Here is a 65,000-nt window from a genome sequence, read left to right as displayed (position 1 = left end):
CGCAGCTTTCAAGTCAATGCAACTGACGATGTAACGCAGCATTGTCGTCTGCTTCTGTGTCTCTGCTGTGTTTCAGGGAGGCTTCTTGATGCCACCAAGAATTACATGTTTGTCTTCCTGCTGGCAGGAAGTGAGGTGTTTCTCTCAGCTGTGGTTCTGGCAACGTCTAACTTCCTGTTTAACAGAAGCAAGTCCTCGTCGTCAGCTGACGAGCTGGAGAACGCTGTGACGGAGACCAGCCGGACGGAAGTGTCCAGTGCAGCTGCAGAGGTGAATGACAGAGAGGAAAAAGGAGCTAGAGAGGAGCAAGAGAAGGAGACGGTGAAGGAGGAAAAGGAGGAAGACAACGCACAGAGAGTGGAGGAGGCGCGGCCAGAGAGTACCACGGTCGACTCACAGGACGTGGAGAGATTTCTGAAACAGCAAAATGGAGATGTGGCTGCAAATCCTGAAACCAACCTGTGAGCAGCAGCCTGGAGAACTGTGGTACCAGCAGGCTCGACTCAGTTCTCCTATAAATGACTCATCAGCAGAACCTGTAGGGTTCTAAGGAGCACCCTCTTGGATAGCGTTCACCCTTGTATTTAATTTGGGCTCTTGGTTTGTTGGGGTCTGATCTGTGTCACTGCCATATGAATCAGTATAAGATGTGTATATCAGCAATATTAACACTAGATGTTTAAGTGTGGTGCTTTGGTGGACAGTAGATTCGCTCATTACAGCACTGCCTCGTGGTTGTAGTTCAGAGTTCAGGTTTTATTTGGATGTCGCCACCAGCCGATAGTAGTACTTTCCCTAGTACCAGCAACTCCTGCATCCTCCTAATCTGTGGAAAAGTACCTGGAGTATTGATGGTAAAGTCAAAACCGAGCAAGTTATCCGCTGACACATTGGCCAGCAGGTAATTGGTGCACTATCAGCCCTCAGTCACATGACTGCCTGTTGGTCAAAGGGTCAAAGAGGACTATCGCCTGTTATTCCCAAGTGAAATGGCGCCGTTGTTGTCACCAGCTCCTCCACCCCGACCACACGGTGTTCATATGACTCCGGCTCATTGAAGCATTTTTCCACATCGGTGCCTGTCGACCTCCAGGCTCACTGCAGACACACCACAGCTACGCCGTCTTAGTCTGCTTTCATCTGGACCACAGTTTGCCTCGGGGGGCTCTATAACCTTCAAGATACACCCCCTCCATCCGTAGACCCTCGATCTGAGTGAGACCAAACTATCCGGGGCCACAGAGGAGAGATTCCCCTCACAGGATGGAGGGAAAGTCACAATATCTGAAGCACTTGTGGACAAAGACTTCAGATTGAGCACCTTCATGTGTCCCCAAGTGGATCCCAGACTCCCCCAAGTGGTTCCCAGACTCCCCCAAGTGGTTCCCAGACTCCCCCAAGTGGATCCCAGACTCCCCCAAGTGGTTCCCAGACTCCCCCCCCCCAACACAGTTGGAAGGTCCAAGGAAAGGAAACACAACCGAGGGATAAAAGATGTCCTGAGTGCTGAATAGAACAGCAGACAGATGTGAAAGATAAATGAGGGTTTATTGATCCACTTGGTCTTTTAGTCCCTATAGGTGTCATCAGAGCCACAAGACCTGGTCTCAGTCATGGAGATCTGGGGGGGGGGGGGGGGGGGGGGCAGACACAATACTGGAGGTTAGAGAAATGAAGTTGATCTTGTCAAGTTTGCAGAATTGCTCTTGTTGAGAGGACAAATATAGACTGTAACCTTGTGGGATGAAGAGACGTATGAAGGCAGAGACACCGAATGAATCATGGACTCAAAGGTGAAGGAGGAGACACAATTACTTGTCCCCAAAGAGAAAAAAAACCTATATTGTATTGAAGATCACCTTTTATAGTGATATTTATTTAGGTAAGATAAGATAAACCTTTATTTGTCCCTCAGTGGGGACACTGGCACTGTTACAGCAGCAGAGAAGTACAAGAGCAATAAACAGCAGAAACTATAATAAACTACAATACTCGATAATAAACTGCACTCAGCTGCAAATACACTACAATAAACTACAGTTCACTACAAACGGTACTTGTAGGAGCAAAATGGAACACATCACGTGGAGTGAAGGCTTGGAGCAACACTTCCTCACTGACACAATTTCCTATGTGAGTGATTTAAATGAAGTTTCTGTTTATTTCATGAAACAGTGGCCGATGAGATGATGATGAGAGTCTGGCAGTGCCGGCTTCCAAGTGTTCTCACTCTCTGTCCTCAGACAACAGCCAACAAATGATCAGGATGAGATATTCCACTGATAATCATTCAGAGGAAAAGAGGCCAAACTTCCTTTTATCGATCAGACTTGGAGGGAGCGGCTGGTCTTTTCTCCTCTGTTGTCCTGCACTCGTTTGTCACTAAACGCCGCCGTCATCAGGTGTTAATGAGCCAGCGAAGCAGCACGTTGTGTTTGTGTGCTTTCATGAAGGTTTGGCTGGAATTCATTGGTTTAAACTGTTGTTGTAGTTCATCTGTTCTATTCTACCACTGTCGTATTGCGATTGATTCAATGTCCGTCACAGGTGAATCGTGTTCTTGTTTCGTTATCCAGGTCAGAAAGCAGTATTTCTCACATCCCCAAATGTGAAGTTACTGTATGAATGCAACAGTTGAGCTCTGGTTGTGCTGTGGCGGCCCTACAAGGGAGGACAAGCCTCATGTTGGCCTGCCAGCTGATGGAATGTGAGAGTAGCACGACAAAGTATCTATCAAGAGGTGGCCGTAGCTTCTGATGGGCGGACTGCTAACTGGGTCCAAGTGGAAGTGAAGTGACTCATTTGTTGACACGCTTTGTAACGCCTGCTGCTTGTGTGCTTACATGGAACAGAAAATTAAAGAAAATGTGTTTTTCACTACTTTTACCTTCATTTGTGTGTCATCGTCTGAGCTCAAGAGTAGCTGAAAGATTTCAGAGGGTAAGTTCACAAAACTAAAGTCGTGAAATACCTGACGTCGATGATCCTGTTGGTCTGTGGATGAGCGAATCACCAAGTGTTGATAGAAAGTAGACGAGGCCAATCACCTGCTTCTCTTCTATCTGCGAAAAAGATTTCACTGGGAATGTTTAAATATTACTGATACGGACATCTCGTGGTTCTGGGTCAACCAATCACAAAACATCCCTGGCAAAGTTCTGATGACATCACTGTCCTAGCGTGTAGCCTATGCTAGCATGTAGCCCATGCTAGCACGTCACGTACATTAGCCAGTGGGAGCGGAGCACTTGATTCCCCAGCCTGACACCGAGGAACTTGTCCAGTGACGTCCTTTACAATGACATTTGCAGCAACATGATGTCTTAGCTGTTTAGTTGAAATTATCTCTCACTCTGTTTACTAAGTCGGAGGGACCAGGGTCCAACCACCACCCAGCAAATCCCAGACATGTTTGAGCCCAAATCCTGGTGTAAGAAGTATCTACTCAGATCAGCTGCTGGTTGTGTTGTGTGTTAGAACTGCGCTCCCTCGCTGATACACTCCGGTGAGGGAGCAGACACACACTCCTTCTCTCCCCGCTGCACTCAAACTCCTCTGCCTGCAGGACACATCACACCTCCACCCTGGAGGGACCCAGTCGCTCAGTTTCTGCTTCATGCGTGGATCGGATGTGACTTTTAACACACTGTTAGTTGCATGTATGAGTTTAACACTGCATAGTTTACATTTTCATATTTTCTTGGGTTGAAATACATATTTCATTTGATTAATTTATGACAAAAATGAGAGTAGCAATCAAAAAACTTCTACTTTGAGAAGATTTGGAGGGAAACACACGCCACTGAAGGGAATGTGAGGATATGACATCATCTGGAGGACTTTTGAACAATGTAGTGCTGAGATACATTTGCAACCTACAGTGAAAAAAAATAGTTGTAGTTGTACTGTCTCAATTCTACTTTAAAAAGTACTGCTACTTTTTCTATCAGGTATTTCACAGTGGCGTGGCATTATGTGCTTTCAGTTAATTTCACCTCAGATGAAATATTAATTAACTCCAGATGAAAGTTTGTGTTTAATTATATTAAATGTTCACTCCAGCAGGGGTTAAAGGTCATGGCAACGGATGGTGGCGACAGAGGAGACAGCAGGTTGGACATCACGTTGAGTGTCCTGAGGCTGTTTCCTTTCTGTTCTGTTTCTTTTGTCGATTTGGGCTGAGACTCACTTGTTGCCGCATCTACTGCATCTAAATGTTTCTGTGTGTTCGCTGCGCTGGAGCTGCAGTCTCGTCTGCCTGGCGCTCAGTTGACGTTACCCTCTAAAATAGGAGGAATGTCCCATTTAGTGTTGTTTATGAGCCTGCTGGGTTTTGGACAAGCGTGCAAAATCCATCCATCCACTGTCTTCCGCTTATTCCTTACCAGTAAGGGTCGCGGGGGTGGAGCCTATCCCAGCATCAACGGGCAAGAGGCGGGGTTCACCCTGACAGGTCACCAGTCCATCGCAGGGCCAACACATAGAGACAGACAACCATTCACACTCACAGTCACACCTACGGTCAATTTAGAGTCTGGATTAACCTGGTCCCCTCTTGATGTCTTTGGACTGTGGGAGGAAGCTGGAGTACCAGAGAGAACCCAGCAGGAACAGGGAGAACATGGAGACTCACCCAGAAAGATCCCGCGCCCGAGCCGGGACTCGAACCCGGAACCTTCTTGCTGCGAGGCCACAGTGAGGACCACTGCACCACCGGGCAGCTTAGCGTGCAAAATATTCTATGATATTGTTCTACAAACCAGCTCTGACACTGTGGTGTTGCTGAGTATTACCTCTCAGACAAGATCAAAATACTGCCTGTACTTTTACGACGGCTGTTAAATATTTTGTTTGCATTTCACGGGCGTTTTCAGCTCATTTGACTGGAGGATGTTGATCCTTCCTCTCAGAAAGCTGTTGAGACATTTTATAGGATCTACTCAGTTATCAGGGCAACAAACCAGACAAACCAGGTCAATGCCTCGTGGGTCCCAGCTCCCGTGGAAGGAGTGAGGGGCGTGAGAGGGGATGCGCTGGCAAAAGAGGCGAGTGTTGTGTCCTTGGCCTGGGGGCGTGTCCTTGCTGTCTGCCTCTGAGAAAGGTCACGGGCTCAATGTCAATCAAGGTTTCAGCACTTTATTATCTTCAGAGATGTGCAGCACCCAGAACAATCATGAAAAATGTGCTTTTCTGCCCTCAAACCTTCAAAGTATAATAAAACACCTGACTGTTTGACTGACTGTCTGACAGACAGCTGCTTCCTGAGGCGTCACCCATAGTGGCACCCATACGTCTTTGCTCTCGCTCACATAATCCTGAGGTTATTTTTATATTAATATTGTAATTTATGAAATCAAGATAATGTTAATACTTGTAAATAATATTCTGGTTGCCAGTGGTGTGTTTGTCGTCTTTCAGGCTCCAGCACCTGTGGTAAACTGGTGTATTTATTCGCTCATTAGCCTTGAAGAAATATTCTTATAACCCAACGTTCATGCACAAATTAACCTCAGAAAATATGAAGTTTTGTTCCTCCAGCTGCATTTAGAACACCTCTGGCTGAACCAGAGGCTGATATTATTGAACCACTGCAGACGACACGTGAAAGGAGAACATCCAGAAAAAAATGGACACAACTGCAGAGTATCTGTTCAGCTCTTTGTCCACGTTTGAGGCTCCGTCACCGGCGTCCAGCTTGTCTTGCTCTCCACTTTCCTCAACATTTCCGCTCAGGTTGTCCATGTACACGGTGAGCAGAGGGTGGCAGCGATGCGCCAATAAACCGGATGCCAACCGCCCTAAAAGAAGAAGAAGAAGAAGTAGAGCGGAAGGCGATGTTTCCCACCGGTGCCTTTATACTGTTACACACGGTTGAAAGTGCTACGCCAGGAATGATCATTAAATATCCTCAAAACGCCGACAAAACATCAGTTCTCTGCATATTGAAAAGTGGAGTAAGTACATGTTCACGCTTGTGTGTGTGTGTGTGTGGAGGGCAGGGACACACTACTGTGTGACGTCTCCGCGTTAATTGTGTTTACTCGTGTAGTTCCGCGGTGAATCATGTGCTCGATGTCAACACGGCGCTTTGCTAGCTAGCATGAACTTAGAGCGCGGCACCTGGACACGTACATGCTAACGTATCGTATTATTGTACAGTAGAATGCCAAACACGGAAATTCATAAATGAGAGGCTGGTTCCGTTTACGACAGGAGCCGAGCGAACATTGTCGAGCGTGTAGCAGCTACGCGTCAAGATGTCTGAAACGAACTCTGCTGATGTAACAGAAAATGTGTTTGGTGAAGAACTGGTAGCCTCCTGTCAGCAGTGGCGGGATAAAGTTAACACGCAAGGTCAGGGATCACCAGGGGTACCTGAGGAAGTACGCACTCCTGCCTTCATAACTCGGGAGAAAGAAGTTTTATTGCAGATGAATGTGAATAAACTCTGAGAGCAGCACGAGACTACAAAACTGCCGAACCACGTATAAATGAGCACTATCTGATTCTGGTCCAGACGACGTCATTGAAATGATGAAACTCATCTGTGCGTTCGAGTGCCGTTTTTAGACGGATCATTTCAACCAAAGCAGTTCATGATATCAGGATATCGGATATTGGCAACGCAATCCAGGCTCGTGCATCTCTGCCGGCCAGCTGAGGGGATATTTTAGGATTCGGAGGTGGACTGAGTTCCATCTGTTTCTTCTTGTGTGGTTCCTTGGGTTTCTGTCTCTTCATCTGTTCGTCTCGTCAATGCTCAGATGATGAGTGATTGTTTGTTTGTGGAGGCAAAGTCGCAACATGATAGTTGAGGGGGTCTTTATACCTCTGAAACACAGCAAGTTTTTGGGAGTTTTTTCAGCTTTTTTCTGGCACAAGTTCTGCTTGTTTATGTGTGATTGATAAGATATAGATATTACATAACCGTATTGTTCCGTTGTTCCGTATCGGCCAAATCAGTTGTAAAATATCAGTGAAAGACTTCACATCTTGCGTTGCTACGTTTCCATGGTAGCACTCAGTTACAGTGCCCTGAAAAGGAGACGTTTCTTTCGTGACAGTGAGTACATGCAGCTTACAAGCATCCTCGGGTGTTTCCAGAATTATAAAATCTCCAACTGACGCAAGTTTCATCTTCAGGTTTTCAACCTCCTGCATCCTGGAGTGTTTGTCCCGTCTGTCCCAGCTGAGTTTGTAGATTAACGGACGGAAACGTGTCAAACAAAGGAGTCTTTGTGGCTCAGCAACGGTCACTAATAATTTAGTAAGAAGGAGACGTCAGCAGAATTCACTCAAACAGAATGAAGCCTCGCGTTTCTCAGAATTCCACGTGTTCATCGCCACCGGGCGGAGACACTCAGGCACACCTGATATCAACGTGTGCCTGTTACTGGCTCACAGATCCTCACCCATTAATCAGCCAACTCTCTGGAATATAAATTGTAAAAGTTTTGGACCCCATCAAATCTTTTAATTATTATTCCACCACTGTGTTTCTATTTCAGGTCAGTTTAGACTTTAATTCTGCACCTCTCTGAAAGGTCTGGAGGGATTTTTTTTAATAATTATTTGTCTGCTTCAAGTTGCTGTCTTTTTCACAACTGGAAATGTTAGATTTATTTACTTCAAGCTGATGAATTGTAGTCGTTGAGCGTCAGATCTGACATATTTACCTCCCGGCCCCGGCGTTGGTGGAGCTCGAGTGTCGGCAGCTGGTTGTTCGGAGGAGGGTGACTTTCTGTTCTTGCTGCTGAAGTCTAGATGGCCAAGCTCCAGGGCTTCACGTTCTGGAAAGAGACCCTGAAAGAAGCGCGCTTTGTGGTGGCACCCATGGTGGACCAGAGTGAGCTGGCGTGGCGCCTGCTGAGCCGCCGCCACGGCGCCCACCTCTGCTACACACCCATGCTGCACGCTCAGGTGTTTGTCCGTGACGCCAACTACAGGCGGGAAAATCTCTACAACGAGGTTTGTGAGGAGGACAGACCTCTCATCACTCAGGTCAGGATCCCTCACACTCAAGCACCACAGCAACCTTCCTCACAAGTTCACGATCAAAGACGCCGTCCGTGCACACCGTGTTTATCTCTCAAGAATGACGTCATCAATGATGTTGATGAGCATTTCACATGCGCCAAGAAAATGTTGAGTACCGTCCTGCCTCCAACAAGTCACAATGAAATACAAAACTGTTGAGAAAGAAAACTTTGGTGTGTTAAAGGTCTTAAATCTCTGACTTGAGTTTGTGAAAAATAGGAGCTAAAACAAAAGTGGGAGTATTTCAGCCAGTAATTAATCACAGTTGCTTTTCCTGCGTGTCAGTTTTGTGCCAACAATCCGGAGGTGTTTGTCCAGGCGGGTCTACTGGCCCAGAACCACTGTGACGCCATCGACCTCAACCTGGGTTGTCCACAGATGATTGCAAAAAGAGGTGCAGTAACGCTGAGAGGAAATGCTCTGAAGCAAAGTGAAAGGAGGACTAACGTGTCCCACTTTGTGTCTCTAAGGGCGCTACGGAGTTTTCCTCCAGGACGAGTGGGATCTCCTCGAGAAAATGAGTACGTCTGTGCTTCACGTTCGTGGTTTCTGCTTTAGTATCACACACCATTTGTTTTTTTAACGTTTCCGTTTGAGGGAGTACTTGAATGCCCCACGGATGAGCCCGAACTTAAGAAACACCATGAATTGCAACCTGGGACCTTGATGGAAAATTGCAGCATGCCATCCACATAACTGATGATAAACGGACCCTACATGCTGAACATACTGATAGGAGTTGTCATCAGATTCCAGTCACTAATGAGTTTTAAACTAAAACACCTGAAAGTCTCTCTGTATGTTCCAGTCAGGTTAGCCAATGAAAAGCTCTCTGTGCCCATCACATGTAAGATCCGTGTGTTCAGAGACATCGAGAAGACGGTCCGCTACGCTCAGATGCTGGAGAGAGCAGGATGCCAGGTAGGAGCACGGAGCAGGTCTCTGGTAAACGATGACAAATAAGTGTTGTGGTTTGGGTTAGATTCAGGATATCAGGATTTCTGTGACACGGTAGCCTCAGGTGGCGTTTCATCTGTGAAGGAGGTGTGATGTATGCGCGTCTCTTTCCCAGCTGCTGACAGTTCACGGCCGAACCAAAGACCAGAAAGGAGCGATGACCGGCATTGCCAGCTGGGAACACATCAGGGAAGTCCGGTGAGCCACCACCTCTTTGTTTTAACGCTCCGTGTTTTCCATATTTGCTCTTCCAACACAAAAAGAACAACTTCATGACGAGTCTTTGAGAAGTGCTCGGTCTTGAGACGATATGTGTTCATGTGGAGGGCAGAGTTTGAGGAACTGTCCTGTTTCTACCGCAGGAAGGCGGTAAATATTCCTGTGTTTGCTAATGGCAACATTCAGCACCTGAGTGATGTGGAACGCTGCATCCAGGAGACGGGAGTCCAGGGAGTGATGAGTGCAGGTTAGCAACATCCTTCTCTCATCAACCAGGAGTTACTCAGGTTATTTGGTGTTCAAGAGGCCGTGTGAGATGGATTTGCTGGTTCATTCTTTAATTTTAGGTGTCACTAGAATAGGTTGATGTGAGACTTCACCCAAAAACATTCATTTTGCCTTTCAGGGACTCAAAAATGCAGAATCAGAGTGCAGAAAGAGCCTGCCACGAATGAGCTTGAAGCTAACGGTGCTCTTTGGTTAAAACTGCCAAAAAAAAGGTCCATTTACAAACTCTCAAGGTCATCATGCGATGTAATGCGGGTCTTCTTTATCAACCATGTGCTCAGTAATGCTCACACACATAAAAACAACCATCAACCCTTTGGTTCGGCCTTCAATCATGGAACTGCTGGGTTGAACCGACTCGCTCGTGCTCGTCTGCTCGCTTAAAAAAAAAAAAAAAAGTTTCCAGTCCTTGCAGGGATGTTTACGACACATCTCCTCCCAGAACACTGGGAATCCTGGGCCTTGATGTCCTCGGACAGTGGGATCGGGACGAGACATCTCAGAACATTGACAGTGAGCCAGCTGAAGGCTCTGCCGTGTTAAATAGCAACATCAGTTAGTCCCCCGATGTCTAATCATTCTTTGTAGGAGAAAATAATTCCTCTTGGCTTGAACTTTTCTGACATTTTCACGTACAAAAATCTCTGTGTGGCCTCGCGTAGAAAAGAGGTGTTGGGGCTCAAATGTAAAATGCGTCTTCTGTGGATTTTTGTGTTGCTTCCAGAGGGGAACCTCCACAACCCAGCGCTGTTTGAGGGACGCAGCCCTCCGGTGTGGGAGATGGCTGAGGAGTACCTGGAGGTGGTAAAGCAGTACCCTCCCTGCAGCCTGTCCTATGTACGAGCCCACCTGTTCAAGCTCTGGCACCGCACGTACGTCCGTCTACCACCTCCCCTTTACCCTCCACTTGTTTTCCTGACCTGCCATTTGCCAGAGTTCAAGATAGTCGCCATCCTTTACCGGTTGATGCAGGCCATATTGCAGCTTCTGTTCAGTGTTAAGTTTGTGTGACTTGGTCCATCTCAATAAAGTCAAAGTTTGAAACAGATTCCTACAAAATCACACCAGCATCACTTGTTGACCTGTCATCGTTCAGCACTGACAGCAAACAGGACAGTTTGGTAAAAATGCATTAGCAGACGGACAAATCCATGGAGGTGCAGTGAAGTGCCGCGGTCTTTGGGCAGAGCAGCTTCTCAGCGGTGAAAACTCACCTTCAGGCTGTCTGTTGGATGAGAGATCTCAGTATTAAACGAAGGTGGCAGAACTGAGCCTCCTCCTGCAGAGGACAGCAGCCCATGAGTGATGTGTGTGTGTGTGTGTGTGTGTGTGTGTTTCAGGCTGCAGCTCCACCATGACCTGAGGGAGGAGTTGGCCAAGGTGAAAACCCTCAATGGTCTGGCTGATATCAGCAAACAGCTGCGGCTGCGCTGCCAGGTAACAGCAAACAAACCTCCTCATCGTCCTCACGTTTCTGAGCGTCTTCAGTTTGACGGCGCGCAGGAACAGGTTTCTATGTCAGATCCTCCGACTGTCCCTGCTGCTGGGCCCGTATTCACAGACGGGGGATCAGGGGCCGCGCTGAGACTTGCAGAGCGAAAGTTATGAGGAAGAAAAATATCATGAGGCTTTCAGAATAAAGTAGTAATTTCTGAGAGAAACTTACAATCTTAAAATGGTTATGGTACCCACACCTGAAGTAAACAAACCAGGCAGGAGTCCAGGCAGCCTCCTCGTCTCCGTGTCTCTAGTGCCGTGCCACAGTCGTGCTCTTTTTGAAGTCCTGATACTGATGATGATGTGCGAAAGATGAAGAACTGTGGTGGAATGTCACAAAGCTAGCCTGGCGAGTCAGACCTACATCAAGACGATGGGCTGGAAACACGCCATTGGCGGGGCTCAGTCAGAGGGGCTGGACAAACGGTGATCTTTCAAACTCCCTCTGCTCGCAAGAGGAGGCTGCAACCAATCAGAGCGATGAAGACGTCAAGGCCGGGGGGTCAGACCAGCTCCTGACCTGACAGACGGATTATGAGGCCGAGGCCTGAGAAAGTTGAAACAGACGACGTTCCGTAGCATCCAGAAGGAACCTGCACACTTGGTTTTAGAAATCTGAAGATCTCTGTGGAAACACGGCCCCTGATCTCAGTTCACCAGCAGCAACACGTCAGTGGCTTTCCAGTTCTCGAAGAACGTCTCTGCCAGCTCCAGCAGATTAAAGTGATGTCGGTTCTTGCAGCAGCAGAGAAATCACTGTCCATCGTTCACTGGTGAAACCGCTGTGGACGCGTCTCTGGCACATAGCGACGCAAGTGATTGAGGCACTTCAGGAACCCAGAGAATAGCGCACGTTAGCGTGGACTTCAGTCTCGAGAACGTGACGCTTGATGCTGATTGACAAGTTCTAAAAAACGACCCACGGCACGGTTTCATGACTGTCCCCACGTGTGTCCTTACAGGAGGAGATAGCCAAAGGAAAGGATGTGGACGAGAAGGGGAGTGGTCTACCCCTCCCACACTGGATCTGCCAGCCGTACGTCAGACCACCGTGAGTCACCTCACCTTCTCCTCTCCTCGCCTTCATCTGTTTATGTATTTCAAGGTTTAACCGGTCGAGTAGCCATCGGCTCCACAGCGAGGTAATCGGGTGTCGTCCCCTTACAGGCCAAAGGAGCCGGTTGCCAATGGTAACAGCCAGGGGCCAGAGGTGGAGAAGCCAGTGTGTCAGAAGAGGGCGCTGGAGGACTCTGATGGGTCAGCTGACACACTCTCCAAAAACAAACAGAAGAAGAGATCCAGGAACCCCAACAAGAACTTCTGCCCTGAGCTCAAACGTGAGTTTCACTGGGCTGCACCTTAATAATGTCTCCAGAGAAACCAGCACAGAGGACAGGCAGGAGACGCTGTCCTCCTCCTCTCTGCTGCCACCTGATGTCCTGAGTGATGAAGTGCAGCTCAGCCTGATGGCCTGCATTTCCTCGTGTGGCTGTAAAAGCCCTATTGTTACAAGTATTTAATGACACTACAGTTTTAAAACATGTTTTTTAGATTTTCATCCGATCTCCCTCATCATCTGAATATAACAAAATGAAAGACTAATTTGTTGTTTTTTTTAACCTCTACCCTATTTCTCCTCACCAGATTTAAATGTTTAAACATGCCCCGGTAATTAGCTTGATTAATTAGCTCGGTTTAGTTAAACGGAGATTAAATCCAGTCTGAAATGTCTTGTTGCTCGTGTCGGGTCGGGGTCAGGGGTCAGATCTACCGCTGTCATTCAGCCCTTTTCTTGTGGCCACTGCTGAGTGCACCTTCATAGCTCTCATATCGCTGAAGATTCTTTTTTCTCTCTTCCCTCAGCCAAGTACATCAAATGTGAGCAGTGTGGAAACCCAAAGGTGAGAAGTCACTTTGTTTTCTTTGAGTCCAGAAAGCCTCGCTTGTCTCAGAGTTGAAGTTACATTGAGCATCTTTGTAGATTCAAATACCCTGAAGGAAGGAAGTCCTCGGCTCTGTGCTCACCTGAGTGCTCCCATCACAGGAGGTCGGCTTTAACCCGACGTGCTCACACGCGCCAGAGCCGACCTCTTTTGATGGGATCGTAATGGCAAGTGTGTACGTGGCCAGCGTCATCAAGTCATGTGTTCCTGCTGTTTGGTTTTTCTCCCAAAAGAATCACTCCATGTCCAAGCCAAGTGTCTGATATATGAACATGTTTTCCTGCCCAGGGGAATAAGTGTGTCTTCAGCCTGTGTCGTGGCTGCTGCAAGAAGAAGGCCTACAAGGAGGTGGCCGACTGTCCCAGTCAGTATTCACACACACACACCTCAGTCTCAGTCTTAAAGTTGTTCTCAAGAGACGTCCTAACTTGTCCCCTGAATCGACTACAACCCTAATATTCTGTGGATAAACCCTACAGTCATTCTGTTGTCGGCTCTCGCTTCTCATGTTAGGGTCCATTTGAGCTGACCAGTTCTGATCGTTTCAGACATTTTGGGGTTTGTGTTCCACCCTACGTTCTCCTACTCAAGCACGTAGTGTTCGGTTGTTATTCTGCCTCAAAGTATTCGATGAAGGAAACTTGCCTGTGGCCCATTGTTACCTCTCAGGTTTTCATCAGTAACATCTGGAATTGGATGACTGAGTGTTAAATTACATTCTGTGAATCTTTTCTGTAAGGAAACTTCAGAGCTCTCATGATTGACATTTGTTTAGCTTGTTCCATGGCAGTGTCCCTGACATGCCGGAATTAGTCTACGGGACCCTTAAGCTCCGCCCACATTTGTTCTTATTTGATTAATGAACATGTCCCATGCATAAAATTCAACATGGCACTTCCTGGAGTCTCTGGCGATGGACACGCCCACTTTGAGATTGGTTGGGTTTGCAGTTATTGAGACAAGTGATGAACATTCAGACATGCAAACAGCAGAGCCGCACAATTAAAGTGTGTGTGTGTGTGTGTGTGTGTGTGTGTGTGTGTAGAAAGTTGAAAAACTGCAAATCATGTCATCACATAACCTAATAGCAATCAGAAGGGTTGTTTTGTTTGCAGCTGCACGCACACACAGAGGTTCCCTGCTTTACCTGAGAGACCCTTGGAAAGTTGTCTGTATTTTCTGTGCCAAACATGGACGTAAAGTCTAACTTGACTGGTTGACAGAAGCAAACGACAAAACTTGAAGGGCTGTTTTCCTGCCCGAGTGCGTGAGGAGGAGGGAGTCGTAGGACAGATGAGTTAAACGTTGCTGCAAGTCTCTTTCAGTCGTGCTTGATGTCACTGATGTAGACATTTATGGTCACACAAAGAAAAAGATGTGGCACATAGAGTCTGATGAATACATCGACACACAGTCGGGTCATATGGTAATCGTTCAGCAGGAAAACGCCTAGATAGAGGCAAAGGCCTCCTGAGGGGGGTGCTGGAGAGGTGAGGCAGAGGACCCTGTGATTCCAAGTCCTCCTCCTCAGACAGAACTCACAACATCATTAATGCGTTCATAGAAAAAAACTGCTGATGACGTTTGCTCTGCGATGGTTGGCAGGTCACGGGCTGAGGTTCAAGACCAAGGCTGAGAAACGTCAAGCTGAGGAGGGCGACAGGAAGGAGGACATGGACATGGACAGAAGCTGCTGCTCTCTACAGCCTCCCCTCCAGAACCAGGCGTCACTATGAGCAGCACCGCCTTCATCCCTGCATGCACAAATCCCTTCCTCTGGCTCTGAGCTGCCACACGTTCAAGTCCCAGCTGACCCGATCGCTCTTTCCTGTTGTGAGCGCCATAATAAGACCACACTTCTCCCACGATGGCAAAGAGCTGATCTGATGTCAGTCAGTAGATTCACACAACAGTCTTGTGTCACCAACAGTTCAGCCCTGTTGCTCTTCATCAGGTTGTTGTTGTTAGAATAATTTAATCCGGATTAGGATTGGGCCACGTCTCCCAAACCGCTGTATGATGATAGTGAAACAGACCTTGGAACAGAAGCTGACCTGCTCACCACTGTAGCAGCAACCTCCAGCCAAGGAGCTCACATCCCTGCCAGGTCCACGTCCAGCAAACGTTAGCCGACTAGCTATGCCCCAGAAACTAACTTAAAAACAACAGCCGCTGGATTAAAACCCGCACACGACAGCAACCTGCTGAAAAGAAACACAGCTGCTGAGGTAGCGAGCGTCTCGGGGTTAACGAGGGAACGATAAACAGGCTGTGGAGACGTGAACGCAGCAGCCAGCAGCTGCAGCTTCCTCTCACAAGTCAGAACCAAACAAAACTCTTAGGCCTTTAAGCAAACCAGCATGGACCCTGGTCCAAGGGGTCAGAGTCCAGAGACGTGTTCAAGGTTGTTGTGTGGAACTGCCTGGGTGGTGAGGGAGGCGACGGGAGCGAGCTGTCATTTTTACGTAGTCAGCAATTGGCGGTTTTAAGCGGGTGAATGTGTGATGAGTGAGGAGCTCTAGGACAACACAACTGCTAACCTCAGCTACAGGTGTTCTCCAAGAGGAGAACACCTGTACAGGTATGAAATATGCGTGCGTGTGTGTGTGCGTGTGCTTGTGCGTGTGTTCAGGTCATATTTGGGCCAAAGTTGTTACTGAGCCAGTTCGATGTACAGCCCCTATCGCAGCGAGTGACAGAACACATCGTCTTCATGGAATCATTTATAGCTTCAACTATTCAACTACTTATTTGGGGAGAAAGTTTGTCTGTCATGGTTTTGTACGTGCCTTTGATGAGAAGCACCACTGCCTCCACGCGTCAGCTGGAACTCCCTCACAGGGAGTGTAGAGGAAGACCATCTGCTGCGCTGATACATGCTCAGTGAGTCACAGGCCAACAGGAACATCAAGGTGCTACCCGCAGAATAATTGTAACATACAGTGTAAAGCATAATGCTGTGATTTTTAGAAGATGTGGGTTTTTACCATCTTACAGTCTTGATGTGTTGAGACCAACTTCTAAGAGAATTCGTGCCTCTTTGTGCCACCTGCAGGATCAGGAGAATGCAAATAAACTCAAGAAATTGAGCTGCTAATGTTTCCATCTCTGACAGCTGAGGAGAGCTGACAGATCTGTGATTGACTGGCCTCGTGTCTGGGAGCAGGACGTCGACCCGATGACTGCCTGCTGCTCCCAGCTTTGATTTTGAATTAAACGGTTTAGAATGAGGCTTAAATAATTACCTGGTGATGCTAATATGTTTTTATCAGCTACAAGAGGTTTGTTCTCCTCTCCTGGTGTGTGTGTGTGTGTGTGAACTCCTTCACACACACACACACAGACTATCTTTTTAAGTCACATCATCAAATGCTTTGTCGTGCAAAATCTCAGTTTTAACTTGACTTGGTATGCAGTCACCTGACGCAAACATTCGCTCTGCGTTCGCTCTGAACACAACATGAGAAGCTGAAGCTCAGGCGTTTGCTGCTCAGCACAAGAATGTCACGCCATCAAAAATACGAGGAAAAACCCTAAAATATGACTCTCTGCTGTTCTGATACATTTAGATGGAACAAATTTGACTTGTTGACATTAGAATGATGCAGCTTACCAACAACATCCTGTCTCATGTCTCCACTGAATACACGGAGAAGTTACGATTGTCTCTCACATCAGAGCTGTCGTAAAGCCCTGAATACTTCAAATCCTGAGTATTTTTGTATGACATTAAATATTCATGACAAAATAAGCCTTGTTTGTGTTTGATTGTGTCCTTGCAAGATCCCCCCCCCCCCCCCCAGTTTTAGAACCAGTCTTCAGTGAGGGGAATCAGAGCAGTGCTGTGAGCTGCCCAGTAAAACCAGTTTGATCGGCTGGTCTCAGAGCAGCTCTACCCCACATTTATCCTGCTGGCTCACCTGAACCCAGGTGCCAAATCCTGATTGGTCCTACATGACATCATCATTCCTTCATGTCAGCTACTTCACCCTGACGACATGGATGTCTGACAGTTAGTGATTTATTCCTGCTCTGCTCTTCAGCGCGTTGACACCATTGTCCATTTCCTTCTGGGTCCCCACACAGATTCACTCTCATGGTTCACGAATGAGATCCTGAACTGAAACCTAAGACAGATGCTAGCGGTGGATATTCAGTGTGAGTCCAGTTAGAACAGATCAAAACAGCATCCATTCATTTCATTGGTTTACCTGGAGATGATGAAACGCTCCTGGCTGTGCTAAGAACCACCCACTTCACGAGTTCATCACTCACATGGATCACGCTACGGCGGGTGGGCAACCATGTGGCATGGAGGGCCGTGTGTATGCAGGTTTTCCTTCCAACCCAACACTTAAACAGGTGATTCCACTGATTAACACTCCTCTGTGGCTGAAGGTGTGTTAATCAGTGGAATCACCTGTTTAAGTGTTGGGTTGGAAGGAAAACCTGCATACACACGGCCCTCCATGGCACATGGCTGCCTACCCTTGCTACGCTGTGAGATGGCGAGGGCAGAGAGCCGCCAACATGTGATGTGGTAGGTCAGAAGAATTCATCTTGGTGCGAATGCTTGGGACAGTTCCAGATGTGGTACATGAAAGGTCAGGTACACCCGTGCTCTGTTGATGGAAGGATCTTAGAGAGAACTCAGACTGAGGTATGCCACAGGGGTACGCCCTTGTACCCCTGCTGTATACTTCGGACATCACATTTGCATTCCAAATGAAAGCTTCAGTGTCCTGGTTCCACCATCTATACCCCAGATGTATCAAAGCTCAGGTCTATGAACTAAAGGGGAACATATTTAGTCTTCTTTTGTGCAATAAATGACCTTGTTTGAACTCACCTCAGACTTCCTGCTGTTGTCTGCACCAAGAATCAAGGCTGACAGGGCCGTGCACAGAGCCTTCGCTCTCCAGTGACTGGCCGACACAGTCGTTGGACTTCCTGAGTTGTTATGAGAGCTAATTGACACAGTTTGAGGAGCCTGCGTTAATAAAACTGCGGCCTGCTGTGCTGGAAGTGGTTCAATGCACAGCTGATCGAGGTGATGATGGGTAATAGAGCACGATCAGCTGTGCATTTGGACACAGATCTGGTGTCAGCATCACTGACATTAAGTGTGAGTGTATCTTTTATAACAATGCAATTAAGTGTAGAATATGTGGTAAAACTATAGCTAATTTAAAGCCTGCAGTATCACAACTCTAGGACACAATAATAACACTATTTTACACAAAAATGTAAACTGAATCGTTTCCGTCCAGGCGTCAAGTGGAAGCACTGATGATGTCAGAATCGTGAGAACTGTGGAAGTGGGTTTGAAGAGTCGTGACCTCAGAAGCGGTTGCTGAAGGAGGCCCTGCTGCTTGGACGTCACACACAGACGCTGAACCTGATGCTTCACAGTTTTAATGCAAAGAATTGAGCGTACCAGAGAGAGGTCACGAGACCGAAGAGCTACAGAGGAAGAGAAGCTAGCAGGTGGTCAGGTGACTCGTCCCGGCCAGATCTTCATCTCCTGACGGCGTTTACACCTCCACTGAAGCGTCCTCAAGGTTGTGGACGTAGCGGTGGATGAAGCCCAGGTATTTGGACACTCGGGTGTAGACGCCAGGGTAACCTGGCATAGCACAGCCGGCACTACTCCCATAACTCATGATGCCCACCTGGACAAAGCCAGGGCCTGAACGACACACCAGCGGACCTCCATACTCCATAATCCCCCTGCAGAACACACACACACACACACATACGCACACATACGCACACACACACACACACACACACACACACACACACACACACCATCATCCTTCTTGTTTACACCTTCCTGGATTAAAACATATCAATTGAAATGTTTAACAATTGTCTTTAATTTAATTTAATTTAATTAATCTTTCATCTTTTAATATCATCTTAAACTCCGCTCATCAGAGTCTGTGACAGTCGTGATGGGGGGATAACTAGAACTAGAACTAGAACTAGAACTAGAACTAGAACTAGCTGCTGCAAGGCCTTGCTCCATTGCTCTCAGGGTTAGTTACAATGTTTTGGTCTGTCTGACCTTCTTCAGGTATATAAATTATGTGTGTGTATATATATATATATATATATATATATATACATGTATGTTCTAAAAATTGGAAGTGACTGTCTACCTTGTAGACTCGTGTGCATGTTGCTACCCAACTGTCACAAACAGGCTCCATGAAGGCGGCGTCAGGCCCGATGTCCACAGGTGAGGCCTGAGCTCATGGCGGGGCACCGAGGAGAACTGTCAGATTCTGCCCTGACATCCTGTTCTCTCCACAGATGAGAGCAGGTTCACGCCGAGCACACGTGACAGACGTGAGACTCTGAGATGCTGCGTGTTCTGCTGCCTCCACATCCCCCAGCATGACCAGTTTGGTGGTGGGTCAGCGACGGTTGGGGGGAGGCACATCCCCAGACCTCCACGTGCCAGCCAGCCAGACCCTGGCTGCTGTTAGGTACCAGGATGAGATCCTCAGACCCAGTCAGACCACATGCTTGTCTGGGCCCTGAGTTCCTTCTGGTGCAGGACAATGCCTGGCCTCATGTGTCTGGATGATGAGGCCACCGATGGTACGGGGCGGCCTGCCCGTTCCCCAGACCTGAATCCGATTGAACACCTCATACAATTTCACACTTCTTGTCCTCAGACTCAAGTCCATCAGAGGACAAACGAAACAACACAACACAACGTAGTTTATTTGTCCTATGAGGAGGATTTACTTCACGCTTCTGTACCTCTCGAGTGCCAAACTCAACATAAATACACAAACCCCACAGGTACAACACACCTTTACCACACAGAAGCATTCTCAACACCTAACGTACTATGACACAGACACACTTTCACCTCACTGCTGTTTGGACAAAGTTGTTGTTAAATTTGATATTTCTTTCTAGGGGAGTGACCTGTCCCACTGTCCCACTGTCCAGAGGGAACGTGGGTCGAGGGGGGCTGACAGCATGTAGAAGATGCAGGGTGACGCTCTGGTAGAGCAGCAGCAGGAGGTGGGGCTGCTCAGGGTGATCTGTCTGGCAGGGTTCATGGGTGGTGGTGGTGGTGGTGTGTTGTTCACAGCTCAGTTTGACGCTCAGATATTTGTGACTCCACCATCTCACCGCCTCACAGACCAGTGTCCCCAGACCGGCGGCTGGACTCTCCCAGCACTTCGCCTCAGGCGCTCTCAGACTGATCCAGGAACACACACATCTGTGCATCAGAGTTCTCGGCACCTCCGACGTGACCTCAGCGGTGTCTGCTTGTTTCTACATCTCATCTTTGGGCTGTCACGCTTTTTCGGTTTGTTTGTTTGTTTGTTTGTGCAATCCTCCTTTGCACGCACGCGCTGAAAGCGGGCGCGCACACCTGGAGTCTGATGACGCAACGACTCGCGTCTGACTCGTAAGCCATCGTCCTTGTCCGTGACGTCTCGCGCCCCTTCAGCTCGCCAAGCTGCTCGCGTCACGCGGCCGCGGAGGACCGAACAGGCGATGGCGGCGAACAAACCGAGTGTGTCACCGTCCGTTTGGTGAATATTTGTTAATAATTACAATAAACGATCCGTCAGAACGATGGAAGGGCATGTTTTCCCCGACCAGGAGCAGCTCCTGGTGTTTCTGAGAAGACTCAAGGAGGTTTTCGACGTCTGCGACGAGGATGCTGACGGCTTCATCCGGGTGGAGCATTTGGTGGACCTCGGTGTGCAGTTCGGTCAAGGAGACGAGGTGAGAAACGACGTCCATCGAACCAAAGCTGCTGGAAACCAGGGTCCGGACCCTCCCGTCATGTATGTGTATATATATATATATATATATATATATATATATATATATATATATAATGGGGTAGCTGGTCTCCATCGGTACATCTTATTTTTCAGGGCTGGACCACCGCCACCTCTGATATGTGCCGGTGTCTCCCAGCGTGTGAAAACATGGCTATAATGTATTGATTATTTATTCAGAATTATATCCAGAAAGCCCACAATTGAACAATTTTTTTTTTTTCTAAACGAAGTGGGACTCAGCCACTTCCAGGTTTAGTCCCCCCCCCCCCCCGTGAATACCTGATGTGTCATGACCAGTATGACAGGTGTGTCTTCTGTTCTCGTGCTCCTGTATCAGGGGTGGATTAGTCAGGTCTGCACCTCATGCGTGCTTCAGTTGCTGCTCTGGGTTTTTTGGTGACAGGTTTTTCATGCAGATCATCATGCAGGGGGGTTAACCTGTGACACCCCTCTCACCCTGATGGGTGGTGGCGGGGGGATCCGACCAGCCTTGTGATGACAACAGAGGCCTTGGTGGGGATTTTTATAGTTGCGCTGATTACCTACAGAAGGTGTCTGTTCACCGGGGGAGGCCAACCTTGAAGGGTTCTTCATGATCCTTCAGTCCTCTCCAACGAGGACCTGATGAGAAAAACCACTTAGCACACCCATTAGCCATCCATTCATTCATGCCCAGAAAGCAACCGTTGGCTTTAGCAAGCATGATGTTTTACAAGAAGATGTTATTCAAATTCCAAATCAAAGTGCACTTGCTTGCACTGGATTGTGTCCAAGTTATGATTTAAGTGTCATTTGTCAGAACTGTGCCAAAGTTACCTGGTTGATTCTCCTCAAACTTGGTGGAGGACGGCAGCACGAGCCAATTCAAAACCCTACGAATTCCAGACAGAATCCGAATTTTCATATTAACGTTTCGAAAAAAGGTCTTTTAATTATGACTTCAAAAATAAAGAGAGAGACAATCTCAAATTTTTTCAAAGAATGGGGGGGGGGGGGGGGGGGGGGTTGGTGGTTGGTGGCGGGTTTCCGTGGCCCCAAGGAGGAGGGTGTCTGCTGTTGGACTGTGACCTCGCTGGCAGGAATTTTTTACTCATACTTCTTTATTCTGCATGTGTTTTGATGAGTGTCTCCTCCCACAGGTTTGTGTGCACAGTACATGGATCTCTCCCTCTCTGTCTCTCTCTACATATATAGAGATATATATGTGTGTCTGTCAGTCAGATTGTGCGTCTCTGAGTGTGCTATTACCTTTGGTGATTTGCAGAAGGCTAAAATTCCCCAAAAACTGCCAAAAAAATCCCATTGAAATGAGCAGGGAGAGTGAGTTTGTGAAACATGACCACATTCACTCCTCTTTGGAGCCACACCAACCTGTCTAAAAAAGCTACACGACCTTTAACTGTGTTGGCCCACAAAATCGCATCAGAATTCATCACGGTTGTCGCACAGTCACCGCTGACGTTTGAGGAGGGTTTGGGGGGTTTCTGCTCCTGGTCTTGGTGTGTATGTGGCAGGCCAGAGTGGGTGATGTCATCGATAGAGGGGGGGAGAGGCCGCAATTTCTCGAAACTTTTACTCTTTCTAGGGTCCTGAGAGCCATAATCTCTTCACACAGACCGAGGAGCACTTGCTTTTGGACTGCCTTGATGGGTCCAGCAATACTGTTTTTTCTAGCTAGCGACTTCTCACAGTACATGCATGAAATTTGGTAGATTTAGGTAACCTGACGGGACCTATCAGAATCCGCTTTGAACTTTTGGGTCAAAACAGCAGGAAGTGCGCCATGTTTAATTCTATCGTTCTATTTCTGGCCATTTCCAGGGGTTGTACTGTATTGGTGCCACAATTTTATCTGTTCGCGACGAGCTTTTCGGTAATGGACTCTGCCACACTTCTGCCTGTGGTTTTGGGAGCAGGGGCTTGCACACCCATGTTGCTCCCACTGGCACCGTAGTTCCCACTAAGGAGTTCACTCGTGCCATGAAGTGAATCTCCATGTGTCTCCAGTGGCCACTTGTGATCAGATCTCACTTCACCGCTTCATATGCAAATCAGCTCAAACATTATTTTTGTTTTTAGCCACAACAGTGGATTTATTCCAACTCTCACTCACACAGGTGTGTTGCTCAGGTTGTGTGGAAATGCACCATGTTGGTCATTGTTGTGAGTTGAGTCGTCCGCACACCATTGATGTAGAACACCGACAGTCGGGTTCATCAGAGACACCTCCACAGTGCTGACTGGTGCTAATCTGCCTGGTCCTTGCAAACCAACCTCCAAGATATCCGTCAGCAAAAGCAGTAATGATGATAATAATGAAATTCTGCTCATACGAATAATAATCTTGACAGATTATCCAAGACGAATGGTAATTCCTTAAAACTGTAAAAGGCTGTGATGGCCTGAGCAGCTGGTTGATGGACAAGATCCACAGCTGGACATGTTTAATCCCTGCAGATATGAGCGGCATGCTAGCATGTTTCACTTGTGATAAGTACACACAAATACGCAGATTAGATAACGATGTCATGGAGGTAATGTAAAGTAATAGAAACATTTACTTGCATGCAGAGCAGGGAAGATGATCCAATCACAGGAGACGCGTGTAGAGACGCATCTCAGTACCAGGAGCAAGGCTTTCATGGCCTGCTGCCGTTCTTCTCGGTTAGCGCCCTGTGCTGTGCACACCTTGGCCTTTTGGGTGTAATTTATGACAGTAGATGGACTGATTCAAAAACGTGGCCCTTGACACTTGATAGCTTTGAAAAACTAAGCAGGTGGAGAACTGGAGGTTTGATGAGGCAGGCTGAATCCTGGATGCTGAGAAAAATCTATCGCGGCCAACAGTGAGAGTGGAGCACGAGGAAGACGTCACAAAAATAACCCAGGAGGGAGCTGCTCCTGCATCTCCTCTCCTCCCCTCGCGCATGCTGCTCATTTCTGTGTTCTTTATCGCCATGGTGATGGAGCCAGCAGCGTATGAGCCGATTGGACGGATATCAAGCAATCGAATGATCCGGGCTGCTGGATACAAACACCATCCTGGGTGGTATTGAGATTGGAGCTGAAATACATCAGAATAATCTGAACAAATTGTATTTACGCACGCGCACACACACACACACACACACACACACACACGTTAACATAGAGACAGACTACCTTGGGTAGCTGCTGATTTGGGGTGTTTCTGCAGGTCTGTCACCCCGTTGTCATTTGTTGAGTCAGAAAGAAGGACCACCCTTTTTGATGCGGCTGTTCACTGATCAAAATGTACCAGGATTATTACTGTACTGAAATAAGATTGTGGATGAAGAAAGGGCTTACAAGCTACCTCTCCTTTACTTTACTACTCTGTAGTACTTTAGAAAGTACTACAGAGCTTCAAGTCTTTGCAAGACAAACACGGCCTGGAACAAAGTGTTTTTTTCGATACCTCCAAGTACGGCACTGTTTTAATCAGAAGTGCAGTCTCATAGATCCATCTTCAGTAGAATTTGAGTTTTTCAAGATCTTAAAATCAACCCTTAAGTCAATACCAAACAAGTCCATTTCTAAACTATATAATGCCTTTTTTGTGCTAAGAATGAAAACATCTTAAAGACAAGTGGGAAAAAGAAGCGGGAATAAGGCTTTCTGAAGAAACTTGGGGGGGGGGGGGCAGTGGTCCTCAACCGACTCCATGGAGTGGAGGGAGCACTGCTGGAAAAACATAAATACTTTGACACCTCACCAGGAAAAATACGGGAACAGGGACAGAGGCAAACCATTTCCATATATCCTGGATTGTCCTAAATTGAGTTTATACTGGAAAGACACCCACAAACCATGAACCACAGTATTTGGAACTCAGTCCTGAATTGGGAGACTCTCTTCCTGGGTCATGTGGTGTTTTTGAGACAAAGTAGTGATACAAAGCTGCTGCAGGCCCTTTAGGAAGCAAGTAAAAACTCAATTACTAGGAGAGGGTTGACCCCAGTGCCAGCTACGCCAGAGGACTGGTATTGAATAATTTAGGACATTTTTATAATGGAGACCTGACTTCGTCTTTGAGGATTCAAAAAGACAAATTTGCTCAGATCTGGAATAAATGGGCTGAATTTATAGCCTCAGTGCGAGCAGACTTTGCATGACCTGCGTGTTTTCTCCTGCTCTTTTCCTTTTTGATAGAAGCGTTGGCAGCGTGAGATCCCTCGGTTCCTTCGTATGTAGTTGTGTTCTCTAAAAGAAGCTCAGATGGTCATGTGTCGGACAACAAACAGGAAGAGTGTTGATGGATTTCAGTATAAAGTATAAGCCTGTATGTTGTGAGAATGCGATTGTGCAAGTGAATATGGATGTGTGTTTAGTTCATAGCTGTGGAAGGAAATACGAAGACCCACATTCCTGGAAGTGGAGATGGAACTGTGTAAGACTTCCTGTGGACTAAAAAGCTCACAGGAAACACAACGTTTGAACTCTCCTTTCTGGGACACGAACTTTAAAAATGCCTTTTCTTTTCTTTTCTTTTTCAATAGTTGGAATATTGATGGAATGTACGCCATGACACTGCCTTTTCCAAATAAAAATATAAATGATTAAAAAAAGAGATAAGATTTCATAGAGATTTAAATTGATATCTTGAAATTGATAAAAATGTTAGTGCAGCCCTATTTGAGAGTTTATGCTGTGTCACCTAAAAGATGGACCTCTGCCTGTTGCAGGTGAAGAAGTTGACCAGGTACCTGGACCCTAATGCTCATGGGAAGATCAATTTCAAAGATTTTTGCCATGGAGTGTTCGCTATCAAAGGTGAGAAATGTTGATGTGAGCTCTCATCCGGTCCTCCATCCTCTGACTCCGCAGGAAGTCATGACCGTCGACTGTGTTTGGGTTTGAAGGAGCTCTGGGAGATGGGGTCCAAAAACTTGTCAGTCAAAATAATCCCATCATTGTACATGCCTGTGGTTACCTTGAAACCCATCTAAAGAAGTAAAACCGTCATTCCGCGGTGCCGCCTGCCTTCCTCCAACCAGCATCATTCCCATTGTTTATTCCCTCCTTCCTTCTCTCCTCCCTTCCTGGCTTCCTCTGACTAGGTTGTGAGGAGATACTGAAGATGGATGTGGGTCCTCGCCGTCTGGCTTCCAGTCAGCCTGCTGTGACTGACAATGGTTACGTTTACCAGGTAACATCTTTGACACTGCTCCCTCGCCACCATCACCACAAGGTCTTGAGTTGAGGTTCTCACTTTAAGGTACTCTCTTAAAAAAATGACTTGATGATGCGATATGATAAAGCGACTGGCACCTCATCTTCTACCTGTCTTGTCTGATTGAGTGGAGGAATTTATTTATTAATCGCTCCAGAGTGAAGAAAGGGCAGAGCTGAGATTCTCCAAGTGTGTTGTGACTGTGGCCATCGGTTACAGACAGGTTTGTTTCACTCTGTTCCCCAGAGAACAGTGGCACAGAGGAGAGGAAGAAGGAGGGAGGAGGCAGCCATTCACCTGTAGTATATAGACTTTGTTCTTGTTGTCTACAGTTGGTGGTGGTTCTTAGTTATTAATAACATTGTTCTTTTGGGTAGCTGGTGGGTGGAGGAATAATTGGCAGATGCAGATGGCGTCAGTCAGAACCAATCTGCATCAGTACCGGGAGGAATAATGAGTCATGGGTGCAGGTGGGAGCACGTCGCACATGAGATCTGATCCCAGTGCGAGCTGGACTACCTCCAGAGAGAAGACTGGATCCCACGCCAGCCTCAGTCCTCTACATCTTGCATTGGCATGCGCTTGTCATCATCTGGACAGCTCATCAGGTTACAGATCACATTTTAATACCAGGTGTAAATGGGATCATGGTGACGGGATGAAACGGGAGAACTGGCTGGTCCAGGAGCAATCGTACGTGGCCCTCGGGACGCTGATGCATTCGGTTCTGTTCGTTAACATGAGACGCACATTCCCTGACAGTAGGAGGGTAAATGTTAGCTGCCGTTTACCACTGTGCTGTAGAACATGATGCTGAGTGAGAGCGAGGCGCTGCAGCATGGATGTCCAGAGTGAGACAGGCAGTGTAAGCTATGCTGTACACCTGCTGCATTTGTGCACACACAGAGGAAAACTGTAGCAGCAAGGATGATGTTTTGCTCTGAAGGAGTTTAGTCACACAGAGACTGAGTCACTTCAATGAGATATGGTGAGATAAACCTTCATCCCTCAGTGTGGAAATTGGCGCTGTTACAGCTGCAGAAAAGTACAAGAGCAATAAACAGCAGCTACTATAATCCACTATAATACACTACAATAAGTACTTGCATCACAAGTGTTAAGTATTGCTCACTAAGATTGTCCAGGGTCTGGTGGTGGGGGGGGGGGGGGGTCACTGGGAGCAGTGCTTGTTGTACCGTCTGACAGCTGCAGGTAGGAAGGACCTGTGGAACCTCTCCTCCACACTAAGGGTGGAGGAACCTGTCACTGAAGGAGCTCTCCAGGGCTGTCAGGGTGTTGTTCATGGGGTGGTAGTCAGTGCTCAACAGAGAGGACAGCTTGGCCATCATTCTCCTCTGTCCCACCACGTCCACTGGTCCAGGGGGCATCCCAGGACTAAGCTGGCCTTCTTAACCAGTTTGTCCAGTCTCGTCTTGTCTGCAGCTGCTATGCTGCTGCCCCAGCACTCCACCGTATCATAGAAAGTCCTCAAGAGTGCCCCCCACACTCCAAAGGACCTCAGCCTCCTGAGCAGGTAGAGTCTGACCCTTCCTGTAGACGGCCTGGTGTTGTCTGACCAGTCCACTTTGTTGTTCAGGTGAACACCCAGGTACTTATAAGATGTCACTGTCTCATTGTTTATTCCCTGGATGTTCACTGGCGTTGGGTGGGACTGCGTCCGCCTGTGAAAGTCCACCACCAGCTCCTTGGTTTTCCCCTTTTTGATCTGGAGGAGGTTCCTCAGGCACCAGTCTACGAAGTCCTGGGACAGTTCTCTGTTCTCCCTGTCATCCTCATCTGTGATGAAGCCGACATTCGCAGAGTCATCAGAGAACTTCTGCAGGAGACAGGTGGGTGTGTGGTGGGAGAAGTCTGAAGTGTAGAGGGTGAAGAGGAACGGAGCCAGGACCGTTCCCTGTCCAAAACTCAGTCCCCGGACCTCACATACTGAGGGTGGTTTGTGAGGTAGTCCAGTATCCAGGATGTGAGGTGATGGTCCACTCCTGTGTGCTCCAGCTTGTCCCTCAGGTGCACTGGCTGAATGGTATTAAAAGCACTGGAGAAGTCAAAAAACATGATTCTCACCGGGCTTCTCCAGGTGAGAGAGGGCTGGATGGAGGAGGAAGATCATTGCATCATCCACCCCAATGCCACGCTGGTAGGCGAACTGCAGTGGGTTAGTGGATGAGCCCACCAGGAGGCGGAGATGTCCGAGGACCAGCCTCTCCAGGGTCTTCATCTGGTGGGGTGTAAGTGCCACTGGTCTGTAGCTGCTGTGGTCCTCGAGATGTGGTGTCTTGGGCACAGGGACCAGGCAGGATGTTTTCCACAGCTGTGGCCCTGTCCCCAGCCTCAGGCTCAGGCTGAATGTGTTCAGCTCCCTGAGAAACCCTGCAGAGAGCCTCTTCTTTCAGGCAGACTAAGAACTTTTAGTGTATCAGTGCCTCTGACTTGTGTAGTGGAAACGGTGTGACAGCTTGTCATGTGACCCCTAGACCCAGTAGGAGGAGGAGAGAGATGACAAGACATGTCTTCATGATGACGGGATCTAGATTGTGACTTTCATTTTAGATGTAGATGGTGATAGAAAGCTGACGGAGGGAGCTACACCAGAGCCAGAGAAGAAGAGCTGCTGAGGTGGCGGCTATGTACCGAAAAACTGTGTTTGCGTGTTTTCACGATGAGCCGCTGTTGGTGGAGAGGACATTGCTGTTAAGTGAAGCTGGGTCACGCCATCAGTGTGTGTGTGTGTGTGTGTGTGGGGGGGGGGGGGGGGGGCTGTTTCGACACGCAGCTCTCCGTGATCGTGCTTTAGCCTTAACTTGCCACTTCACATCTGAGGGGGCGGGGCTCCACTGGTCAGCACAATAGTACTGTCAGACCTGTAGGGTAAATAGCTTCTGGTGTGCTGTCTTTGCTGTTTACACCCCCCCCCCCACACACACACACACACACACATTGTTTGACACGTGTGAACAGGTCAATAATCACTAAAAATCAAAATAACCCAGCAGTCTGGAGCCACAGGTCTCAGCTGTGCAGTAGAACGTTACGAATTCTAGAAGCTGCTTTCAGCGGCGCATAATTCTCTACCCTACTTAATACCTTAGCCTTAATGCTAAAGCTGTGGTCATGTAGATTTGACTTAAGGAGGGGGTTTTTAACCATGAAAGTTCTGGTTTCATCTTCTTCTTTTTTTTAACCCTCATAATAGTGGGACTAAAGTTGGAGGGAGAACTGTGAGAGCTGTTTCGAACATCTCATCTCTTTTTCCTGACTAACTGGTCCTTCAACTCTGATTGTAATTCAGCTCTAATTTGGACAAAATGTCTTTTTGCTTATAAGTACAAATAAACGTTAAAAGTATCAGAGCATTACCAGTATATACAGTATACCTTAAATACCCTGCACGACTACTGATATCCCCATCAAAGATCAGCCCAACAGAGCAGTTACCTAGCAACGAGGCTGAGAGAGGAGGCTGGAGGTGTGGCTTTGTCCTGGCTCCAGCCTCGGTGTCTTATGTGAACGACTGAGCAGCAGTACGTCTTTGAGTGATTCATTCGTTCAACATTTGAACAAACTGAGCCTTTAAGCCCCATAAACGGAGTGGATTTAGGTTCCAACACCATGATGAAGGATAGCTTGTGTTTACTGGGACGATTCGCTTGCACATGCACCCAGACAATGGTGTGACTGGTGTGACTGGGACTGGAAGACGCACGTGAACCCTTAATTGGTAAGGTGATTGTGTGTCTGATTGTCAGAAATGTAAAATCCTGTTTTGAGGATTTTTTATTTTCTAGCACTGTACAACTTAATTTGCTATTTCATTGTTCTGAGCTTGGCATTCACAATAAATTTGATTCCATTAAACTAAATTGAGTTTAAAAACGGGCGCCTCTAGGGGAACATATCTAGGCTGTATAAAGGGTTTATAATGAAAAAATCCCACTCAACAGAGTACATAAAAAACAAATGGGAGACGGAAGGTACTTTTATCATTTCAAAAGAAGAATGGAAGAATGATTGTAACTCTTTATGGAAATGTACAAACTCATTTACCTGGAGAGAATTTGGATGGAAGTGTTTAATAAGATACTTCATTACTCCTAAACAAAAACCATACACAAGGAAGGATTCAAAGTGTTGGAGACAGTGTGGGAGTCAGGATGCCAACCATAGGCACATTTTCTGGGAATGCCCACCAATTAAAATGTTTTGGTCAAAGCTTCACAATAAAATAGAAAACATATTTGATTTCAAAGTACCTTTCAACTTTCATACATTATTTTTTGGAAAGGTTGACCCTTGTTCAGGTCACTTTAATACCTTTTTTATTTAGCATCTTAACATTAGCTGGCAAAAAGACCATAACCAGACATTGGCTGCACCCTGACTCCCCCACAATTGAAGAATGGGAGGATATAATTCAAGAAATCTACGTCATGGAGAAAATTACTTTCTCCCTTCGACTACAAACAGACACATTTACACAACTCTGGTCAAGATGGACTGCATAGAAAAATCAGCAACTGTAACTTTTCTGACTAAAAGTAAATTGATAAGATGGATATAGAGATGCAACCATTATGTTTATTCTGTTAAAAAGATGTATGTTTGCCTATAGAATGTACATATACAACTGTCCAAATATTGTATTTTTCTTGTACCCCAATCGTTTTTGATCTTCAAGCCCACAAGATGGAAGATGAAAAACTGTTGAACCGTCTCAATGCTGAAATGTGTATTGACCTCCTCGTAATAAAAAAATAATTCAAAAAAAACAAAACAAAAAACGAGCGCCTCTAGGATTTCAGCTCTGAGTGTTGGCTGGACAACTTAAGCAATCATGGCGGTTACGATGTGTTCGTTTGTGTTTGTCTTTGTGGACCCACACAGGTGACTTAGGGATGTCGCGGGGGGGGGGGGGTTGCTGGAGCTGTGCTGGGTCAGGTTCTCACTTATTGTCTATCAGAAGACAGGTGCACCGTACAGAGCTGCTCAGGGTCGCTGGGTACGTCTCTGTCCAACATCTCTGCGTATAGAATTGAAGGACTTTGCCGGTCCCTGTATTCTCTTCACACACTCAGGCACCTTCTCCTATGGCAGGGATGTGAAAATCTGTAAGGGTTCAGCGCTCAGGCATGGAAACGACACGGTGAACACTGGACCATTAAGCTGAGGGTGTTGATGCCGGAGGAGGAGCCCATCAAAATACTGTGATTTGTAACTGTACCTGTTAAATGTCTTCTACAGAATGAACATTGAACTCCCTCATCTGCCCTCCTGTGAGCAGGGTCATATCTACACACACCTCTTCACTCCAGACTGAAACGTGTGTATAATTGATGAATGAAAGCTACGCAGCAGCCGCCCCTCAGAGACTTGGAGACGACACAGCGTCTGCTGGACTGTGGATGTGCCAGTGAATTCATAGACAAAAGCATGAACCTCAGTCTCAAGAACAGGGATGTGTGTGTGTGTGTGTGTGTGTGTGTGTGTGTGTGTGTGTGTGAGAGAGAGAGTGTGATGCCAGACTGGCACATGTATAATTAAAGAGACAGATTTGGGCCATGTGGCATCCTACTGTTTTTTTTATTACCCATCCAGGCTCCTGATCAAATACCAGAGGTGCAAATGCTCAACGTGGTGTGTTTGATTAGACAATTCAATTAAAGTTCACCTCTGTTACAGTTTGAGTGGGGGGGGGGGGGTTGAATTCAGTGGGGTTGTTTCTCTGATTTAAGCTTATCTGTGGTTTAGCGCATTGGTGTTGATAAAATGGAAGAGTGGCATTGCTTTAGTCCCATCGAGTGGAGCAACGTGAGAAATACTTTGTTATTGTTGAAGTTTCCTTGTCTCAAAGTCGATGGGTTTTCAGTTAAATGTCTGAACACACGAGCTCAAGACATTTCCGACATTTTGTTCTACAGTTAACTATAGTACTGGTACTAACTATACTAGTTACGTTTATACCACAGTCGTGAATTTTGAAGCTTTCGGTGGCCAACAAGTGGCTAAACAAGCCTACGACTGCATTTAAGCTTCATAAATAGTAGCGTGGTGGTGTATCTGACGTCGGACAGATGTGCAGTCGTAGGAACTGAAAACCAGGTTGATGCGTCCATCATTGTTCTGATGTTTTCACATGTATTATTGAGTGCTAGATAGTCTCTTGTGTCTGTGAATGTCACCTCCTGAGTAACATTAAAAAAATCAACGCCAGCTGCCGGCAGACTGGCATGAGAACTTGAATTTCCATCACCAGATATCACAAACTACGCTCAGCCAAAAATATTTGTCTTCAGGGACGTTGGTGAGCAGCTCTACCAAGCCCAAGAAAAAAACGGAATTACCGATTTACTGTTGTGCAAATTTCCCGACATTTTAATCCCTTATTCTTTGTGTTTTTGTAGCACAGCGTGGCAAAGCTGGGCCCTCCCATTATTATGTGTACGCGGTCTTACCCAGAATGCAGTGTGTATGGTGAGGGCTGCGGTGCAGATGGGGAGTGTGACATGGATAGCAGCAATGAAAATGGCAACAGTTCCAACTCGCTGGGCCCAACACAGCAAAACAGGTCAGTGCCAAGAACATCTGACGAACAAAGAGTGAGTCTTTAAATGTGTAAGAGGTGCACTTGTTCCCCTGAAGGAAGTGACGATGGGAAATGTGTTGTTGGGTGTGGAGTTTGAGGTGTGGTGAGTCGCTCATGGAGCCTTGTAGAGCAGCTACACCTGCTCATCCCTCTGTACCACTGTGCAACCTCAGCCACAGGATTGGCTCAGCATCTGCGTCCGTCATCTCTGGGGAGGAGCAGTTTGAGGACTACGGTGAAGGGGAGGATGTGGACTACACTCCCAGCAGCCCCTGCCCTGAGGAGGACACCCGCACAAATGGCTTCTCAGACCTGGGGTCCTCCCTTCCCTCCAGGTTGGTAGTTTGGAGGAGGCACACACTTGCATACGTGTCTGTGTCTGTTCAAGAAAAGACTGAATATGGTTTTATCTATTTAGAGGCGGGGATCAGAGCTCAAGCTTAAACAGGCCGGTTTCACAAATTGTTTAACCCCCCCCCCCAAAAAAAATTCACTTGAGATCTCAGTGAATAATGCAGCACACAAGTTTGAAGTTTTTTGACATTTTGAGTTGTCATGGGAGCGACGATTTTCCACGACTTGTTGTGATACAAAATTGTACAAATTGTTTTTTTTTTTTTACATTTTAAATTTTAGATGTCTTTTTTTGTTGTTGTATTTGGCCAAAGCTGGATCCTTCTTGTTTTGGCCTCTGGTGTTAATTTCCTAGCAGCAGCCATATTGGATTATTATTGATTCATAGCTACCTTGATGGATTTGTGTGCTACCAGACTGTGTCCTTGCACTGGTGAGACAAACGCGCTGCTGCGTCTTCGCTTCACCTCTGACGTTTGCAGCCAGCTGGCGGTGTTAAGATCCTGCTTCAACTGTCAATTCAAATTAGAGACGCGAAGGAACCGGCCACGTGTTTGCACGTATACTCGGTTGGACTTAGTACTGTTGACCGTTTTTTTGTAGTTTTCTTCACTTTATAAAAGGCTGTGACTGTGAAACCCATCAGATATGCGTCTTTGATTTGGCATGAAATACTGAGGGTGGACAGAAACCCTCACTGGATTTCCCCTCACTGGGACCCTGACTGAGTAATCAGCTTGAGTCACTCAAAACTACTTGAGATTTGACAGGGATGTCATCATTTAATCATTGCCATCTTGGACGGGAATCTGTTGATAAATTCAATTAAATTATTAAGGATTTTTCCAAACCCCACTGACACAAAGACAGATCTGCATGTCACAGCCCTGCTTGGGCTCTCTTCTGTTACAGAGTTTAGCTTCAGTTTTTCCAGGTTTTTAACTCTGGTTTTTAGGTCTTGTACCTTCCTGATGGGTCACATCCTGTTACGTCCTGCATATTTGTGTCCGCCTCAGTCACAGTTGAACAGTCAGGTGCTCTGCCACCTGCTCCTTGTTGAGGGATTCAGTTGAGTTGGGTTCTTACTGCCTTTAGCAACACTTGTGTTCAGTTCTTGTTGTACCTGCAGTCCAGCCGTGTGCTCTTGACTTAGCTCTGCATTTGATGGGTTTCAGTTGGACGATACCAGGCCATTTGAATATGTCGCGTTGAACCCTGACATGGTCATCTGGACCCCCTCAAAACATCTCTCTCTACTCAGTGTGCAGAACCAGAACCAGAGTGTTCCTGTTCTATTCTACTGAAAGGTGCAAAGGATGTGAAAAAACTTGTTGCTGAAACTGTAATTCTTGGGAGTTTAAGTTTGATCAGCCCAGCAGGTGAATGGTGAAGCTTGTTCTCGTCACAGTGACCAGTGACTGCATCTATGGTGCTAGCTTCCTTCAACTTTAGTTAGCGCTACAACTAATCTACGTCTGCCCTGCCAGTGCTTTGCTGGGATACTCATTCCAGCTGCCTCAAACAGCTGCACTTAATTCTCTTTATTCTGAAATCCATTGATTGCATGGGTGTGCATCTGTCACTGTCAGAGATAATGATGCACTCATTATCATCACGAATCACAGTGCAGGACAGACTCCCCAGAAGATGCGGCAGCTGTATAACAGCGAGCTGCTGGACATCTACTGTTCTCAGTGCTGCAAGAAAGTGAATCTGCTGAATGACCTGGAAGCTCGCCTTCGGAACCTCAAGGCCAACAGGTGAAGCCCATGTAAACACACAGCCAACAGGTGAAGCCCATGTAAACACACAGCCAACAGGTGAAGCCCATGTAAACACACAGCCAACAGGTGAAGCCCATGTGTACACACAGCCAACAGGTGAAGCCCATGTATACACACAGCCAACAGGTGAAGCCCATGTAAACACACAGCCAACAGGTGAAGCCCATGTGTACACACAGCCAACAGGTGAAGCCCATGTGTACACACAGCCAACAGGTGAAGCCCATGTATACACACAGCCAACAGGTGAAGCCCATGTATACACACAGCCAACAGGTGAAGCCCATGTAAACACACAGCCAACAGGTGAAGTCCATGTACACACACACACACACACACACACACACACACACACACACACACACACACACACACAGGTTGCAAGTTTTCATGTTTGTGTCAGATTGCCAAAAGATTGCAAACAAACAAAAGAGGTAGCGCTGTGCTGCTGTGTTCAAGCTAAATGAGTTGTTTTTGTTAAAAATCCTTCAGTCTTTTTGTAAAATGTGACCAGCAGGAGCAGGTAACTGTAAGTCTTACAGCTGCAAGAACAACCAAGGCAGTGATATCAGCTGTAGTTAGAGAAGTAGAATTCCTAGAAATGTCATGGAATATTGTCTTACTCTGTGTGTGTGTGTGTGTGTGTGTGTGTGTGTGTGTGTGTGTGTGTGTGTGTGTGTGTGTGTGTGTGTGTGTGTGTTTGTTTCAGCCCAAACAGAAAGATTTCCAGCACAGCATTTGGACGGTGAGTCACTTGGTGTTCTCAATTAACCTTGTAATTAAAAAGTTATCAGTATAGAAAGACTTTGCAGGGCAGTTACTCATTTTAATTTTTTTCAACCTCCTTGATAAACCACTTCTTTATCCAAGCAAGTTTTTGTCCTATGATTGGAGCCAAACCTTCTCACACGTTAGACCTCTCGTGCTGCACTGAAGAGCCCTGATGGTTACGGCTCCTTCCTGCTGATGTACCAGAAATAGTATTTTCCAGTTATCAAACACTGTGGACTAAAAGTGACAGAATCTGGAGATGTCAAGTCATCTTTCCTCATATTTCATCTCTCTCCTTTGCAACTACATTTTGAATTACTTGGACATTCGTGATTGTTTTTTTCTGTGTGTTGTTTGTTTGTTGTTTTCAGTGAGGGAAATCTTTATGTTCCTGTGGTATTAATTTCTGTTCAGTATACTATAATTTAGTTTAAAGGAGAAGTGGCTGGCCAGTTAGAGGTCACATTGAGGGCTCCACCATTCATCTGAAAAATACTCGTCCACGAGAAGAAACACGCTGTCATCATCTTCATCATGTGGAACAGTTGAGGATGGAGACTGTTGTGTGTTCATGCTGCCATTGGTCTCTCCTGTGCCCCCTCCTCCCTCTGCCCCCTCCTCCCTCTGCCCCCTCCTCCCTCTGCCCCCTCCTACCTGTGCCTGGGGCTCCCTGGGCCCTGTCCTCCCTGGGCCCTGTCCTCCCTGGGCCCTGTCCTCCCTGCAGTCAGCTGTTTCAGGCCAACCACAGTGTGTTTGGGTCCAGCCAGGGCAGCAGCACCGAGGATCTGTTCACTGACAGCATCGACTCCTGTGATCTGGACATTACAGAGAAGGTACACGCGCGCGCACACACACACACACACACACACACACACACACACACACACACACACGTCAGAGACTGGAAATACTTGAAGTCAGCTGCAACTTGCGTGTTGACCCAGGTTTTGTGTTTTCATCGATGCTGATCAGAACCAAGCCAATAAATACCTGCGTCTACTGCAGGGTCATGTGACCCGGGACTGAACGCTGATTAAAGCTGTTCAACTGTCAACCTGAAAGGATTCCTTCTGGATTTAGGTCACTGCCGACTTGATTCCTAATAAAAATTGTGTTTGGTGTTGTGTAACGGTGTTTATATGCACCAGTATTGTAGTATTTTTAGAGTTATTAGCTCATTATGATAAAACAGCCATGACAACCATGAACACACTTAATAAGGCTCATGAGACCCTGATCAGAGCGCTGGAGCAAAACATGCCACACAATACACAGCTGTCTTAATTCCCCTGTGGAGATGCAGAGAGTGTGCGTATTGTTTTCCTCATGAAGTGGTGGATGTGACACAAGTATGTCATTCAGGTGAGTTACCTGGAGAAGAAGGTGACAGAGTTGGAAAGCGACAGCCTGGCCAATGGGGACCTGAAGTCTAAACTCAAACAAGAAAACACACAGCTTGTCCACAGGTAGGGAAACACACTCGGACACACACGCGAGCCCCGTTCTCACAAAATGCCATGTGGACCTCCACAAAAGCTGCAGTTCAGATCCTGGGTTTGTCCTCTTGTCTGATCCACACCATCTCCATCCTTCCACCAAGTTTCAGGACAACTGGTGCAGTGGATTTTTTAAAAATCCTGCTAACAAACGTTGAAACAAACAAACAGCATCAAAACCCAAAACCCAAAAAAGAATATCAGCAGCACAGTTGTGGATGTCTGCTCTTTAACTCATAAGATGTGAATAAACCTTTCCTCAGAAGGTGTTTTATTAGATCATAAAACATTACAAACATTTATTTTATGGCTCTTAACAATATTTTCTCTTTTATGGCGTGACAGAAACTGATGTCTCAAACCCTCTGTAAAAAATATTGGAGTCTACTAAACTTGACTTTATCCAATTTTCAGATACAGGTTGGAAAAATGTCTGCACAATTAATTACTTTTGGTTTCTTTTAGATTTTTTAATTCCCACTTTTAGAAACAAGAATTCATTTTGATACGATAAGAAAGGGCTTAAGTTAAGATTAAACATGAAAATATGAGCCTTTTTTGTTATTTTTTAACCACTATTAAATAAAAAGTATTGTGTCTCATCTTCATGCACGTTTAATGACACTCGTTGTTTTTTTCCGCTCCGTGCCAGGGTGCATGCGCTGGAGGAGCAGGTAAAAGATGCAGAGGCGAGGGCAGATCAGAGTCTGGAGGAGGAGACGAAGAGGCACCGGGAGGCTTACGGCAAGATGGAGAGGGACAGAAACACTGAGATCGACCTGCTGTGTAACAGGTACACCCACCAGCGCTGTCACTCCTCCTCGAGGTCCAAAACATCACAACCGAAATGATCCAGAGTCAGCTGATGTACGGTTCTCACCCTCTCCGGGTGTAGAGGCGGTACTGAAAATCTGTACTTGAGAAGAAGTATGGTTGCACTGCTGAAATAGTACTGAAATATAAGTACAAGTAGTGTAACCAATACCTGAGCAGGAAGTATTTATTTTCAGAAGTGACTCAGAGTGTTAGCTGTTGCTTTTTACTGTTAGTAAATCCTTCAGAGCTTCATGTAGAAAATAATAACTTTCACCTCTGTGTGTGTGTGCGCGCGCGCATGTGTGTGTGTTTTCAGGGTACAGCAGTTAGAAGAAGAGAATGGAGAAATGAAGTTAAATGTGTGCAGACTCAAGTCTCAGACAGAGAAACTGGACCAGGTGAGTGGGATTTACTAAACCAGTGGCTCCACTCATTATTTTCCCAGTATTAATAACTTTACACCGACCAAGATAAATGCTGGGTTGCGGTGACATGACCGATGAACCTCCTGCTTCCACTTGGACCACTGAACGTTCTTGTGATGTCACTGTTTCTCCCAGATGGATTCAAGACATATTCGGACTAATCCAGACTGCATGTATGAAATCCAAGCTCAGCCTCACTGACAGTTTCCCTCCCTGCAGGAGAAGCAGAGGATGACGGACAAGCTGGAGGACACAAGCCTCAGGCTGAAAGACGAGATGGACCTGTACAGGAAGATCATGGACAAGCTCTGGCATAACCGCCACGAGTTCCAGAAGGAAAAGGAGGCCATGCAGGAGGTGAGACTCCACACATTACAGAACAGGAGCATGGAGATACTCAGGTGTTGAAGAGAATCTCAACTCCTTCCTGCAGCTGATCGATGATCTCCGCAGAGAGCTTGACTACTTACAGCTGTTTAAGCTGGAGATGGAGCATCCTGGGAAGGGTAAGGGGCTGTCGGAGTTCAACGCCAAGACCAGGGAGATCGAGATGGAGCATGAAGTCAAGAGACTGAAACAGGTTCACACTTCCTTTCCTCTGCCTTTTTCTCCAGTGTTGAGGTTTGATGTGTGTGATTGCAAGACATGTCAGTGGATCCAGAGATGGATTTGAGTTGCCATTTTGTTCTGCAGTATCTCCAGCGGAGAGCACTGACAAGTTAATGTCTCAAATTTTCAACTTAAAAAGAATATATCACAAAGCACATACAGAATACTGCACAATAGCGCAGGACCTTTGTGGACCCAGCACCTTTAAAGGAACACAAGAACTAAATCTGCATTTAGGCCAGAGACTGAGGTGTGTAACACTGCACCTGAATTCTGCCAACGCTAGTTTTCTGTTCAAACATGTTACAGCCACGCTGGGACGTGCAGGGTTTTTTTTAGCCGTGATGTTTGACCACAGAACCATGAAACAGAAGAGAGCACAGCAGAGGACTGAGCTGAGAAAGTGCCGGTAACGATGGCTGAGGGTGGCGGCTCAGAATCAGACTGGACTGGGGAGAGAGGGATGTGCGTTCTGGGCGAGCTACAAAGCCCCATTTGGAAGTACTCGGCTTTTGGTCGGGACTGTTTTGCAGCGCGCTCCTGTGGACAGAGAGAGAAATAAACGTATGCGTTGTTTATATTATACAATACTTTAAATTATGAATATATATTTGAATTTATTCAGATATTTTTAATATTTTGACAACCTGAGTGGCCTCAGCCCTTGCGCCCGCAGCAGCCTGTGTACTGCTCTCTGCTAAAGAGGATCCAGAAAAGGACTCGTCAGTCTTTACAAAGGAACTCTGTGGTTTCTCTGATGGAGAGGTTTTACATGTTGATGAATTCCCCTTTTAGTTAGAATCATTGTGCAGCTGTCCTGTGCACAGACTTCAATGGGGATCCCCTCCGCTGTCTTTGCTTCCTCAGGAGAACTTTAAGCTCCGGGATCAGAATGACGACCTGAACGCTCAAATTCTCAGTCTGAGTTTGTACGAGGCCAAGAACCTGTTTGCCTGCCACACTAAGGCTCAGTGTCTGGCTGCTGAGATCGACAACGCCTCCAGGGATGAGGTGCGTTTGCTGCTGGTTTTGTTCGTCTTCTTGTTTATTTTACATCATGGCTCTTTTCATTTAATTTCTTTCTCTCTCAGCTGGTAGATGCATTGAAGGAGCAGGAGGAGATCAACCTGCGTCTGAGGCAGTACATGGACAAAATCATTCTGGCCATTCTTGACCACAACCCTTCCATTCTAGAGATCAAGAGTTAAATGATGCACGTGCACACACACACACACACACACACACACACACACACACACACACACACACACACACACACACACACACACTCTGCAGCAGCTCTTCATCCAACTAGAAGCAAACACTATATATTGAAGTTAATCACTGTCAAGCTGCGTGGCCCTCCAGTCCGTGTGCGTAGGAAGTGCTAGTTGGAGGTTATCGTATCGGAGGACACCGAACTGCTGGATCCTCACGTGGAGACACACCTGTGGTTGTTCCTCAGCTGTCACTCTCTTGGGATCCAGGATAAAACTTGATTGTCGTGACCTAAAACAACGTGAAGGACCACACCAATGTTGTGCATGTTCTCTGTACACAGTTTGGCAAAGCAGTCCAACATCCTTTAGACTTTAACCATTTTGATTTATGGACGGTGGAATGAAGCTCAGATCACATTCAGTATTCATCACGTGAACGTCATGCCTGTTCTTATGTGCACTTCCTGTGATTGTGGTCATGCAGGGAACATGCTGACACCAGCCTGCCGTTGTTAACACACTATGAGAGTGAATAAAAATCAGTGGCCAGATGAACCGAAGCACTTAGAGGAACTTGCTACACTCAGCTACACAGAGGTGAGAGCTGATCTGGGGTCAGGAGGAGGACCGTTGGCTCTGATGTACACACAGAAATGTGCAATACGTGTTTTGGATTTCAGGGTAACAGTCATGATTTGGATCTGTGCAGCCATCTGCTCAGCACTTCTGCAGCGTCTCTGTCTATAGTGCCAAAAAAGTGGAACAATTTTCTGTCGAATACCTGAAGAGATTTGTAAAATGGTCAAATGTCATCTGAACTTTATCTTTCTGGCATTTGACAACATACGGAAAAACTGTTGCAATCTTTTTAAATTTCAAATATTCCAGATTCTCCCTCATGATGTGATCAGCTGATGAGGGTCAAAATGGTGTCAGTCAAAACAAAAGCGGAATCAGAAGTGGCCTTTGATGGTGACGGTGACTGAGGTGTGTGGTCACTTCTACCGGTGAGGTTCATGGTGAAGCCAAGATGAACGCAGAGCCTGGAGGAGGTTGGACTCAAGCGTTCTCCGCTTTAAAACGAGGGTCACCAAGAGCATCAGTCATGGCTAAATTGAATTTATTAGTTTGGAATTGACATCAATGCTGAAATCAGAGGTTTAAACTGAGTTCACTGGGACCCACTCAGTCCCTGAGGAAGAGCAATGGAATGCAGAGTCATCCAACTTCTTCTTGTTGAGTCAGATAGAACTTTGTGTAGGTTGTTGGTCAGCTGTAGCTGTCTTTGTATGATGAGGTGCATTTGGACCAGCCTGTCTGCTGACTGCTGGGCCTCATCACCAAGCTGCTGCTCGGTCCTGATAGGATCATTATTGTATGACCACAACAACATCTGACCAAATCTACATGAAATCAGTTGAATGATGACAGCTCCCGTCCGTTTGCTGCAGTGGTCACGGAGAGCGTTAACAGAGACCCGCGGTCGCGGCCGGCTACGCGAACGGTTCTGTCGCTCTGCGTTCTGCTGCTCCTCTTCAGTGACCAAATGTGTCGCAGTTAAACTGAATATCAAGAACTAAACTAGAATAGTAGGAACTGAAATTGGACTTCAGCTCCGCACTAACAAGTTAAATTTTGAATTCTGCTATTTTGCTTATCAGGGCAATTGTTAATCTTGAGTGGAGTTTTTGCTGGCGCTCGTTCTACCCACCAGCTGATGGATTTCCAAACCTTAATAGCTCAAAGTCGTCACATCTGATGTGCACGTGATTTATCCTCACGTTGGCTTCATCACTGGGGTCCGAGCTGGGCAAGTACCTGCAGATTATTTCATTAAATTCTCACAAGAACAGAAATATTTACAAACGTGAATTAAAATCCAGAAAAAGGAAGTGTATTATACACCGCAGTATAAGCAGCCAGCTGAGGGGACTTAATACTACAGTTGTCTGAAAGTATTCATACTTCAACACATTTAACTTGTGTATTTCCACACACAGCGTCACCTAGAGAAGTGAGTATTAGCAGCACGGAGCTGCTGTAGTGAGCACCATCATCAGCACCGCTGCACAAGTCACCTCATGATTCACTTTTACTTTGGTCCTTTGCTTTTGTGAATTTGCATCGAAGCTAGAAAATCCATGACTCAGTCCAGCTATGATTTTGACCATTGTTGCCATTCAAGTGTCCTTTTTTACATTGGCATTTTTACTTTAACACGTTTTTCACATTTTCATACATTGTAAATGTTGTACAGAATCTTGTCACTTTAATGTACAAGTCACTCCACTGAAGAAGTCTGAGAGTTTTGACACTAAATAATAAAGTATGTGTTGTAGATTATAATATGAAGTCACAATATAGAACACACTGGAAGTCCTTTGCTGGGATAATAAAACACCATGAAAAAACCATGTTCAGCTTGTGCTTTCTTTGACTTCCTTTACTGGTGTTCTGCCTGCTGCACCGTTGTTCAAACTTGGCGGGTAAAGAAACAAGACTTCATTTGGCACAACAAAGTTTGTTGTCTCTGGAGTGACGCCTGACACAAGGTTAGATCTTGGTGAAGGAAGTGGTCACCAGATGAAGGAATCCAAGAGGAAGCTGCTGCTACTGAAGTTTGATTTTCCTATGAAAATCAGGATCAGGCTTCATTAGGTTGTTCCACAGCCCCATGCTGACTTGTCAAACTAGGAAAAACACCTGCTAATAACATGAATCTGTTGCACTGGTGTCCCAGTAAACTGACAGTAAACCAGTATGTGCAGTTCCAGGACCTGACAGCTAAACCAGGCACGAAGAGAACATGGTTCTTGCATTTTTTTTTCATTTCAAAGTAAAAATAAAACTGTTTCTTGTGATGTTGGTTGGGTGTGGAGGGAGGATGTTTCAGCCGCTGGACCACAAGCAAACAACCCTTCAAATCTTTGCCTTGTAACAGAGGGGATGTGTGTGTGGTAGATATGGACCGTCCAATCCAGCAGTCGTCTTCTTGAACTTTCCTTTCGAGTCTTCTGGCTGTCCCACCAACGTGAACCTGCGCCCCGCAGCACCCAGTCAGCCCCCCCAGCCAGCCCCTGCCTCCAGGGATGAATCCCTGGATGTCAGAGAGAGCAGCTTCACCCTCACCTCTGTCTCCGTTCAGCTGGTGACTAGGGGACGTGAAAGTTTGGCGACAGTTTCCTAGCTGATATAATTTGAATATTCAGCTCACATTTAACACGTAACAGACATTCACGTGCTATAATGTGTATATTGCATGTATAAAATAAATTTTACACGTCAACTCCGTCTACACACGGCCCATCCGCCCATGCTCAAGGCTGATATCACCCCCGGGCTCACTGACAACCATGTCAACCTTCTCCATCCCAGTGGAGCACCTGGAACCACGTTGACGTTCCAGTTCAGAAACTGAAGAACAGACAGTGAGAACCATACACTGGTTCACCTGTCAGCTTCTTCTCCTCTACCACAACATTATGAAGCCAGATCCTTGTTACAGTCCAGATCTTTACACGGAGAACGAGACACGATCTCAATGTCATGTCCATGCATGTGCCGGTGTTTTCTGATTGTCTTGTGTCTGTGTTGTCTCGTGGCTTCCTGTTTTATTTTGAAATTTAACTCCTCTGGTTTCTGGTAACTTCTCCTTGCCCAGCGTGTTTTCCAGCAGTCTGGTTGTCTTCCCTGCCCTGGTGTGTCCTCCTGTTTCCATCACCTTGTGTGTGAGGATAGTCCGCGTGCCCCTTTGTCCTGTGCTACTTCGTCTTGTCCTTTTGTCCGACCGTACCACGCCATTGATCCTTGCCGCCTCACATTTGTATTTTTGTCCACGCTTTGTCTTGGTTTGTTTTCCTGTGATACTCTGGCCAGGTTTAGTTCATTAGTGTGATTTTTGTAGTTTAACCACTCTCCATGAGTGCCTTTTGCTTTTACTTTATTAATAAACTTTGTTAATCTTGCTCCTCGCCTCCGAGTCGTGCGCTTGGCTTCTCGCCCAAGCTCAAGTGGCGACACCTGCCTGCAAGTATTCAACGTGAAAATGAATGAGTATATATAAACATATAAGTGTCAAAGTGCACAAAGTCTGTCAAAGCATGTAAGAAATGATTAAGATGTTGTAAATCAATAAATAATCCAATCAAGCAATAACAAAGTGAACATTTGAAATCATCCATGTCTCAGAGGAAGTGTCCTCAACAACAGTATGATGCACATCCACGGAGGCATTTATTTATTGGACACTGGGGATCATGTAAATATCCATCCATCCTCCAATATGGCTGCCACAGTGCGAATGAGGCGTTCGTAGCGAGTGAGGGTTCATCTGTTGTTAGAGGTTTTTTTCCTCAGGGCATCAAGGTTTTATCTCCTGACATTCGTGTTACATCACGCAAAAGTGAACTGAGAATTCATGATGAGTGTTGACACTTTATATGATATTAATCCATTATTTAGTATATCAGTAGTCAATAAGTTCTTGAGTGGCAATGTTTTTAATCCTGGGAATACTTCATCGCCCTTGTATCCCTGTGCAATGAGTCATCTTGACCTTTGACCAACAAAATCTTTTCAGGTCATCCTTGAGTCCCAGTCCCTTGAGCCTGGTCTGGCTTACTGCTGCCCCCGGTGCAGAGACTAGGTGCTGGATTTCAGAGGAGCTGTGTTGGGCGGCTGCTGGCTGGTCCGTCGTCATGGACATCCAGCTGGTTGCTCATCAGTGGAGAGAGAAGGTGCCTACAAAAGGAAAAGGACAGCAAATACATTCAAAGTCTCAGTCACAGAATGAATTCTCACTGGCCAACCTGATATGCTGGAATTCATCAGAACATCCGGGTTTTTGTGCTTTCACGGAGGGAATGAAGGGAGTCCATGCTGTCCCTCCTGTGTAGGACCCGGAACGGTGAACCAGCAAAGATTTCTTACAAGTGAGGATTTGCAGTTTCATGGGGAACACATTCCATGACAGTGTGTGAGCAGAATGAACACTACTGTCACTTCTCAACTGCCACTGAAGTGCCCCAGTAACAGAAATTTCCAACCAAAATCTTTTCATCTGGATTTTTGTGAGGTTTGGTTCTACATTTTGCTGCAATCAATAAAATTATTGTTTTTTATTGTTGTTTTATGCACACATACTGACCAAAAAGGTTGACATGTTTTCAGAATTAATCTTTGATGTAAATGTTTATTGTTACTCTTCATGGTCCCACAAATGTGTAACAGAGAATCTTACAAACCAATTATTTTTTGCTTAACTAGCGAGCGGCCTACTTCAAGTGTTGCAATTAAATGACAACATTCCACGGTGGACATTTAAAACACACAGGAACGTTTGTCAACAGAAACAAATCCGTGGACGGTGCGTAAATTTTTTTTTTTTTTACACTCCAGGCCAACAGGTGGCAGTACAGCGACTCGTGCTTCGATATGGCCACCGCCAAAACACTCATTTCACAGAAGAAATATTTTTCTTTTCGGAAGAAGACCCCGACAAAGCGGCCGTATTTCCAATTTGTATACGAATCAGAAAAGCGACGATGTATGCCAGGACTAATACCAGCAGCACACATGGAGACTTTCAAGATAGAAACGGAGTGAATTATGTGACATCGACAGAGTCTTTCGGCCACTGCTCCCAATTGTTCTGGAAAAAGGATCCCAACGACTCCGGAGTAAGACACCCAGCTGCAACCCCCGTTAGCTAGCGACCCAGCCAACAAATAGCTGTGTCTAACGCCAAATTCAGCGATGCATTTTTAGCCTTCACCTGCACATTTTCTTTCACACGGAGCCGTTGCTATGATGTTTGTGTCACGCCGTGTGCGACCTGAAGCTGCAGGTAGCGACACAGAGCATCTCCGTTAGCCTCATGCTAACCGTCATGCTGAGTGGTTTATGGCCTACTCCGAGTGCAAGCTCCCTAGCTAACTTACAACTTACTACCTGCTCCCGTGTGTTGCGGATATTCCATCGCTGTAATCGATTAATTAAAATCGTCCGTGTAACCCCATTGTTTTTTTCGTAGTTGTTTTTTAAAATAATGTAAGGGTTTGGTACAACACATGCTAATCTAAGTGTCGCTGAGGTAGCTTTAATGCTAAAAAACAACACTCCGGGTTAGCTACCAGCAAAGTCTGCTAAACTGGGCTTCTGGGGTAGTTGGCGGTTCTCTGTTGGGTAGACCCGGGTAGAAAATCGTGCGTGGATATCAAGAAACACATTTTGCTCACTAGAGCGTTCAGCGTGTGCATGAGGCCCGAAATATTGTCTCAAAGTAAACACGACGAGGCTGCCCCACAGGAAACGAGAGCGGAAGACGCCCCGCGGAGGACTTTGAAAGACCTCTTTGTGATGCCAGACTGTGCGGTTCATTGATGGGCGCTCTCAGCTGACACACAGAAACCTACACATCCACTTACGTTAGACGCTCCAACCGTTCTTACGCATTTGAATGTGGACAGGATGAGCTTATATTGAATGCGGGGGTATATTGTGTGTGAGGTTTGAGGTTTTTACTGCACAGTAACTATAAGAAAACTGAAAAGTGCCAGACGCTATCATTACTGTTAGCTGCCCCGACCCTCTGAAGACAGTGCAGATATTTCTGAAACATTACTTTTTTGTTATTTAAGACCAGTTGGGGAAAGATTGTTCTGATATTGTGCAGGAAATTCTGCAACTAGAATTCCACAAGTCTGCCATGGTGCATTTGTCAGCAGCAAAGGCTGTCACTCGAAGGGCTTGCCTTCGTCACTGAGACCTTCAGATTATTTGTCCTTTTTCACACTTGCATTTACTGCCAGTTCAGGGGTTAAGGTTAGTAAGTTGATGCAGTGACAACTATTGTAGACGCGGTTGTGTTTTCTGGTTGTCCGTCCTGTTCTTTTGCACGATTGAATAACGTTCTCCTCTCCACATTCTAACTGGCGTACTCTTTGTCCATAACCCACTCTGTATTCCGCCCACTGGTCTGTGTTGGGAAGTTTGTAGAGGTCAGGGCGCTTCACCACCGGCTAAAACATTCCCTGGCATAAATGCTGCCATCTCCTGTGTAGGGAAACAAGTTAGAATTATGGAAATAAATGACAAATAGTTGCCAGATTTTTTTGTTTAAAAATAGATTAAGACTGAAAGCACTCATTAAATCCCTCAACACGGAGAGTTCTGTAAGACAAGTTACAGGGCTGAAGGGGTTGCTGTCGTATAAGCACGTGCATCAACGACTGTGATAATACCATGTTTGATAGATTCTGTTCTTCTGTGACAGCCGAGTTCGACCATCAGTTGGTGCGATCAGCTCCCCACGTCCTCAGCGGCACTCTCAAGCTCCAGTCTCTCCTCTGCATCGCTCTCCAATTCCAGCCTTTCCTTGGAATCCCGGGCGACGGCGGCGACGACGGCGACGACAGCGTCAGACGACATGGAATCAGATGAGAGGCCGTATGTCTGTGACTTGTGCAACTGTGCCTACAAGCACGCCAGCTCACTGCTCAACCACAAGCTCACCCACAAGACCGGAGACTTCAGGTAGACACTCCAGAATGGTGATGACTTCATGAATAGTGATGATGAATGACTTATATCCTGCCCTCCAGGTGCCATTTAGTCACATGGTTTAGGGCTGTGGGATTCGTCATCAGGTGTAGATCAGGATTTTCTATGACCAAATGAAGATGAATCCCCCCCCCCCCCATTTATTTTTACTTTGAAGAGGTTTGTAGACTCCAGTCACTTTTCTATACCACTTATCCGTGAAGGGGCGCGGGGGGTGGAGCCTATCCCAGCTGACATTGGGTGAGAGGCGGGGTTCACCCTGGAAGGGTGACCAGTCCATCCCAGGGCCATCAGGAGCAGTTAGTGGTTCAGTATCTTGCTCAAGGACACTTGGGCATGGTCACCGGGGGAAGTAGAGATCAAACCAGCGACCCTTCGGTTGCTGGGTGGCCTCTGTACCTCTGAGCCATGCTGCCACATGTCGTAAAAATACTGAAGGGGAATATGAGCCTGTAACGACCAGCAGGAATCCACCAAGTCACCTCTGTTGCAGCAACTGAGCTGCAGCTCAACCACACTCAGCTAGCTAGCCATCGTCCACCGCAGCGTCGGAGCAGCTGAGCGCGGAGCAGCGTCCGATCGACACTCCTCTGCTCACTTTCACCGCACCAGTGAGTGATTTAAGACTCCAGAGTGCTCGTGAAGGGAGGGCACATTTTTTTCCTTGGAGCTTAAATGGATAATTTTGGAGCTCTTTTTTGTTTTTTATTAGTATTCATCAGAATTTATTACTGTTGTGGAAATGTGACCAGCAGTACAAGGCTTATTTTAAGATTCAGTGGCCATTGGGACTTAATTCAAGTCTTTTAGTGCAAAAACTTGATATTATTAATTTCATTCTTTAGATTTTTAGCATTGACCTCATGTAGGGCCGTATGGAATCACACCTCTAATAAATCCTCAATTATAAATCTGTAACCCGTAGAGCCTTGGCGTCGGGCCGTGCTGGGCCTCATCGGACAAAAACCACTTGGCTGCAACCGGGCCACCGGCCCCTTCAAGTGATACTTGCCAGCAGGCCTAACAATTATTGTGGGGGAAACCCTTACCCATTACGTCGTTGCTTAGGCTTTTGTCCAAAGTAACTCATCAAAGTAGATTTTGTGATCATCGGTTAATCAGTGGTGCCTCGTGGGCCTTGTGCACACACACCTGCTCCAGCAGAGACCCAAGGCTTAAAGGGCCACAAAGAATTTTTTCAGTGAGTCGAAGGTCCATTCATTGAGGTCTGTCAGGCCACACGATAACCCTGTAATACTCAAAACAAAATGCTCCTTTCATTCAAATCAACAACAAAAATACAAACTAAATGAAAATGTCATTTCCATTTTGACATCAATTAAAATGAATAGTTAATTAAAGAAAAAGGTGACCCCTGTCATGAATCCTAAACAAACATGTCAGGATGGACGAGAACACTTTTCTTCTAAACATAAACAAAGAACCACAAGGAAGAAGGACAAATGGATCTCTGTCCCATGGTGAATGAAACACCTCACAAACTAAAATAGCCAATGTCCCTTTCAGTTTCAAAAACAGATTAAAATTTTAAAAACTGTTCCAAAGACAAAAGGGAAAGTTTTAAAAACGTGCGCTGGCAGCAGTGAACTCTGAGTGACCCAGTAGCAGGCTGTCTGTGTGCCGCTGGCACCGAGACGAGTCCCGGCCAGTATATCGTGTCCCAGGGGGCGGGGGTGCGAGTGAAGTACAGGTGTGGTCGCTTGTGGATTATTGGTGTACCTGTCTGTGTGTGCTGCGGCCGCGAGGGCAGGCTGGAATATAAACACGACCTCCCGGTGGCGGCCCTGCCTTGATGTGCTGACCCCCCAAAACACAGAGGAAGAACGGTTCAGGTGCGCCTATTGAGGATCCCTGTACTTTGAGAGCCGTCCTGCAGCGATGCGGTCCCAAGTGTACACATTTGGGTTGATGATGCACCTCCTGTGCTCTCCCTCTCTTTCTGTCTCTGTGCAAATTCAAAGCTTCATGACTTCAGTTTGCGTCTTTGTAATCAGCACATTTACCTGAGACAGTTTGTATTCATTAAAAGCAGCACTTGTGGTTGCGTGGTTCAAGTCATACAAAGACGGAGCCTGTTTGTTGCTGTGGACCGTGTCATGGTGCAGACCAGCCTTGTTCCTCCTCCTCATGAGGCTCTCAAACGCTCCCTCACTCAGACATGCTCTCCCTCTCTCCTGCACGCTCGCCAGCGCTGTGATGCATCTAATAGAAGCCGCTGCTGTCCAAGATAGAAGTGTTTCGATCTTTCTTATTAAATAAATATGTTTTTAGGTAAATATGAATCAAATGTTTGGGGAAATAAGCTTCCTGGTAGTCCTCTCCTGCGGCGATAGAAGCTGCGTCTAGTCTACGCGCTGTCTCTGACACAAGTTATGCGTGTAGCTGCAGTGGCGTTGGGGCAGTGAGGGGTTTCCTCCACTTCCTCAGTGGGGTTGGTGTGATTCCTCATCTTATGTTTCTCTTCTGGGTTATTTTCAATGCAGTAAACGATGTTTCTGTCACACTAGCATGCGCTGGTGTTGCCGCTCACTGTCACTGCGAGTATTTTCCTCTTTCTGTTCCGCAGCACAGTGGGGCTCTAGGTTGTCACTTGTTTAGGGAGAAAGTTGATGCGCTTGTTTTAATGACGCTAATGAAAATGTAATCTGTGATTAACTTTTTATTCAGGGTAGGTTGACAGAGAGTGGTGTCTTCTGCAGGAACACCTGATGACATTGACACAGTCTCACATTCGCACCTGGAAGCTGATCAGTCTGAATTGTTGTTATTTAGAGAGCGAATAAGTGCAGGCTAACAAATGTGGGAATTTCCCAGTCCTTACCACCATTAAGGTTTAACTCCATTCTTCTTTCCCAAACTCAGATGCGACTTTTGCAGCAAGCCCTACACCAACTACATGTCCCTGCGTAATCACATGCGAATCCACGGTCAGAAGCGCTACATGTGCGACCTGTGTGGTAAGGCCTTCCGCCTGGCACGGTACCTTCGAAACCACCAGAGGATCCATGATGACGGCCCAAACCGCTTTGACTGTCCCTCCTGCTGCAGGAGCTACAGGACCATGCTGGAGCTGGCCCAGCACCGATGCTCTGCTGCTGCATCCAACCAGGTGGGTCTGTGTGAAATGCTGGCCGTTCGCCACTGTGGGGGTGGGGCAAAAAAGCTGAGAGGTGATATTTAATCAATGGCATGTAACCTGTACAGGTGTTTGAATGTAAGACTTGTTTTTACTGCTCAGGGAATGTGATTGACACTAGCAGAGACACAACCCATCGATCTGTATCGATACACCGAGGGCAGAGATATGGCGTCACCCATGCGCCGCCCAAACACTGATGCATGCGTTTTTATGTCCAACATGTACGCATCCTCTCTGTAGTGTCCACTCATGCACGACAGAGACGACGTGCAGTGTGAGGTTGTTGCATTTTACAATTCTCCAAGTCAGAAATGTTGTTTGGGTCACTCTTTGTGGTGTTGGAAACACCGCGGTCAGACCAGGTGGAAGCTACTCAGGGAGGCCTGCGTCCACCTCGTTGTGTGACGGCAGATCACGTGTGAAAGGAATCAGTGTGAAATCGAATTGCGATGAAACTGATTCTTTGTGGAAGTTTATGAATCAATGTTCCCAGAGGAGGAGAAATGTGTGGTGCTCTGATCTGCTGGCTGGCCTGTGTGTGTATACTCTGACTTGTTCCAAGCGTTGTGGTCTGACTCTCCCTGTCAACAGTCACGCTGCATGTATTTACTCTGTCATGACTGAAAGCTGGCAAATGATTGAACTTCTTCCTCACTTGAGAGTGCAAACTTCACACTGTCAGCACTGTGTGTTTGGTGAAAGATGACATGCTGCTTCTGCAGGGTTAATCTTGAAAAGCAGCTTGAAAGTCTGTAGTTTGGATCCCAAAAAGACCCAACACATTTGAGAACTGGAGATCGTGTATTCCTGCCATGGTGCCCCTGTCATTTGTGCTGTTGAATTTGAATAGACCCAAAATTGCGTCTGTTCATGTCTTTGCGTTGACTGTTTGAAGTAAATGGTGTGAGCACATCTTCAAGTGTAGTGGTGACAGCAGCAGCAACTCATTTTGCCAAATCATTGGATGTAGACGGTTCCCAGTGTCATAAATCTCACTGGCAAGATGCTCATGAAGTGAGAATTGTGCTGTGAGCAGTAGATTTGAAATACTGCTGTTATTCATGACTGTTTTCAATTGAAGGTCACAGTTGGTTTGAAACAGTTCTTCTCAGCACTGACAACCGTGCTGTTGTTTAAATGTCTGTAGGTGTCACAATTGACGCAGCGGCCGAGAGTGGAAGGACAGACTGAATGGGAGCTGCTTCGCTAGCTGCTGATAACCACAACGTAGAACCAAGCAGCCGAGCTCCCCTCTGTGGTCCGCCTCTAATCTAATCTGATGTTTCCATATTTCTTCTACTGACCACATCTGGTGTCATTATCGCCTCAAAGTACCCGTGATATTTTAAGAAACTGTGCATGTGCTTCGTGCACATCTTGGCAGGCCGACTGGGCTGGTATCAGGTGTCTGGGGTGACCACCTGGTGCAGTACGCACATCCCCCTCACAGAGACTCGATCAGGTTGTTGATTGTGAAATGTTTCTCTACTGCTCTTCAGTGGCCGTACAAAATTGCTGCATATTGCTGAGAATTGGAGCCTGCTGTTGTTCCAGTTGTTCCAGCTGTTCAAACTTCAGCTTCCAGAAATCCCGTACGGGTGCTTGTAGCATGGGTCTGTGAATGACCGCGCAGCAACACCAGGTGGTCGCGGTGGGTGAATGGCCTCAGGTTCCTCTCCCAGTAGTTGTCTGGCTTTAATGTACTTACACAGTTGCTGAGATGGTGAGGAGTTGAACACATACACCTGTTACCTGGGTGATGAGAGAAGCAGGCGGCGGCAGAGCTTCAGTACAATTTCAGCATTTCTTTGTGCGGGTTTGGTTCAGCCAGAGCAGCAGTGATCTTCACGGGAACGCCGACATACTAAACCAACAACCTTGGTGCAGGAGATGAGATGCTGGATCAGGAATATCTGCACGGAGATGCTGGAATGATGGTGCTGATCCACATACCAGACCAGATCCATAGCTTGCACTGGATCACAAACTGGCCAGACCTTGAACATGAGACATGTTCCAGATCCACACACACAGTTCAAATGAATTACTTTGACATCTGTTTCAATTTGATGCATTTGTGTATATTTGTTGCTCTTTTGATATGTGCTGTGCAGTTAACCACAGCCATGTGATGTGTTGGAATCAGTATCGACAGACGGGAATCGGAATTTGATCAGAACTGGAAAAAATGTGGATTGGTGCCTCTTTACTAATCGTGTAACTATAAATGAAACAGTCTTACAAGTTTTCCACAGGTATTGTAACGTTACCTTGCCTTCATTTGTGAGTACTCAGAGCGAAAGCAGTGATCCCAGTATCCCAGTGTGGAGCTGAACCATCAGCGACCATCAGGGTGGAGCTCCTCCAACCGCCCTCTTACTGCCCATTATTCAACCGTACCGGATTGACACAAGAACAGTTAAACAGTGGTCCAATAGGCCAGATCTGACCCAGGTGACTTGGGTCACAGGGAGAACTAGTAGTAGTGGTAGTAGTAGTAGTAGTAGCGCCTCGACATCCCTTAGGGAACCTGATTAGTAACTTGGAGCACATGGCCATGACACCCGTGTGTCTGTATGTTGCACAGATGAAAGTGTCTTTCAGACAGGGTCTGAAGATGCGTTGTTAAAATGCTGTAGGTGTCATTGCATCACACTACAAGTGGGCAGCATTTGTTGACCGCGCAGCCTCTTTAACAGAGGAGGTTTTCACAGGCTGAGTAGCCTCTGCATGTACGCTGACCTTCATGTGTAGAATTCTACATGACTCAGATGGGAATTGCATACAGTTTAGTGGAATACTTCATGGTTTTGAATCATTCACGCTAGGGCTGGGCAATATCAGGAAAACATGCAATGTGCGAGTGTGTGTGTGTGTGTGTGTGTGTGTGTATGTATGTATAGATATATGTATGTATATGTATGTGTGTATATATGTGTGTGTGTGTGTATGTATATATGTATGTGTATATATGTGTGTATGTATGTATGTATAGATATATGTATGTATGTATGTGTGTATATATGTGTGTGTATGTATGTATATATGTATGTGTATATATGTGTGTGTATATATGTATATATGTGTGTGTATATATGTATATATGTGTGTGTATATATGTATATGTGTATATATGTGCATATATGTATATATGTGTATGTATATATATATATGTATGTGTATATATGTGTGTGTATGTATGTATATATATATATATATATATATATATATATATACATACACACACACACACACACATATATATATACATATATATATTGAACAGTTATTTGTATGCAACATATGCTTTTATTTTTAAAATATTGCGTATTGCAGTTGCACAAGGCTCAAACCTGACTGTTGGCGACCAACTAACTAAAAGATATCTGTGAGAAAACAATAAGATAAATTCAACCTGGCACCTGGCAAATGAAACATTTCTCCCCTTATAAAGATCGAGACCTGCCAATGCCTTCATCTTGCTAAACAGGTGGCAGTGACAGGGCTACGATGGAGAAAAGTTGAGTGAGTAACGTAGAACCACTAAAGCAAGAGAGGGAGATTTATTCATCCCCAAACTCCTGTTACACTTCTCTTAGTTCAAGTTCTCACACAGGAACACCAACATGGTGTCTTTGCTAGGTTTCAAGCAGGAGCGCTGACATGTCACCACATTCCCTGACGCGCTGAAGAGCCTCTGGAGGGCGAACGAGTGGCTGCGGCGTCGCGTTCGCTAAACTCACAGAAATGGACGGTTGCTGCAATCCTTTGACGTGATGTGGACTCGGTGTTGGCGGCTGTTTAGCGCCTTGGCTGTCTTTGAATTGTTTGTGCAGTTCTTTGTGGTGGTGTTTCAGGCATTGATTGGTCCTGTTTCCCCTCATAGTTGCCACGACCGCCCCACATGCTGTACACCGTACCTGGGCTGGTACCACGTCGTCTCGTTTGAACCCAAAATAGCTCCAAATGAGTGAGGAGCTATTTTTTTCGCCGGCAGGTCCACCTCATTTTCCTCGTGCTCCTCGTTTTCTCTGCGTCATCATTCATTTAACGCGCCTGCCCTCGGCTCCACCAGCTTGCAAGTGTCCGCTCTCACCACACCACCAATTAATGTCATGGTTCAACGCGCAGCTAATTTCACAATGTCGCATGTGGTTAGTTTATTTTAGCAGCAAGTAAAAATGAACTTCTCATCGTGGGCACGTGACTTTTGCGATGTGTTAATCGCACATTTTGATATCGCGATGACGATTAAAATTGGATTAATCGCCCAGCCCTAATTCATGCTTTAGTGGTAGAACACTTGCATAAATGCACCTACGCTGGGGTAAATACTGGTGTGAGTGTGTATTTCAAGGTAGATATGCATGTACTGTCAGGTATGTGTTGTATTATTTGTTTTAAGTGTGCATGAACCTCTTTCCTGTCAGCAGCCCCAGATGTGTGGCAGCCCTCCTGTCGTGAACACGTGCGCTGCAGCGAGGGTCAGAACAGGGTTAGGACCAGTTTAGGGACAGACTCAGGGCTCAGACGGTAGCCAAGTCTTACTATTTGGTGGATTTTCCCCACAAGTGCAGTAATCCACATTTATGTGTGTGTCTGTGTGTGTGTCTGTGCGTGTGTGGGTTTGGTTAATAAGAACCGGTTCAACTGCCCGTCCTGCTTTAAGAGCTACCGAACCATGCTGGACCTGGCCCAGCACCGCTGCAGCGCCGCGGCCAAAAACCAGGTTGGTGTGAGTGTGTGTGTGTGTGTGTGTGTTTGTATGTGTGTGACACAGTCTGCAGGACTGAACTGCAGCAGTGAGGAGGCATTGTAGATGTGATGTGAAGCGAGTGAACGCTGCTAATGATGCAGTCGTCTCTAGCTGCTTCTGCCACGTGGCCTCAACACAGGAAGTTTGGTAACTTGAGGTTGGATTAAAAAGAAAATTTAAAATCACGGTCATTGATGGCTGACAGAGCAGGTCTGACGTTACATTTGAGATTGAGCACAAGTGACGCAGTTTCATCTCAGAAGTGATAAAACTGCGTCATGTGGATGACACTTTCACTTCCAAATGAACGTTGAGTGTGTAATTGATGAACTGGACTTGGAATTTAACACTCTGACTTGATAGGAACTCTGCAACGATGTCTCCACTGGCTTGACAGGAAGGCTCCAGCCTACCATTCTAACCTCCATGACAGAAATAATTCTCTCAAATGCAAAAAGGAAGACTAGGCAGAAAAACAGAATCCTAGAGTTATCCTGCGTTAGCGTTAGAACTGTGATGAGGCAAACTTGAAATTTACTGGAGCTCTGAATCTTGAGGGCAAAGGTCAAGGACAACAGTTCAGATGAACCTGGATACTGAGCAGAGGTCAGAGCTGTGGTGGGAGGCAGCAGGCTGAGGAGCGGTGATAGCAGAGGGACTTTGTGGAGCTTCATGTCTGCGTGAGTGTATCTGTCTGTTTGTGAACAACTTGACCACTCCATCTCCTCACATTGATCGGTCTCTAGGATCGTAGGATGGTGACTTGTGTGTCTCCAGAAGGGTCACGAGTCTGTGAGACACAATGTTAAGTCATGAAGTTGAAACCTGAGTTCTGAACAGCACAAGAACTGGAAGCATCAACACATTCATCCGTCACCTCTCCTCCGCCCGATCTTCCCTCACTCATTCCAAACTGTGTGTTTCTGCCATCAGTGTACATGAAGACAAATGCTTTAACACAAATCTCTCTCCCTCTGTCCTCGTCCTGCTCTCCTCCCTCCTTCCGTACAGTCTGGCAGTCGCCGTTCCAATTTCTCTGCCAGTGCTCGTCGTCAGCAGCAGCAGCAGCAGCAGCAGCAGCAGCAGCAGAACAGTGCTACCTCCATGATGCAACCACAGCATGGAGGACACGGACAGCAGGACCCTCTGCCCTCCCACTGTGTCTCTCCCATGTCCCAGGGAGGCCAGGGTGGCGGCGTGGCCAGCCAGCCTGTGCCCGACCCCCACCAGGTAGGGAGGACTTACCAGGTTGGTTAATTTGTTCTGGCTTTATTTCTTTTGCTTCTCTTGTTGCTCCTAGAGCGCTTGCTAAGCCCTGGTCTCTGCCAGCAGGGCCGTCCCAGCTCTGTGTCGTCCCAGAGCAGCCAGCAGAGCATGAGGAGCTCCTCCTCCAACAAACACGTCTCCTCCTCCAGCGCCACCCCGTCCTCCTCCTACTCCCTGCTCCAGCCCCTGGTGCCTGAGGTAAAGGAGATGAACTCGGGATACACTAGGCTGAGCGCCAACCCCATGGTAGGAGAGCGAACCGCCACGGCCCCCTCCCTGTCTGCCTACTAACATCAGGACTAGGGACTCGTGTTTTCATGTGTGTGTCCACCAGGAGCGTCGACCCACAGCTCAGGAACGAGTCTTGGACAACCTTGTGGAAGACTTTCACATGTCTGAGCGACCAGAGCAGACGCTTGAGTGCTGCTGGGCTGTGGGACGCCTGGTGGACCCCCCCCACTGTAGTCTGTCATTTATTTTCAGTGGAACATGGAGATGAATCTCTACAGTATGATGGAGGATTTGATCCTGCACCTCAGTTCAACCTCACTAGTTGTCCCCTCAGAAACTACAGTCGATTTTTATCAGAAACGATGTGCAGTTTGTTCAGATGAGATGGAGGGCAGTTTATTTTTGCTTGGGATGATTGGATACAAAGTCAGTCAGTGAGTGGTGCAGATGCTCAATATTCGCATCCAGGAGTCACCATTTCCAGCTCAAGCAGAACCTTCAGGTGACGCTGTCAAGCTTGAGGTTGCAGGTCTGCTCAGTCAGGAGGCGATCAGGTCGGATGTTGCCTGCTTGTGGTCTTGCTGACGGACAGGACGACACTCGTACAAATCTTCATGTTGCTTCAGTGAGCTTCGGATTCGGAACCCTCTTACACCCGGGTTTTCTGCAGTGGGAACAGCTTTATTCATCATTGAGTCCTGGGTCACATGACCCTGCAGTGTCGTATGTTTATCCTCTCGGCTCAGCATCAACCAGAACGGCGCCTCCAACCTCAAATGCACATGTGACGAGCGGCCAGAGTCCTCCTCAGTAAAATGGTTTTGTTAAAGAACGGTGTTGGCGCAGAAAACAGCAGAAACTCTGTCACTGTCCTCCAGGCTGCTTTTACCACACCTGTCAAAGATTGTAGACGAGCCAAGACGCTTCACTCCGCTACCGACAACTTCTCTGAAAAAAACCAGAGAGGGGCGCTGGTCTCCTCACGAGGGGAACAGAATCAGTCGCCACACGCACACACTTGTGATGGAGGTGCCAATCTGTGCATTGACTTGTATGTGAACGCTCCATTCTCAAAATGTGCTTCGTCTTTGGTGTGAGCACCAACTTCCTGCTTTTCTGTTGGTTCTCCCTGGCGGTCGCGAGCTCTCACCACTAACTGAGGCGAAGCTGCTGAGATCCAGACTTCATCGCTCGCCGAGTGTCACGTGGGGATGTTGACATGAGGGCTGCACACCTCTGTCACGTAGAGTAGGGCCCTAATTCCATTTTATTTTTTCCCAAATTCCGTTTTGTCCATTTTAAATTTATGGAATTCCATTTTTTACCTTTTACTTACATTTGACCACAAAACAGTGTGTTTTAAATCACGTTTATGAATAAAATGCACACTAATTAAATAGAAATGACCTCACATTCATTGAGGCAACACAACATTGCACTTTTCCTCAGTACTTAATTGCTGCATCATCATCATCGTGTTCTGCTGGCTAGCGTTAGCGCGATGCTCTTCTTTGTCTTTTATTTGACTTTTGGACAACAGGAGGTCATCACACGTATTTTTCCGCTTCCAATCAGAGTGTTGACAAAATGTACAAAATAACAGGTCACCTGACAGGCAGACGTCACCGGGGTGCTGCTCAGCTCTGTATTTAGGCGTAGGCGGTAGCGTCGCGTAGCTTTTTAGCAGATGGGGTGGGGGGCGCCATGTTTGCATTTTGTTTGGAAAGGGACGGGGGGGCAGGTGTTGTGCCACACTGATTAACGACCCCCGGGAACGATTCCCCGGGTTTATGTTTTTCTGTCTCTTGAAAAAAGCATTTCCGCGATATTCCGCATTAAAAATGAATTCCGTTTTTATTGCCCAATGCTGCGATCGTGGAAATTATAGGGCCCTATTAGTTGAGCGTCTCGTAGTTGAGGAGGTTCGCTATTAAAACGTTCCTCCTTCTGGGAAAGTCAAGATTGGTTCAGCAGTCGAGATCAGCCTGACTGATCCTGGCTCCTTCAGGTCTTCATGAGTGATCCTGCAGCAGAAATGTTGGCTCTGCTGATCTGCTCAGCAAACTGAACGAGTCCCGGCAGGCCCCACCCTCGTGGTAACAGTCAGCGCGTGATCTAACCGCTGACATGATGATGTTAAAAATGATTGATAAGATATCAATACATCAGGATGTACAGTCATAGTTTTACGTCTTGTATCATTTGAACAGCTTTATTTCTCTCTGTTGTCCTGGTCTGCAGCGCGCTCTTGTGTCAGAGACAAACCGGTACTGACCGAAACCCAAAGTACCTCTAAACAGGGCTTTTTAGATGGCGCGGCATGTAAATCCCTCTCTCCAGTCCAGTGTGACTCTGAACCGCCCCCCCTTGGCCGTTGTTTCTGGCACATCCATCTCAGCCCATTCCTCTCCTGTGATCTTGACAGCCGGCTCTCTCATCCCTGTAGCATCTTTCTCTGTGAGGTTCAATGGCTGTTGGCTGGCAAACCAGCTTATGGGCACACGACTGCCACCAACCGGCAGCCGCGTGGCGTGAGAACAGAACTGGAGTTTGACGCCTCTCGTGTAAAATATATCAGCCCTCTTTGATGAGTCGAGGTTAGAACCTGGTCCAGGTCTTACAATGGGGTTCACGTGGGACCTCTGGTGCTGCCTGTCATGATCAACAAGTGATCTGGCGTTGATTTATGCGGCGCAGGAGTTTGCTACATAGAATAATTAGAGCTGACAGGCAGATGGAAAATGTAACCTATGAATTGTGTTGAATTGTTTAGTTGGTGAACAGTAAGCACGGCTGTTTGACGACCGCTTGACCAGGTCAACGTTGTCAACGAACCACGGATCTCGACGGGTTACTTACCTGGTTAAAACGAATAAAAACCCCTTCATCAACAGCAATGGCTATGGTGACAGGCCTAACAAGCACTGTCACCAGCGTCACGGCGCTCAGTTGTCATGTCCGTCATCAAGACGACGATCAGCGAACCACAACGTGTCAAAGTCCACACGTAGACCTGTAGCGTCTCCACGGCAACAACATAAATGTCCTCCCAACAAATTCACTCTGTTGTTGTTGTAATGAACCAGCGGAAACGAGAGTCAGCGCTCCTGACGCGTTGCTGAGATTTGTGCTGCCCTAAAATTTTGTGTGTGTGTGTGTGTGTGTGCAATGACACTAATCTTGTCTGTCACTCATCCTCCTCCAACATCTCTCTGTTCTGTTTAACTCCTGATGTTGTCTCTTCTCTCTCTCTACCCCCACAGCCGAAGCACCAGGACACTTTCTCTCTGCCCCCCCAGCGGCCCCTCACCACCATCAACCCTATCAGCCACTCCCTCCATCCGAATGGCGCGCCCACGCTCAAGCCTTCCCCCGTGCCCCGCACTATCCAGGCCATGCCCTGGGAGCAGCGCTCCCTCTACAATCAATGAACCCGCCGGGAACCAATCGCCCCTTCACGTCACGTCCAACACCACAGCCCCCCACCCCACCCCTCGGCCCCCAGCCCCTCGGCATCCAGCATCAAGAACGGAGGACGTCAGCCGCTGAGATGCTGGATGCCTCCTCAGCCCCCCCCTACCTTTGGAACGTTGTGTTTGGGAATGGGGGAGGGCACTGTTGAGAACTAGTTGAGATTGATTACTGAGTAGTTAGGTTTTTAAACAAATGTGTTGCCTTGACCCTCATGTATGATCTATGCCATGTACTGGATATAAGTTAAAATGTCTGTCCTTTCACTAAGAATTTACCCCCCCCACCCCACCCCCACTCTAGTTATGAAAATATCTTTCCCATTATGAATAGTGTCTGCCCCCCCCCCCCCCCCCCCCCTCCATTTGTTAACTGAAAGTTTGTTTTTTATGTGTTCCACTTCCAGGGCGCCAAGTGTCAAAGTAAATGTGACAAATGATCTTTGTAGTCTGATATGTTTCTGAACATACAGCCAGCTTTCTCTAGGTGGCGCCTCTGGAATTTACACAAGGGGTGTACATGACCCCCCCCCCCCCCCCCTTTGCACACAGTGTGCAGTCGGAGGTGTAATGACAATTTCAGAATGCATTTTCTGTATTCCCTGGTTACAGCACACACACACACACACACACACACACACACACACACACTTTCAGGGGGGAGCTCCAGGAGTGAGGACCCACTGCCAGTCGCCCCCCCGTGTCGGTGTTGTGAAGACTGATAGAAGCCCAGCTCCGTTACCTGTTACAAGACTAAACCTCCCTGACTGGCGTTGGACGGGTGGCGTGTCGTTACTGTAGTTTAACAATCTGTTAGCTGGGAATCAGGTGTAGGAGGATGGTGATGATGATGATGATGATGTCGTACCAGTCGCCTCCAACATTAATGTGTTCCTTCTCTCACACTGAAGCACTGAAGCAAGTGCTGAATAATTAGTATCCCCCGCCCACTCACACACACACACACACACATACACACTCTTCATGGAGAGCTGTAACGATGTAGCATTGGCTTACATCAGCCCTCATCACCTGACAGTTTACACCCAGCATCATGTGATCTAAGAGACTCAGCAGCTCAGGTCGCTGCAGCTGGAAGATTCTGTTGCCTGAAAGCAGTTGTCTGCAGTGCCGGACCCTCCAGGCTCCGCCCCCTCTAGACGCAGCGTCGCGGCCCAGCTCAGTGCTCCCGGGCTGGACCGGCTCCCACCTGTAGGGTGTTTCAACACGGTTAGCCCGCCTGTTCCAGGTCAATGTGATTAACACTTTAATCATGGATCCAGTGTGTAGGTCCGTTAGAGGTTCTCCCGCTAACATGGTGATCATGGAAAGGCCCGCAGTTCTACTGACATTGTATTTTCTCTTTTCAAAGTTGTTTCTATTTTTATTCATGACATGTTTTCATTGTTGCTTTCTCTCTCCTTGTAAAGTGTCTTTGAGTATTTAGAAAAGTGCTATACAAATAAAATGTTTTATTATCACCATCAGTGCTGGTTTTGTTACACGGAAATGAGAGGAAATGCGACTGTGTGTGTCCCGTGAAGGTCAAAGGTCAGGAATTTGGTTACAAATGTCAGACATGGTTGTTTGTCACAGGTGAGGAACGCCATCATTGATCACCTCCGTGCCTCGGTGACAACACCCCAATCCTGAACTTCTGCCTCTGGAAATCAAAGTAGAATTAATTTTCATTTCTGAGAGTTCCAAGATTAATAACCTCTAAGGAGTTATGCATCATAAAGGAACGGAACCAAAGTCAAATGTTGAATCTGAACCATCCCAGCTACGCCACCCTCCAGCAGGGGGCGTTATGTCACTTGTTTGCGAAGAAAGACGAACAGTTTTTTCGTGGCCTCTGAAACCTAGAAATGTCTTTTACCAAGTTAGACTTTTCAAGCTACATTCTGGAAGACACATGGAGGTGCGAGGTAGCGCAGTGACAGGGGGGCGAGCGTGTGGCTTGGCTCGACTTGTTGGATAACCAACATCGGTCTGTTCTCGAAGTTCGTGGGTCGCTTATTCCCTGCTGACTCTGATATGCACTTGGCAGAAGTTTGCCCTGAGGCCTTGTCTGGCAGCTAAAGGCTCAGGAAAGTGATTAAGATTGAGTGAACCTTTCAGAAACACCTCAGGTCAAACTTCTCCCATTTACACCAGCGCGGATGAGCTTGACCTCATGGTCCATCCTCAAAACTGAGCCACGTTCAGGAGGCGCTGTCCTCTCCCTTCAGCCCAGATGATTGTTTTCTACGTTCACTCATCGCAGTTTCTTTCTCTTCTGATCTGCACTGAACTAAAATATCGCAGCTACATTTTAGTTTTTGCTGCCATTTTTCATGAATTCAAGTCAGAGCTGGAAGACTTATTTTTAGGGCTGCGACAGTTTTCATAACTGATTGATCCGACAATTGCTTTTACAATAATTGGTGAATTGTTTACAAAGCAGGAAAACTTCACATCAGAATTACCAAGAGTTCAAAGTGACCTATTGAGTTCCCCTTTTCTTTTTTGTGCAAAAACTTTTTTTTTTTTTTTATTGTCACAAATGACAAAAAAAGCATCAAATTCTGGTGTGACAGAATCAGGATCAGCTGATATTTGGCATCCCAACCGTGATTAATTTTCTTATGATCAGTTAATCAGAGTCGTTTCAGCTTTGCTTCCATATTCAGTTCCTTTCTCATAGTTCTTGTTTGTAAATGGCGGCGTGGCTCAGCGGTAGACCGGAGGTTGGCGCCTTGCATGGCAGCCTTCATCATCAGTTCGTGTGAATGAGAAAACACTGGCGTTGAGCGCCGCGAAGGTAGAAAGGTGCTGAGTAAAAATGAGTCCATCTGAATGTCCTCAGATACTCCTGTTTTTATCACACAACTTTAGAAATCACTCATCATTATTATTATTATTATTATTATTATTATTATTATTATTATTATTATTACTATTATTATTATTATTATTATTACCATTATTATTATTATTACCATTATTATTATTATTATTATTATTATAGCGTGTCGCGAAGCATCGACCTTGAATGAAATAGGTGTGACTCACAAGATGGTGACCCCTGACCTGGGCCCGTGTCACGGGTTCTCCAGCTCTTCTTACAGGTCAAAAAAACTTGCCAGTAAATTCAAGGGCATAAATGACCGCCATGACTGACACACACACCTTCAGTGAGCCAGGAATGGAGGCCAGCAGCAGGAGCGCTGCATCTTGATTCTAGAGCCCGTCGGGGCTCCAAGCACGAAGCAAGTAAACGTGTCCATCATGCCGATTAGATGAGTACGCATCATCTTACTTTACTACGACAAGACATCTCCCATAATCAAGTGTGTGTGTGTGTGTGTGAGCTCGTTCACTGCAGCCGCCTTGACCAGCGAACGTTAGCATCGAGCTTTGTTAATAAGTTAAGGAAAACATGATAGATTACCGTGCAGGTCTGTGGATTTAAAAAAAGTGAGGATTCTTTAAACTCCTGTGAACACGGATCAGCTGTTTATGAGGGCCTAGCATACTCGTGCAACTGGAAGGGAGCAAGCAAAATCACCTCAACCATCATTCAGTCTCGATGGATGAAATTCTGGCTTGGCTTGTCCCAGGAGCCTGCCTTGCCCGGTGACCGGCTGCACCCCTGCGCATTGCTGCTTCTGCTCCACAGCAACACAAGTCTTCAACAAAGCTCCCACCTCCTGCAGCTGAAAGGGTTTCTGAGTGTGTCCTTATATTTAGAGCAGTCCACCACTCACCTGTCAATCATCCTGCATGCTGACGTCACACCTGTCACTCATCCTGCATGCTGACGTCACGTCACACCTGTTAGGTGGATGCTTTTCTTGCCCCCAACAAGGATTCCTGAAGGTTCTGGTGCTGGACCACATTACCACTGGTCCGTTCAGGTACTGATCCCGTCAACAGAGGGAGGAACTGGACCAGTTCTACTTGCCGATGCTTAGAACAGTCAAAGCATGAAGAATAACTCATCACCATCCTCATCACCATCATCATCATCATCATCATCATCACCATCATCATCACCATCATCGTCATCATCATCATCACCATCATCACCATCATCATCATCATCATCATCATCACCATCATCATCATCACCATAACCATCATCACCATCACCATCATCATCATCATCACCATCACCATCACCATCATCACCATCACCATCATCACCATCATCATCACCATCATCACCATCATCATCATCATCACCATCATCATCATCACCACCACCATCATCATCATCACCACCATCATCATCATCACCATCATCACCATCATCATCACCATCATCACCATCATCACCATCACCATCATCATCATCATCACCATCATCATCATCATCATCATCACCATCATCATCATCACCATCACCATCATCATCATCATCATCATCACCATCATCATCATCATCATCATCACCATCATCATCATCACCATCATCACCATCATCATCACCACCATCATCATCATCACCATCATCATCATCACCATCATCACCATCACCATCA

General features: G+C 46.6%; 4 protein-coding genes across 15 annotated transcripts in view; all 4 read left to right on the top strand.

Moving 5' to 3' along the window:
* The window catches only part of slc16a3a (solute carrier family 16 member 3a), a 10,197-nt gene extending 8,818 nt beyond the window's left edge, over window positions 1–1,379 (top strand). For all 5 annotated transcript variants that reach the window (XM_086185515.1, XM_086185518.1, XM_086185519.1 and 2 more), the window contains one exon: window positions 77–1,379. In XM_086185515.1, the coding sequence (XP_086041641.1) occupies window positions 77–465 (389 nt within the window). In that variant the 3' untranslated portion in view covers window positions 466–1,379. The remainder of the gene's footprint in view (window positions 1–76) is intronic.
* Window positions 1,380–5,829: 4,450 nt separating this feature from the next.
* dus1l (dihydrouridine synthase 1-like (S. cerevisiae)) lies at window positions 5,830–16,679 on the top strand. Of its 2 annotated transcripts, none has more exons than XM_086185731.1 (14): window positions 5,830–5,954; window positions 7,760–8,001; window positions 8,323–8,431; window positions 8,508–8,558; window positions 8,846–8,958; window positions 9,110–9,192; window positions 9,357–9,460; window positions 10,226–10,373; window positions 10,842–10,938; window positions 11,961–12,049; window positions 12,166–12,335; window positions 12,862–12,899; window positions 13,230–13,305; window positions 14,547–16,679. In XM_086185731.1, the coding sequence occupies exons 2-14, from the start codon at window positions 7,765–7,767 to the stop codon at window positions 14,675–14,677; spliced, it is 1,446 nt and encodes a 481-aa protein (XP_086041857.1). In that variant the 5' UTR covers window positions 5,830–5,954; window positions 7,760–7,764; the 3' UTR covers window positions 14,678–16,679. The 2 variants fall into 2 exon arrangements, with proteins under 2 accessions (XP_086041857.1, XP_086041856.1); XM_086185730.1 differs by having other exon boundaries at window positions 5,838–5,954; window positions 7,765–8,001.
* Window positions 16,680–20,375: 3,696 nt separating this feature from the next.
* Window positions 20,376–40,110, top strand: rab11fip4a (RAB11 family interacting protein 4 (class II) a). The gene is made up of 15 exons (XM_086184822.1): window positions 20,376–20,702; window positions 25,468–25,555; window positions 25,843–25,931; window positions 32,375–32,538; window positions 32,730–32,891; window positions 34,536–34,670; window positions 35,404–35,439; window positions 36,190–36,298; window positions 36,828–36,931; window positions 37,614–37,754; window positions 38,094–38,175; window positions 38,422–38,559; window positions 38,636–38,782; window positions 39,679–39,822; window positions 39,903–40,110. The coding sequence occupies exons 1-15, from the start codon at window positions 20,550–20,552 to the stop codon at window positions 40,017–40,019; spliced, it is 1,809 nt and encodes a 602-aa protein (XP_086040948.1). The 5' UTR covers window positions 20,376–20,549; the 3' UTR covers window positions 40,020–40,110.
* Window positions 40,111–45,486: 5,376 nt separating this feature from the next.
* On the top strand, window positions 45,487–61,949 carry LOC147245661 (uncharacterized). Of its 7 annotated transcripts, none has more exons than XM_086185725.1 (7): window positions 45,487–45,709; window positions 47,305–47,564; window positions 50,475–50,721; window positions 55,391–55,480; window positions 56,519–56,737; window positions 56,840–57,019; window positions 60,268–61,949. In XM_086185725.1, exons 1-7 carry the CDS (start codon window positions 45,575–45,577, stop codon window positions 60,433–60,435), a joined length of 1,299 nt encoding a protein of 432 aa, XP_086041851.1. In that variant the 5' UTR covers window positions 45,487–45,574; the 3' UTR covers window positions 60,436–61,949. The 7 variants fall into 7 exon arrangements, with proteins under 7 accessions (XP_086041851.1, XP_086041850.1, XP_086041852.1 ...); XM_086185724.1 differs by having other exon boundaries at window positions 56,519–56,755; XM_086185726.1 differs by having other exon boundaries at window positions 56,519–56,755; window positions 56,837–56,971.
* The last annotated feature ends 3,051 nt before the right edge of the window (window positions 61,950–65,000 follow it).

This window comes from Aulostomus chinensis, chromosome 18 (genome assembly GCF_037954235.1).
Source record: "Aulostomus chinensis isolate RoL2024-O1b breed Wild chromosome 18, RoL_Achi_v1.0, whole genome shotgun sequence".
In the NCBI taxonomy this organism is placed as follows: Eukaryota; Metazoa; Chordata; class Actinopteri; order Syngnathiformes; family Aulostomidae; genus Aulostomus; species Aulostomus chinensis.
The sequence above is the reverse complement of the archived record's forward strand: the minus strand, read 5'-3'. Positions and strand labels throughout refer to the sequence as shown.

Excerpts from the sequence above, each read along its gene's own strand:
- dus1l (XM_086185730.1), top strand. The coding sequence starts at position 5,892 with ATGATCATTAAATATCCTCAAAACGCCGACAAAACATCAGTTCTCTGC. Across the intron at positions 8,002-8,322 it reads ACAGACCTCTCATCACTCAG|TTTTGTGCCAACAATCCGGA; the intron begins GTCAGGATCCCT and ends CCTGCGTGTCAG. Across the intron at positions 12,050-12,165 it reads CAGCCGTACGTCAGACCACC|GCCAAAGGAGCCGGTTGCCA; the intron begins GTGAGTCACCTC and ends GTCCCCTTACAG.
- rab11fip4a (XM_086184822.1), top strand. The coding sequence starts at position 20,550 with ATGGAAGGGCATGTTTTCCCCGACCAGGAGCAGCTCCTGGTGTTTCTG. Across the intron at positions 35,440-36,189 it reads TCCAGCACAGCATTTGGACG|TCAGCTGTTTCAGGCCAACC; the intron begins GTGAGTCACTTG and ends TCCTCCCTGCAG. Across the intron at positions 38,176-38,421 it reads AGACAGAGAAACTGGACCAG|GAGAAGCAGAGGATGACGGA; the intron begins GTGAGTGGGATT and ends CCCTCCCTGCAG.
- LOC147245661 (XM_086185722.1), top strand. The coding sequence starts at position 45,575 with ATGTATGCCAGGACTAATACCAGCAGCACACATGGAGACTTTCAAGAT. Across the intron at positions 45,710-47,304 it reads AGGATCCCAACGACTCCGGA|CCGAGTTCGACCATCAGTTG; the intron begins GTAAGACACCCA and ends CTTCTGTGACAG. Across the intron at positions 56,756-56,836 it reads AGGTAGGGAGGACTTACCAG|CAGGGCCGTCCCAGCTCTGT; the intron begins GTTGGTTAATTT and ends GGTCTCTGCCAG.